The sequence below is a fragment of the Leguminivora glycinivorella genome, chromosome 18, assembly GCF_023078275.1.
Source record: "Leguminivora glycinivorella isolate SPB_JAAS2020 chromosome 18, LegGlyc_1.1, whole genome shotgun sequence".
NCBI classification, from domain to species: Eukaryota; Metazoa; Arthropoda; class Insecta; order Lepidoptera; family Tortricidae; genus Leguminivora; species Leguminivora glycinivorella.
Window position 1 is genome coordinate 14,115,382 of NC_062988.1, and position 72,089 is coordinate 14,187,470.

Consider the following 72,089-nt stretch of genomic DNA (forward strand, 5'->3'; position numbering starts at 1 on the left):
ATACATCTACTTAGTTATTTATGATTTGCAACTATTGTATAACGTACCTATACGTTTTTTTTTTCAGGAAAATGCCTTTCAAAATTGTAAGAACATTGGAACGAGATGGATACAGATTAAGTATCATACCGGCCTGGCGGAACAAGAACTGGAAGTGATGACAAGACAGAGCGAAACTGACAATAATGAGGCGTATCAAGATCCCTCGCCAAAACAAATACCAGCCACAATAATGCAATCATTTGATTTCGATGCTTACGCAGACAGTTTGGTAAGTAAAAACATTGTTTTTTTTCTTAAGGTTGAATTTATTTACACTTGTAAGTTTTACGTGGTTTTTAATACTTACCTATATAAGTTAACGTGACGACGTGTTTAACTCATGGTAAACGTACTTATGGCGGTCGGCGCTTTGCAGCGCATTAGTATTGAAGTGTCTTTAATATTTAATAGCGTAAGCGCCAGCCGCTATTAGGTCCCTTTTGTTTTAGACGACCACATTTAATACTTACACTTAAGAAAGAAAGATGAAAATGATCTTATTTTACCTAATATCTGTGTTCCTCTCTCCACTTATGTGACTAAAATTTACTGGTGTAAAGTGACCTATCCTAACATTTAGTCTTATTACACTTAGGGCCAGTTTTTCAGTTGCAGGTAAATATATCACTATCCTTTTCATCACACGTATATGTAAATGACAATGACAGCTAACATTTATCTGACAGATATTATTTATCTGGCGATTGAAAAACCAGTCCTTAACGATATGCGGGTGAGTTCGCCGCGTAGATACTCGCACCAAGATACCTACGTCCGTAATCCGTAATACCATCGCGATCGCCTTCCGTTTCAACTCGCCCGCAAATCGTTAGTGTTATAAGATTCTAAGGTTGATCTTACACTATCATACAATATAATGATCGTCGTTTAGGCAAGGGTTTGACCTATTTGACTCTTTAGATTATTTATTTTTTTAATCCTGCACCAAACTAAGGTTTTTGTCTAGCCCAATGGTTGACTGGTAGAGAATGCCTCAAGGCGTTAAGTCCGCCATTTGTACTCTTTTTTTTTTTTGTTAATTTGTTCAATAACGTATATAGGTTGCACGCCATAATATTGCCCGTCCCGCCGCACGCGCCGCCGCACACTCGCCAGTCAGAGCTTACCTACACTGTCAGACGTCAAAACTGGGCGCAGCCCTTGCGCTTCCCGCCACCGCGCTGCTTTGAATAAGGTTTGCTCTCGGTCCCGGGACTGGTTTTGCACGGCCAGTACCGGGGATTTTCGGTACCTTGGGGAATTTTAGTAAGAAGTGCCAGTACTGGGAGCAAACTTTAACTCCGTACGTGCCCGATCCGCACGCGCGATGCCCAGCGCCATTATGATCGGCCCATTAAGTCACCGTGCATAATATATCTTTATACATATATATAATTTTGTTTTCAGACAAACACCTCACGAGACATACAATCCCATCCCAGTAATATCTCAAATCCGTCCATGAATAATGCTGCAGCTACGGTTAACAACGGTAGTACTGAAGAAGTAATATTGCAAGTTTGTGAAGATCAAAATATTCTTTCCGAAAAAATAGACACCCTTATAAATACGATACATAACCAAAATAAAACAATAGAAAACATGGCGAACAAAATATGCATTATGTCCAGGGATCGGAAACTCGGGAGCTATATACCTACAACTAGCAAAATATTTTTTGTGACAAGAATTGTGGTATAGTTTCGGCCAAAAGTCTAGTTTTTTCTTATCAGAACACGATGCCCGTTATCATCTTAAATGGATTACCAGTACTTTTGTCACATTTTGTATGTGCTTAATGCATAAAGTAACCTATACCGGTTATTACGTAAATTTATACCTCGAACTTTGTTGCTAAGTTCCATACATCGGTTATGTGGTGGTGGTGGTAGAAAAATAAAAACATTTTTTTAATAACATGTATTTACTTAAAATCTTCAATTAAAAACAACTTTCATTTAATAACATTAACAAGTACTGAAATATAACTGGGTCAGTATCGCGAACATCGTAAATTTCGAATATCTGTTCATTCGAATACAAGTGTGACAGATGCTAATAATTTACAATTTACGATGGTCGTGGTACCAGCCCTTTTTTTAACACTCTTAAGCACTAACATTTGGCAAAATTTTACATTAAGTTCAGGTCACGAAATAATAGCTACGACTTTAATTTGCTTGATCCCGATAGTATCAGAGGAGTTGTAAAGAAACGAAAAACACTTTAAGTGCGACCTAATTACTAGGGCCAGGGGTGGGTTCAAGATTTAACGAATCTGTAACATTCAATACATTTGACACATGTGAAGTTTGTTTTGAATTATAGTAAACTATAATTATTTTTTCAAGATTAGCCATTGTAAGTCTATTTCTAGATTCCGTAAGTATCCATTTAAACATGGAAAAGGATCTTTCTACATCTACCGACGTGAGTGGTGCGTATTTATAAATACAAATGTCACTTTCCTGATTCATCTGTTCGCATATTTCTCTGAGTACATCAAAATCTGGATTTCTATTGATAAGCTGGTTTAGTTTATGAATGAATTTGTTGTTCATCGTCCATTCTATGGCTAATCTTACTTCGTCAAAAATTTCAAACGCTTCTATTATCGATAAATCCCGTTTTTCCAATCTCGTAATAGCAATTTGTATTATTTCAAAATTGTCATAAATGTATTGCAAGTCTACTTTTAAATTCTGTTTTTTAAGCACGTTCTTAGCTTGTCTGATAGACTCGGCTTCGCGACTGTTTAATGTATTTACAACACTTGTGATTTTTTCTAAATGCTCAGTATAGTAAAATGCTGCTTTCAACCAGGTTCCCCACCTTGTTATTACCGGTTGTGGAGGCAAAGGTAAATCAGGAAACATCTCCTTTAAAACGCTTACTCTATTGGGGGCTTTTAAAAAGACTTTTTTTACATTATTTATTAAGATATCCACATCAGTACAATTTGATCTTATTGTTTCGGTCAGTCTATGCAACGCATGTGCCATACAAGTAAAGTGCTTCATGTTGGCAAAGTTTTTTTCAACATTTTTCCAGCAAGTAACATATATGCTACACTATCTGAGCTAAGCATTAAAACATTATGCAACTTATTATGAAATTGATCAGCCCACAAATCTCTTAAGCAATCTATCACAAACTCGTATACAGAACGACCATTCACTTTTTGGAGGGTTTTGCACGCTAACATATAAATAGGTCCCGAAAACTGTCCATTCAGTGGCTTCACTAAAAAATGTATTACATATCGCCCCAAAAAGTCCGTGGTTTCATCTAATGATATCCATAATTTTTGATCTTTGACTTCATTTTTAATGGGCCCTAGTTGGGATTCAAACACTTTATCCAAATTCTTTCTTAATGTGCTCTCGCTTGGAAGTATTCGGTTTTTATCGTGACACCTGCAAATATATTTTTCGAAAAAAGTTCTAAACACTGGATTCTCGACCTGTATCCGTGGTATGTTGCACATGATTAAAAAATATGTCAGGTCATAGTAAAAATCTGCCGGTGACTCAACTTTAACACCTCGATGCGTCTTCGAGTTTAAATGCCGAGTAAAATTGCTCTTCTTAGCCTTTAAAGTGCCTTCACATTTTGTACATGTTATTATTCCACTTGCCGCGTCGTATAACATTTCTGGGTAATCTTGTATCCATGATTGAGCGATGTCTTCACTCTGCGTAGAATCCGCCATTTCAATCGCCAATAAGTGCAAGCTGAAAAAAGAGTAATCTATTTTTATATATTTACGAGAATTAAATCGTACAGCAAAGTACTAACCGATACAATAATTGTTATATTCGCCCGCACGGTTAAGGACTTTTCACGTAGTCAAAATTACAATAATATTGAACTTGAAATTACCGACATTTTGTCTTAATAATTTGTAGTATTTACTGTATTTTTTATTATTGACTAAATAACTACGAGACCTGTGACGGCTGTGGCCGATACCCATATCTTGATAAACGTATTGAAAACACCCCTTTTATGTTGGGATAATTTCTTTACGTATTTTACCTACAGTGCCTCAGTGACACGGCTTTCCGTTGAGGATCACAGCCGGCTCAGGATCAATCAAGGTTTTTTAGCGTTTTACATGAAATACAGACAAAATAACACATTTCACTACTAAAACTATTCATGATATTTAGATCACACAACAAACTAGCTTTCAAAGCTTTTAAAGTGTGTACTTATCACAAATATTTGTTCCGAAGCTATGGGTGTTTTCTATGTATGCATATAAGTATTTATATATAAAATATTTTATCTATTATATATATCGTCGTTTAGTACCCACAACACATCCCTTAATGTGCTCACCATCGGACTAAGCCGATTTCTGTAAGATGGTCATAAAATATTCATTTACTTATTTATTTAATTATATTATCTACGATGTGAACTGGGATTAACAAAGGTTGGTGGTACACACTTTTTGTAATAACAAATATTGGAAAATCTGGACTGCTGTTGGGTAGGTACTGGGTACTCATCCTATTAGGATCTTGTTGACAAACATATGACTCTAGATGCAAGTTACACTAAGGGAGATCAGAAGTTACACTAAGGGGGTTAGTCAGAAACTAATAGTAATATGGTATTAACATAAAATAACACGACTAAAACTTACCTCACATAAAAAGGTATTCCAGTATAAATCTCGTGCAATAACAAAGTCCAGTAATTCACAGCACAAGTCGTTGTTCGATGTAATATCACAAGTAACAGAATCCAATCCATAAAGCAAATCATAAACCGTTGTTGAATAGCCGTTCCGTAACCGTTGTAGATACGTGAAAATAGAGCACATTTGACACCCGAATACATGTAAAATACAGCAACGAATGAATCATAAACTTCCCTAGATAACTTAGGCACATTCTTATCTGAATCCCTACCCTTAAAAACTACCTGAGTTCTTATCTACAAACGTAACCTAAAGCGAAAGATGCCGATGTCAAGCAATTGCGGTCTTGCCGTCCTTTTTTACCTGCTAAACATGAAATGAAACAATGACAAAATACAAATATATGTACCACGTGTGCCGCGGTAGGTTGATTACTTGTTTACAGTGTTTAGGGGGCGTCCATTAATCGCGTCATACTGCATAGGGGGGGGGAGGGGGTCATGAAAAAATCACCAAATATCACCATGGGGGGTTGGGGGGTTAGGAACATATCACGTGTATTTTTTTTGTTACACTAACGTAAAGAAAAAAATATATTTCTGAGCTATTTTTATATCAACTTTTACAGTCAGAACTTGCGTTGTGCAGTGCAAAGAGAACAGAATATAATAGAATATAATTCGTGAACACAGTCAAGATTAATTACACATTACAACACAAACAGAAAGGACTTCATGCCACGAAATGGCCTCATCTCAGCGTGTTCAGCTGTTGCTGGTGACTTCCAGCGCTGATCTTACGATGAGACCATCAAGTGAGAAAAAAGAGCTGTGTGCAGTCGGTTATTTTTAATTCTCAAAGATTTTTTTAGTTTGCCCTCATCACGTGTACACGGACAGTCGGTTATAGACGGTCAACCTAATCATGGCACTGAAAAAAGGCGGCAAATTTGACAAATGTGAGCTCACCGGCCAAATGTCTTCAAAAAACGCATGCCTTCCTAAACCGGCGGAATCATAGACGAGCCATAACACTTAAAAACCGGCCAAGTGTGAGTTGGACTCGTGTTGCAAGGGTTCCTTACATCACAAGAGCCTTCTGGAGGCGCTAAGTCATTTTTGAAAATAAAATAATCGATATTTTGAACAATTCATAAAAAACCGGCCAACAGCGTGTCGGGCCACGCTCAGTGTAGGGTTCCGTAGTTTTCCGTATTTTTCTCAAAAACTACTTAACCTATCAAGTTCAAAACAATTTTCTTAGAAAGTCTTTATAAAGTTCTACTTTTGTGATTTTTTCATATTTTTTAAACATACAAGATTTCCATATTTTATTTAGACCTTCCATTCCGTTACCGCCATACAAAATGTATGCAAAAATGAATAGAGAAAAACCATGGGACGCTTTTTTACTCCTATTAGGATTGAAAGAGCTCGCGATTCTGAGTGGAAAGCACATAAAAAAATCCAAATAAAAAAAGTGGGGCCCAATTAATGCTCTTTCATTTGATATGTAACACGCTAAAAAACTATTTCAAAAAACTTTGATTTCTAATTTTCACTTTTACCCCCCAAAAGTGGCCCCTATAGTTGTTTTTTTTATTTTATTTAAATTACATGCCCGTCTTTGGGTCACAACACAAGTTTACATATGTGTGCCAAACATGTTAATCGGTTCAGTTGTTTCGGTTCAGTGGTTTTCAGTTACATTTTTGTTCATACAACACATATTCCCATCAAATTTCATCACTGTAGGTACGGGACGGAACGGACAGACGGACAAAATGACGAAACTATAAGGGTTCCGTTTTTGCCATTTTGGGGCTAAAAAAGGTTTAATTCTCATAGAAAATTTGAATTTCGCGCCAAGATTTGGTTGATTCGTGGGTTGGAAAAAAGTCTACTTAAGTTGCCAAAAAAATACACGTCATATTGGCCAGGGGGGGGGAGGGGGTCCTGAAAATATCACCAAAGATCACCATGGGGGGGGGGGGGGGGGGTCTAAAATAAGCCAAAAACGTATGACGCGATTAATGGACGCCCCCTTACTTTTGCAAAGGTATGAAAAATTTTGTTTTGATTTACTGATTTAACGAAGATACATACCTTTGTACCATTATTTTTACTAAAAGTAACAATACTAACAATACAACTTTAGTTTGATGTCAACTAATACTGTACTGTCAGTTAAATGAAAAACACATGAATTACATAAAATTTTGATCATAGGAACAACTAAAACAGTCTATTTAAATACTTTAATACATTTGTATGGCTGTTATTCTAATTTTCGGTATTCCGGGAAATCCCGGGAAATGTATTAGTAAAATTAAATTGAGTCCGCCTCCATACTAGTCAACATCGACGCGGCGTAGGCACTGAGCCCGAAGTTTAGGTATAATAGCTCCCGAGTTTCCGATCCCTGATTATGTCCGTACAATTGGAAGACATTAATGACAAATTAAACCGGCAGAAAGACGAACCAATGATGGTTACCCTACTTAAAAACGTGAACAGAGAAGAAACTGAGAGCTTCAGCTACACCATCATAGACAACAAACAACAACTGGATGAATTAGAACTGAAACTAAGTGATAAAACGCCTACAAAGCACTGAAAAGACATTTTTCTTTTCTTTGCTCTTCTTCCCCAGGAGAAGACACGCACAGAGGGGTATTTCACCCAAAAGGCTGGCCAAAATTATTTAGTTACATTTTTGATTTTATTTTGGTTTGTAAATTCATTTTAGTATTTTGTTTTAATTAAAATAATTCTAATGAACACAAGTTATATTATAATCTATTGAAAATATTTCAACTTGTGCTGTCTTAAAGTAGTCACACTAATTATATACATAGTAAATTAATTGGTCACTTTTTCTTTCATATGTGTAATTTATTTCGGTTTTAATTAAAATAATGTTTTTATCAAAAATATCTATACACTTTTTTTTTTATAAAATACCTATACACCGTGTTTCACTTAACACTCAAAACCTGAAAACCGTTTGTTCAGAATCGAGAGTAGAATCGATTGAGCTATATCTTGATGGGGGTAATATATATTTTTTTAATTTGTATTATTAGTTATTTTTTACGTGCCCATTCCACAAATTCGTAATACAACAGTGTGCATATCGCATTGCTAGAGGTTGTATACCTTTTTCAGTATTTAGGGGTATTCATACTGGCTGGTTACTTGGACGACTATTTTTTTCCGCTACGAGTTTGACGTTGTTTGTCAGTTTAATTTTAATGTTTACCTCTAATAAGTCATAAGTCATAACAAATTGAACTCGTACCTAATTACAACCTTGTTATTTTAAATGTTGGGTTTAAATTTGCTTACTGAGATTATCTGTTCAATTTGAAGTTTGCTGTGACAAAGCTTTAAAGTGTTTTACAGTGACATTATGGTAAACCTTATGTCGTTGCAGTAACGTACACAAATAAGTAGTTTTAAGGTTTATGATGATAGCTAGCAACTATTTTTTTGAGTGTAGAGTTAAAAGTCGAGTAGAGCTGCACAGAAATTTAAACATTCAATTTAAAAAATAAATAAACATCAGATTAAAAAACCGGCCAAGTGCGAGTCGGACTCGCCCACCGAGGGTTCCGTACCTACAAAACTTTTACGTTACTCACATAATTCTAAAGACTGGGCTAGGCTAAAAGTATAGGTTCTCTAATGAGCATAATTGTGTTTAGCGCCACCTCTCGACGAATTCGCGAACTAATTAGCACAGCTTCACAGCTTGCGTGAGGTCTTTTATAATGTATAATGTTAACCAAATTCAACATTTTTTATTTTATATTAAAGTAGGTGTTTTATGTAAAATTTCGTAGCTATAAAATTTAACACCCTTATTCATACACTAAAGTATCCAGCCGATAAAGTTCGTTTGTCCCTTTCTATCACACCAATACGTCGGAAAGGGACAAACGAAATTTATCGGCTTGATAACTTTAGTGTACGTTTATGAATAACGGGGTAAGTAAGTATGGTAAACATCAGAAAGGGTGAGTAAAACAATCTGAAAGGTTCTAAGTTTTACTTAAAGGTTTTTTTAATCTAATCCAAATTTGGTTATGGTAGCTGAAAAAGTATACAGAATTGTATAACGCAAGTTTCTAGCGGGAAATTACTAAATAATTATTATTTAAATTTTAACTTCTGATTAGCAGAAACGTCTGCGCTGGAGTATCGATTCAGAGGCCGTGAGTTCAAGTCTCACCCAAGGCAGACATTTTCCACTTTTAAATTTAAAAATATTATTTAGTAAATACATTATCTATTGTTGTATTTTGCTTTGGACCTTGTAGTACCTATAGGTACTCTTGTATATGCGAACTAAAGCCAAGCGATAAAAGGTAGCTGAATAATGTCAGATTGTACGACAACGAGAGACGTGAGCCGACTGCGCGAATGAGTCGCGCTTTCTTACGTCAGAAATTGCTTGACAAATATATCGGGTGCACCTGCCCGGTAATTAATGGACAACCTTTTAACCACCAAGAGGGCACTTTACAGAAAATCGACATTAAGGTTTAGTAAAAGTCGCCTGGTTTTCGAGATTTTCACACTTTCTAAGATTTTCACACTTTTTAAAATTTTAGGTAGTAGGTATTAAAATTTTAAAAATTGTGAAAATCTCGAAAACCAGGCGACTTTTACTAAACCTTAAAGTCGATTTTCTGGACCAATATAAGGTGCCACTCAGGCAAATAAGGGGTTAAAAGAAAACGAAACTATGGCATTGCAGTGACAGGTTGCCAGCCTTTCGCCTACACCACAATTTAATCCATATCCCATAGATTTTCTGTACCAGTATAAGGTGCCCTCTTGGTGGTTAAAAGGTTGTCCATTAATTACCGGGCACCCTGTATAATATCAAATCGTACGAGAGCAGCGAACGTGTGCAGGCAGCGAAGGGAGCCGACCGCGCGAATGAAGAGTTCGCGCGGCGAATCCCGCGTGACATCGTCCATCGACACCCCTCCTCCCTCCCGCCCCGCCCGCAGCGGCGCGTGGTGTCTCCGCCCGCCTATGCTTGTATCGTCCTTCAATTTCTTTACATATCGAAACTTATTACTGAAGAAGAAGGTTCAAAATTGAATGAATACAGGTGTATAGATATTTATGTAGCTGACCGTACGATAAAAAGTATAATTCATACACTTAATTGTAAAAATGTAATGTATACGGATTAATTAATTTAATATAGATAGGTAATTATTGATATATGGTAAAACGAAGGAAATTGTTTACACCTCCTCAAATAAGTATCTAATGATAATTTTTAATTTACCATGTTACTTCACATACCTAGGTACTTATTTTCAAAACCCTAAAAATGTCTATTGAGTTTCTGCCACAGACCACCATGTGGTTTCTGCATATTCTGCGCTGTGCATAGAATTTGCAGAGACATTGCAGAGAGCGCATGCAGACACCGGCGCGGCGCCAGTGGACGCGTCTGTGTGCGTGAGCTAGGTATGCATACAACTACAACTACTGTAGGCACCACCCCCTCAGTAGATCGATGCGATAACATCAATTTAAAAACTTCCTGAGCCTCGTGGCGCCCACCATAGAAAATTTTTGCTAGGGAATTTTGATTTTATTGTACTTGAGATTGAATTCAATTTCAGTTATTCGAAAAATTTTATAAACAAAAGAAATTATATTTTATTTGTTTATGAGAGTTAAAATTCCATTGAAACCATTATGTACTTTAGAAAGTACATTCGGCGCCACGAGGCTAGATACAATGTCACCTACAAATTCGACACTCAAGTGTCCGATCGCTTAGTTGCAAATGTGTGCGTCTAGTTGACAAACGAAAACTTCGGAATGTAGTAAAAATTATTTTCATTTTTTTACAAAAACAACGTTATTTCTTAGTAATTAAAGTTCAATTTCAAATGCAAGTAATTGGCGGTTATGACATTAATAAATGTGATCATCGCGCAAGCCATAAAATTTTATTACCGCAGGTGGCAAGTGTGCATATTTTTAAACAAATCTACGTACCTTATTGCAACCAACATAAGTTTAATTCAGTTCGCGCTGCTGCGCGGTAGTTTAGAACGATGCGATAGTCCATCGATAATCAGATAATCACCTAAAAACGCGACGAACGCCGTCCACTGCCGCGATCTAGATAATGAATATGACACTGAATTGTGCAAACTATTGGACATAAACCGTGGACGTGGCCTTGAGCGTTCGGATGAATCGGATGGTGTCCTACCGCTATCTGAGGCGCTGAAAGTTTTAAGACTGTGCACACTTAGTGCGTTTTCACATTATCCGATCCGATATCGGATGTCGGACCGATATCCCATACATTACAGGCGCCATCTTGGATTTTTTCTATAGAAATCCTTCCGACATCCGATATCGGATCGGATAATGTGAAAACGGACTGACGCCGTGTCTTGCGTGGGCGACGGTCGCGCGACCGTCGCCTTCACGTCTCATCGCATCGTCTACTTCCATATCGATAAGGTTTGATTTCGTATGCGTCGCATCGCCGTCGCGCGACCATCGCGCGACCGTCGCCCACGCAAGCCATCGGCTTATCAGTCGCGGTCGTCAGCCGCGTCCGTCAGACGCGTTCCATAATTTGTTTCAAGCTTTATACACAAGTTTTCCTTTCAATAGCAATAGCTAACGTAACGCTTGGCTTGAGTAATAAAAACTGTATAGTTAAATTAATGAAATATGTATAAGTAGGATATTGAAATCTTCTTTCTTCGTTGAGCCATCACAGCTAACTTTAACTTACAAACGGTCTTAAGCACCTGCACTTCTGAAGGCGCTTAAGTCATTTTTGCTAATAAAAAAAAACCACAACGTTCTATGAACATTAGTCAAGTGCGAGTCGGTTTTCGACTTTTCCATACAAAGAACTCATGAGCGCCTGAACGACTATGATGGCAAAGTTAACGTTTCGCACTTTCAAGACTTTACGTATATATCTCGGAAACGATAAGAGATAGGGCAAAATGGACTTCAGATTTGTGCTTTCGGTGGCACAAATTCTATGTTTTCGTCAACAGACACCTTTTTTTGGACCGATTTGAATAAAATTTTGCTCAGTCAATTTATAAACAGTCTTAAGCGCCTCCTTTTTAGTAGGAACTTAAGTCATTTTGTACAAATGAAAAAAATTTGAACAAGTTCTAAAAGGAAAAAGACAGAAATGAATTTCTTTATACCTGTCCAACTCGCTTACACAATTTTAAGACGTTTAGTAACTACTTGCAGCGGCAGTGAGTGAAATTCGTAATCTGAGTTTTTTTCTCTTAAGTCCGACTTACGCTTGACTGTAGATTTCTAATAGGTTTTCCTGTAATCTACAGGGAGAGGGCTATCTCGTGTATTTTTTTGAAAATTTTACGCTAAGTAGTTTCGGAGATAAGGGGGGGGGAATGGTCATTTTTTGCTTATTTTCTTAAATTACTTCTAAATTACCAAAACAAAAAATATAAAAAAAATATATTTCAGATGCTGATAAAATGATCTTTCATTTGATATGTAACACAATATAGTTTTGATAACTTTGATTTTTAATTTTCAATTTTACCCCCCAAAAGTGACCCCTGTGATTAAATTTCATTTAATTAAATTACATGTCCGTCTTTGGGCCATAGGTTTACATACGTGTGCCAAATTTCAAGTAAATCGGTCCAGTAGTTTCGGAGAAATCGGCTGTGACAGAGGGACAGACAGACACGCGAGTGATCCTATAAGGGTTCCGTTTTTCAAGTTGGGTTTGCTTGGTTAGGTGGTCGTCTTCGGTCACTGTTCCTCCCGTGTTCTGTTACATGAGGTTGACCAGACGATCATGGATGCGTTCCAATCGTAGCCGTATGATGGCGTCGTCCATTTTGAAAATGCTGAAAGTAAATAATTAATTTCTTACAATCCTACACCTATTTTCTCAAAAGTTAGTTTAGTTTTCGTTAGACTATTGTCTCATTGAACTAGTAAACATCTAAACATGTTGCAAGTGTGTGTTTCCTTTGCGTACAGCTTGTACCTGTATTCTAATAAGAAACTTATCATTTAAAACTTACGTTTATATTCTTGATTCCTGAAATCTTACTTTCAGATCCAACCGGCGCGGCGGCGTTCCACACTGGTCTATTTTACAACGATATATCTTAACAGTAACCACTTATTCTTTATCAAAACGCTTTCTTACGACAAGAACTGTAGTTCGCAATCTTAGTAAAAGTTTTTTCTTTCTATGCACTTTTCGCAAGGTTGCATTTATTGAAATACTATCTTCACACTACATATTTAAAATACAAAAAAAAGGTCCGAATTTATTCACAAATTAAAGAGCGCCAAAGCCGACAAGTACGTTTCCGTTTACAATTCATTTGCGGATAAAATGGGAAAACGCAAACATCGTGAGGAAGATGAGGAAGATTACTTGGAAAGAAAAATCCGAAGTCTCGAGAGGAAAAGATTGAAGATTCGTCGCAGGCGCCGTCATCGTAGTTATAGCCCTAGTACGTCCTCATATACAGATAATGAATATGAGTATGCGGACCAAGATATCGGTGAGCCCGATCCCTTGCTAGAGGATTCGCAATATGAAGGTAAGATTTTCAGTTATCTTCGTCTAATCATTTGATAGAATGTGTCCTATGTACATGCCAGCTTTGTTTTATTAAATAGATACATTGTGCAATGAGTATAGTCTGTAAGGCTATTACCGACCCTAATTTATACCTTCAGTTCAATCCGAGAGGTTGATCGCTGTGTAAAAGGGAAGCACATATATTCCTAGAGCATCAGTCCGTGAGGCTATGCCGGAACACTATAGGTAAAATACCTGGTTGCGGCAAATTGTCAATGCTATCAGTCTAGACTACAGTCCGCGAGACTGTAGCACGACTGCCTATGTCTAAGAACATTAATTACGTTAATTACGTTAATTACAACGGCTTATATGTGTACTATACGTAGGTATATAGATATGTAGATACGTATGTAGATACGTACGTAGTTATAGTATAACATCCAACATCGAGGAAGTAGGCGGTAGAAACACTACCTATTACCCTACCAAATGGGCAATTCACAAAGATCACCGAGCCGCTTATGATGTCTGACCAGTATAAGCGTTGGTCTCTGATTGAAAACATTATGTCTAGAGATAAGGGTCAAAGATAATGGACACTTATTTTTTCTTGCTGAAATTAGAGCAGCATTGTGAAGGGTATTTGACCGTATTGTTACAGAATCCCCATTGACCAACAATACTGTATACGACTTAACCGATGATGAGGTCGGTGCTTCAATGTCGGGTGCGCTGCCTGCTGCTGGCGGGCTGCGATCGGTGGTCATACAGAATAGAAGCGCCGCCGGGCCCCGCGCGGTGGACGCGCCGGCCCCCGCCCCCTCCCGCACCCGCCGCCGCCGCCGCGCCGGCGTGCGCGCCCGCGGCCGCGACCACCACGCCGGCTGCGCCCGCTCCCGCGCCTACATCCGCAGCTACCACCACACAGGTGACCGGTGAACAAATTGGTTTACAAGAATCTACGCCGATTGTGACCGCGCTTGATCCCGGTTTATTATGTTTGTTGGGCGATGAGCCCGTAAAAGAAGAAACATTTGGTCCTTGCATTCACGACGATATCTCGACGAGATGGTCCGACATTCTAGTTAATGGTATGAAGGACGATATTAAGAATGATATTTTAAAACGTTACGAAATACCAGAAAATTTAAAATTAGCGCAAGCTCCTATACTCAATCCCGAGATTAAGGTGGCGTGTAATGATAATGTTTTAAAACGGGATAATATTCTAAGTGACAAACAAAAGTTGCTCTCGACTATTATAACAGGAGTTGCCAATACATTGTCGAATATCTTGACAACAGATTCAACTTTAGACAACAACAAACAGGGGATCATAAAGTCACTGAGCGATACAGGTAGACTATTATGTCACTTACATTTTTCAGAGACTCAGAGCAGGCGTAATTTCTTGGTGCCTAGTTTAAATAAGGAGATCAAGGATAATATTAAGGACTTAAAGCGCGATAGTTTGCTTTTTGGTAAAGAATTACAAGAAAGTCTGAAGTCAATAAAAGCAATGACTAAAACCGGAGCAGAATTGAGACCGACTGTCACAAAGCCTAAATGGACGCCCAAGCACCAACAGGCAGGAGCAGGACCGTCGACATCGAGGGCTTTAAACTGGAGGGGGCAGCCGTCGTCGGCGTCGCGGCCGCCGCCTCGCCAGAGTCGCCAGACGCCAGCGAGGACGAGCTACACGCGTGGCGGGCGCAGACCGCCGCCGCCGTCCCGCCGCGCGAGCGACCGCCGAGCGCCGCCGCCGCGGCCGCACGCCCGGACCTCGCGCCGCTAGCATCGGATGCTGATACACAACCTCAGGCTGGTAGACTTCAATTTTTTTATAAAGTATGGTTAGGCATTACCAAGGATCCCACCGTATTGTCTTGGGTCCGTGGTGTGCGTATTCCAATATCGGATTGTATATCTCAATCGAATATTCCTGTTAACAAACCCGAGTCGGTTGCACACGAGACGAGTATGAACGAGGAAGTCAAAAAACTTATTAGTGCTGGTGCCATACAAGAATGTGATCCGTGTCAGGATCAATTCTTGTCCAGTATTTTTCTTATTAAAAAGAGTAATGGAAAAAATAGATTCATTCTAAATTTAAAATCATTGAATAAGTTTATATGTACCCCGCACTTCAAACTCGAAGATTATAGGACAGCAATGAGACTTTTATCAAAAAACGCTTACATGTGTTCAATAGATTTGAAAGACGCCTATTTTGCGATAAATATTGATCCTGATTACAGAAAATATTTACGATTTCTTTGGAAAAACAAAACATACGAATTCTTGGTATGTCCATTCGGCCTAAATATTGCTCCGTACATATTCACGAAGTTAATGCGTCCTGTTGTGCAGTTTTTGCGCAATCAAGGTTTTTTATCAGTCGTTTACTTAGACGACTTGTTACTCTTCGGTGACACGTATTCTAACTGCTTACATAACTTTAATGTAACGAAAGACTTGTTAGAATCATTAGGATTTACAATAAATGTTGATAAATCAATAGGTACACCAAGTCGAACGGCAAATTTTCTTGGGTTTAGTTTCAATTCTGCAAATTTGACAATTAATATTCCATGCGAAAAACGAGAGAGGATTAAAGACGAACTTTTATACTTTAAATCCATTCGAAGATGTAAACTTCGTAATTTCGCACATTTGATAGGATTATTAGTTTCTGTTTGTCCGGCAGTACCATACGGCTGGTTGTATACTAAGAGATTGGAAAGAATCAAATTTTTTTATTTAAGTAAAAATTATGACTGTAGCTTAGATGATGATCTAGATTGGTGGATATATAATATAGAAACATGTAGTAATCCGATCAAGACAGGAAATTATCAATTAGAGATATTTTCTGATGCGTCGCTAACAGGCTGGGGAGCAAGTTGCTCAGATATGACAGCCAGTGGTCAGTGGTCCAGTCATGAGCTTGGGCAACACATTAATTGTCTAGAGTTAACTGCCGCGTTTTTTGGTTTAAAAATATTTGCTAAAGATTACAAAAATTGTGAGATTTTGCTAAGGATAGACAATACCACTGCGATTTCATATATCAATCACATGGGTGGTGTTCGATTCCCACATCTGAGTGAATTAAGCCGACAGATATGGCAATGGTGCGAGGAACGCGATATACATATATTTGCTTCGTACGTTCGTTCAGAAAACAACGATATAGCAGATGCAGAATCACGCCGGAAACATGCAGACATTGAGTGGGAGCTAGCCGACAGTGCCTTTCGGAAAATTTGTAATTTTTTAAACAAAAGTCCAGAGATTGACCTCTTTGCGAGTCGAATAAACAAAAAATGTACTAGATTTGTTTCGTGGCATCGTGATCCTGACGCGTACAATATCGACGCGTTTACCATATCTTGGTCGTCGTATTTCTTTTACGCCTTTCCACCATTTTGTCTAATACTTAGGATGTTGCAAAAGATAATAACAGATAAAGCGGAGGGCATTGTTGTTGTGCCACTATGGCCTACACAACCCTGGTTTCCTCTTTTTGAGAGATTATTGATTTCTGAACGAATAGAACTCCCACCTAAACCAAATTTATTGTCCTCCCCTTACAGTGTCGAACACAAGCTGCACAGGAGCCTTACCCTGGTTGCCGGAGTGTTGTCCGGGCGGCGTTCATGAGGCAAGGCACTCCTGCAGAAGCGGCAGACATCATGCTAGCGTCACTTACAGAAACCACACTTAAGCAATATAATTGTTATTTAAAGAAATGGTATATATTTTGTAAGGAAAAATGTTATGATATTTTTGATGTCGGCGTAGCAGAAGTATTAGATTATTTCACATTACTTTTTAATCAAGGTTGTCAATTTGGATCAATTAATACTGCGAAAGCAGTTTTGTCATTAATATTGAATAATAATGTTATAAATAATCCAACTGTGAAACGTTTTATGACGGGAGTATACAAACTGCGGTCTCCAAATCCACGATATGATTTTACTTGGGACCCTTCAATCGTTCTTAATCATTTAAGTTGTTGGTATCCAAATGAAAGCCTTTCTTACGAGCATCTTTCTAGGAAGTTAATAACTATTTTGGCATTAGTTACGGCACACCGTGTGCAAACCTTATCGTTAATCAAGCTAAGTAATATTCATAAATGTAATAAGAAATATATTATTAACATTACAGATAAGATTAAGACATCCGCAGTTAATCGCATTCAGCCAAAACTGATTCTGCCTTATTTCGATGAAAATCAGTCAATTTGTCCTGCAAGGACTTTAGAACGTTATTTGGTTGTCTCATCTACCAATCGCCCAAGCGATTGTGATTTTCTTTTTACAAGTTTTAAAAAACCATTTAGAAAAGTGTGTTCACAGACCTTGAGTCGATGGATCAAAACCACTTTGCTCGAGAGTGGTATTGATACATCGATCTTCAAATCGCATAGTACGAGACACGCAAGTACGTCAGCAGCCAACCGGCTCGGGGTTAATATAGAACTGATTAAGAAGACCGCCGGTTGGTCAGATAATTCCTTGACGTTTGCTAGGTTCTATAATAGAGATGTTCTGGCGGACTCGTCCGAAGTATTTGCTCGTACAATATTACATGGTAATAATAATTGAAGTGTCTGTTGATTACAGTTAAACTGACGTAAACGTTTGTTTTATTTATATTTTTCAAACATACATGTTTCATTTAATCTGCTATTTCGTGTAACTCTAAACATCTATATGTAAAGTATAGTGTAATCACGAAGGGCGAATCACAGAAGTTTAATAGATAATCAAACGAACTTACCTGTAAGTGATGTTCGATGACTATTAAACGATGTGATTCGCCCGAGTGATTACAACCCTCCCTGACCCGAACTGGTCAAGCTCCAGATTCTACCCAATTGGTCACGAAATAGCACACGTATTTGATGGCCTTTTTTATAAGAAACGTGTATGAAATACTCCCAATTTAGGCGAGATATTTTTTTGTTAAAAATGTTACTCTAAAATTGTGTACGATGGCAGCACATTCGCGTGCTACTACATGTAAAGTATAGTGTAATCACTCGGGCGAATCACATCGTTTAATAGTCATCGAACATCACTTACAGGTAAGTTCGTTTGATTATCTATTTTATCCCTTTGATACAGTAGGTACCCAGCTCTTCTCAACAAAGTAGTAATTATATCCTATGATTTTGTCTAACTCTTGCTATCCTATATTTTCAGTGCACTTTACTGACTAACGATTTACGGCCTTATTCATTCTACGTTTTAGTTAAACAACTGTTTAGGCTTACTGCACGGTTGTTGAGAGGTGTTATTCATAAACGCATTTTAACAGCACAATAACTAATATGCACTTGATGAACTGTTTAAGCTTAATCATAGGCAAAAATGTGGCTGAACATTAAAGTAAAAAAAGTTTGACAGCTGCACTAGCGGGGAATTGTAAATAAAGTTACGGAAAAAGGCGGGAACTTCGAGAAGATCGGGCGGAATGTTTTGAAATTATTTACAAAATTATCAGATTCCGCCAAACGTAAATCTGGGGAGGTTGGCGAAGGCGAGCAGTCTCCAACAAAAATGGCGGCGAACTATATTCAGAGTAAAAATGGGTTATTTAAAGATTACACCCACATCTACACCGATGACAACAAAAAGGAGTACCCTATCTTATTGTCCATGTCGCTACCTAACACAAAAATCGACGTGCTTCAGGCCACAGGTGTTCTTAAAAAGTGCTTAGGCCTCAGCTATGTAAAACAAATTGGTAACTTCATGTTGAAAGTTTTCTTCTCTAACAAAAAGGAAGCAAACAACTTCCTGCTCAATACACAGCTGATGGAAAAACATAACAGGCAAACCAAAATACCGTATGACCACCTTGAGTGTTTAGGTGTGGCTAAAGTGCCTACAGAAATAAGCGAGGAAAAACTGTTAACTGATATCATAGGAGTAAAGCGATTCACCAGGAAAAATATTACGGATGGATCTACTGTGCCTACACCCACGGTACATTCATTCACTTTCGTGTTATAACCGGTGCCATGATTTCTACCCCTATAAATTCTTTAGAAGTTGAATCCGGTGTTCCCCCGTTGTTTATAAGGAGTACTTAATTACTTATCTTACTGACAAATTCTGCCTTTCCTTATTAGTGAGCTCTGATAATGTTCTCGTGAGTCGGTATTTGGAAGATTTTACTGTTCCTAATTATAACTTAACATCTATGCCTTTTAGTAATACCGTTGCTGAATCGATTACATATTTAAATTTAGAGTTTCAAGATACTGTTTATTGGCACAGTCTGTTACCTTGTTATACTTACAGCTATCAATGTTTAATGAAAGATATTACGGTTAGCTACTATAATTCATTTAGATCTAAGTTTGAATTCTATGAGTTTTTAAATGATAACTCAAACTATATTAAGATATATACGGACGGTTCTAAAACTAGTAGTCGCGCTAGCTTTGCTTTTTACGATTCCTCTGCTGAATTAGGCAAAGTGTTTTCTTGCAATAATCTTTATTCAATTTATTCAGCTGAAATTTTAGCTATGATTTATGCTGTGAAGTAAATAAAATGTAAAAAGTTTGAATCCTACATTTTTTTGATTTTATCGCATTCCATGTTCTTCAAGCTCTTACCAGAAAACAAATGACAATTGACAATTATTTATTTATTTATTTAAACTTTATTGCACAATTGGAAAAAAAAGTACAAATGGCGGACTTATTCATGAATTACGTAAATTATTTGATGATCTCATTAAATGTAAAATGAATATAGATTTGTTCGTCCTTATTTAAATTCGCAGAGATTACTATGAAAACATTTTTATTTCGTTGGACGTCTACCTGGCGAAAATGTCAGTGTGACCTATATCCAAATGACATTGACTCCGTATCGCAAGCAGTCAAATAGCGGGCGGATGCCTGAAATAATATTAATATAGTTTGCGATTTGTGAGTTTGAGTCGAGTGAACCAGTTCAAAAAGGTCAGTGTAGATTGTGGTACTAAAAATAAAAATTATGTCGAGTTCAATTAAGTTTTATTCATTGTTTACATTTCATCTCACTGTCTTTTAAAAACAAGCAAAAAAAGATTAAGTCCGAGCTGCTTTCAATGAGCGAGGCATGAACTGCTTCCAAATTGCACTAAAATTAGATAAAATCTCGTTTTTCCTGTCATTCGGAAGAGGCGCTCCGTAGCACTGCCAAATGTATTTCTAGACATCTGGAAATTCGTTTTTCTCAGCCGCCAACAGAGCACCGCAATCGACCGAATTAAAGGCGTTTTTCACGTCTATCTTCACAAAAACTTCGAAATCCGGACGACTTACAGCCGCCTCACCCCCCTCTTTACACCGAAACTCAACTGCCGAGGCCTGATTTTTTATTTTATTACAGATTAAAGGCCACTCAGATCTGTTTCAAGATTATGAAAATGTTAAAAATACAACTCTTAAAAAAATAAAAGTTACTGAGATTAGTAGCAGTGGTGCCAGTGGTTCAGAATCAGCATGTAAAAAATTTAAGCAGTCTACTCTTACGAAAGTTACTAGTGGTTCAAGATCGGTTAATTTGCACAAGTTGATTGTACAATAACAAGTGAATGATTTATAAAAACGTTTTATTCTAATATGAATGTGCGTTACATCAACAGTTTTATGTAAGGTCGTATGTAATATGATAGTAGGTACTTATATATAAAATATATCAATATTTTAAATGAAAAACAGTCATTATTTTTAACCTTTAATTTCTAATCAAATACTTAGCAACAAATAGGTACCTAATTAAGATATTATTTCGACACTTTAACAATTTTGTGATTTTCACTGTAACTTGTTCGTCTCACTATAAGATAATTTATTAGTCGTGGGTACAAAAGAGTGGTACTTTTTAGTACCAGGAATAGTTACTGCAGATTCAAACCGTTGTTGCAGATATCCTCTTTGTTGTTGGAGTTCTTCTTTTGAGAAATAATATGCAACAGTTTCGGTCAATGCAGAGTTTGCCCATTCGTATAATTTTTCGGGAGTTGTTATTGCCCTGTTCGCTGGCAACTGAAGACTGGTTCGAGTAGAGTCTTTTAAAATTTCTACCACTGCCATCACAGGGTCCTTTTCCATGAGCGGTGGCATGAAAATTTATTTGAAAGCGTTTGATCGCGTTTGGCAGAAAGCACTTCTTTCGAAGTTACCATCCTACGGGCTTCCCGAGAGATTATGTGTTTGGGTGGGTAGCTTCCTGGAAGACAGAAGCATAAAGGTCTTAGTTGACGGTAAATGCTCTGACTCCATGCCTGTGAATGCTGGTGTTCCCCAAGGCTGTGTGCTATCACCTACGCTATTCCTCTTGCATATCAATGACATGCTACAAACCAGCGGCATTCATTGTTATGCGGATGATAGTACGGTTGATGCTACTTTCACCGGCCGCACCAACATCTCTCGGGAAAACGTCATCGAGAGCCGGAACAAACTTGTGTCTGAAATTGAGACCTTGAAAGAAGTCTCTGAATGGGGTCGACTTAGTCCGATTTAACCCCACCAAGACACAGGTTTGTGCGTTTACCGCAAAAAAGTTAGAGTTTGTCGCATCACCCTTTTTTGAGAGCACTCCCCTCACTGCCACAGCCAGTATAGGAGTTCTAGGCGTTGACATTTCGAGTGCAGTCCAGTTTCGCGGTCATTTAGAAGGTAAGGCCAAACTGGCCTCAAAAAAGCTGGGTGTGTTCAATAGATCGAGACAGTATTTCACTCCAGCCCACCGCCTTCAGCTCTATAAGGCGCAGGTTCGCCCACACATGGAGTACTGTTCTCATCTATGGGCAGGGGCACCTCAGTACCAGCTTCCCCCTCTGGACCGCATCCAACGACGAGCGACTCGAATTGTCAACTGCCAGCATATCTCCGATCAGCTTGACCCCTTGGCGCTGCGTAGAGGTGGCCTCGCTCTGCATTTTCTATCGCATGTATAACGGGGAGTGCTCCGAGGAATTGTTCGAATTCATCCCTACCGCTTCTTTCCGCCATCGTCCTACGCGACAACATTTCCATCGTCATCATTTAGATTGCTGGCAGTCCTCAACTGTGCGTTTCTCCAGAAACTTCCTGCCCCGCACAGCTAAACTGTGGAATGAATTGTCGCCTGCGGTATTTCCGGACCGATATGACCTTCAAATCTTCAAGAAAAGAGCGTACACCCTTCTTAAAGGCCGGCAACGCACCTCCAACACCTCTGGTGTTTCGGGTGTCCATGGGCGGCGGTGATCGCTTACCATCAGGCGACCTGTCTGCTCGTTTGCCTCCTATCCCATAAAAAAAAATTTTTCGTCATCAGTGTCAAAATCCTCCTTGTGATGACACAATTTTTTACAATCATTAATATTTTTCATATATGCCACCTTCGCCGGATGTCTTGAAAGTTAAAACTTATATGAAACGGTCACGGACATCATCAATAGAGAGACGGATTTCACACCCTTCGTTCCCGCTTTCATTGATGGAAGTACCTATACTAACACCCACTAAACGACTGTCAAGAAAATGTATATACGAAGGACCTAAAACCAGTAAAACCAGAAAGTCCAGAAAATGTTTGTTCCAAGAAAACGACGCTGATAGTCCGCATACTAGCCGGTTAAAACGGGAAGGTTCTAGCTTGTTCAGAAAAACAAAAGCGCAAAAATCTCAACTAATTCGACTTAGAGCAAAGTCCAAAATACAGAAAAAATTGGATACACGACATTATCCTAGTGCTGCGTCGAAAACACTGGCTCTCATGCAGCTCAGAAAGGAAAAGGATATAACAAAAAATGGACTAGGAAAAGATTAATAGAGGAAAGAGATTTTTGCCTTTCCTTATTTTACAAATCGCCGTCGATGTATTATTTTCTGCGACGACGAGGCATTGTCCTGGCGGCTCCATCTACTATAAGATCTTGGTTGGCAAAAACTTAGTGCTCCCCGGGCTTAGAGAATGAAACCTTTAGAAAAATTGAAAAACGTTTCGAAAATGCCACTATCAAAGAAAAGTCTTGCGTCATTTCGTTCGACAGAATGTCTATTTATAATGACGAACTTAGAATACTGTAAAAAATATGACGTCATTGAGGGGTTGAAGATTTAGGTGGAAACCGTCGGACCAACAGACCCGCTACATAAGCTTTAGTGTTTATGATAAGGGGCTTATTTGATAATTGGAAATTACCGATCACATTTCGTCAACAGAAGAAAAGTGTTTGCCATTTTTGACGTGTCCCATTTGTTAAAAAACATAAGGAATAATTTTATAAATAATAATTTTGTATGTGATCAGATAGGAGAAATGAGTTTTCAAGATGTAGTCAAAACGTATGAATTGGACAAAAAATCAAATAAAATTAGAAGTCTCACAAAAGTGACAGATCGGCACATAAACCCGAAAACTTTCGAAAAAATGAAAGTTAATCTCGCATCACAAATATTCATCCTTTCAGTTGCCGTCGCTATAAGAACAGCTAAACGCACAAATGAATTAGCTAGTGAAACTGCAGAGACTACTGCCCACTTAGTTGAAGCAGTTAATAACATGTTCGACGCATTAAATAGTGGGAATCTGTTTGATAAAAATGTATATCGGCATACACTGTCCAAAGACGCAAATTTTGCAAGACAAGCAATAGAAGGTGGCAAACGATTATTTAAAAATTTGCATAAAATAGTGTATAAAAAATACAAAAGTGGTCAAATAAAAAAGTACTTACTCGCCCACCATGTTTTGACGGGGTAGTTCAGTCATACGAGGCTGTATTACAGTTGTTTATGAAGAAACTTCAATACTAAATATAACGTTTTTAATTACTAAAAAATTAAATCAGGATGTTATAGAATTTTTTTTTGCCATATTAAGGCAAAAAGGTGGATCTAACCGAAATCCGACAGCAAAATTGCTGAGAACACTATTTCGCAGCAATACAGTTAATTCGTTGATTAAATTACCGGATACAATAAATTGTTAAGATACGAATGATGATGACTATGTTGACCTTAGTGCTGAACTACCCTCGACATCCGGGAATGCCGCAAAGGAGCAAGTAAATGTTTCTTTTCTTGACAATACATAATTACATATGCAAACCAATCAAGTAATACCTATAGACATAAACTCTAACCCAGTTCCAGATGACCTAGAAAGTTCAAATTTTATACACGACATTTTTTTTTAAATTGGATACACGACATTATCCTAGTGCTGCGTCGAAAACACTGGCTCTCATGTAACTCATCAGAAAGGAAAAGGATATATAACAAAAAATTTACTAGGAAAAGATTAATAGAGGAAAGATATTTTTGCCTTTCCTTATTTTACAAATCGCAGTCGATGTATTATTTTCTGCGACGACCTGGCATTGCCCTGGCGGCTTCATCTACTATAAGATCTTGGTTGGCAAAAACTGAGTGCTCCCCGGGCTTAGATAATGAAACGTTTCGAAAATGCCACTATTTATCAAGTCTTGCGTCATTTCGTTCGACAGAATATCTATCTATAGTGACGAACTTAGAATACTGTAAAAAATATAAAAAATAAATAAAAATAAAAATAATTTATTCATGTACCAAAAATAGCAGTTATAAACAGCCATATTAACACAAAATAGGCTTCACCATGTCCGTGCCTGTGCCTGAACTAGGGAGATCCTGTATCTCAGGCAGAAAAAATAACTTACAAACTAAAACAGGGAAATTATTTGATAATATCATGTGCATTGCATAGGTATTCAACTAAAAAATAAATAAATTACATTACAGATTTATAAATAGAGTAGGTTACCTACTTAAAACTATCATAATTCTAAAAGTACAGCAAAAAAAGATGGTAAGCCATATGTAATACTTATTGCTTATTAGCATTTTGATGAGTCAATAGTTGTACTTTATCGCATCAGCGTAAGGATACATAGGTAGGTGATATTGAAAATGTATCTAAATCGCTAATTATAGTTGTATTCATTGATCTGTTATAAATTAAGCTAAAGAATAAATAAAATATAAATATAACCTAGTATGTATACCTTGTGTGTAAAGTCAAGAAGCGATCTTAGGAGTGGCGCTCAGCAGACGCCTTCATAATCTATAGAATTTATGTATCTCTGCTCAGCCTGTTTCTTGGCAGGACATTCAAGGTCACCTGTTTTGTGATTGTGGGGCTTCTTGAAAAATCTGCAGGTCGCACATCGGGGGGCTCCGCTTTTTTTGAGCACTCGTTGTCCGAGTGCCCCAAGTCGCCGCAATACCCGCACGTGTTGTCTGCCTGCTTACAGGATTTCGCGGCGTGTCCAAACTGCTGGCATCTGGTGACAATGGTGAAATCTCTCACAGGGCAGGAAGACCAGTTGACGAAAACTCGACTTTGGGATACTAGGGCTTTGCGTATCAAGCTTGGAACTTCGATGACGTAGTTGACGGTCTCAGCATCTTTTTTCCCCGATTTATGGCTAAGTTTAATAGAGGCTAGGAACTTATCTCTGGTGGTATCCGGCAATTTATCGGCTAAATTTTGCTCGAAAATGCAACTGAAAACCTCTTGTTCTGGCAGTGCAGTTGGTACGCCGACGATGACTATCCGGGGCCTGCGTTTACGGGGCTCATCGATGGTCAGGTCTGCAGGTGTTTTTTGAAACTGTTCCTTGAGCTTCTCTATATCAGCCTTGGATTCCGTGCTAATTATTACGTCGCCATTTTTAACCTTGCGTAAAGCTCTGACGTGAAGCTTCATCTGCTCAGGTTTAATAAGTTTTTGGACAAGGTTTTTTGTCTCCTCACTTGATTTCAACTTGTCAGTAGGGTAAATTGCTACTGAGCTCAAATTAGCGGGTTGGACCAGGTTTTTGGAGGTACATCTGACTATATCGGCGAAGGAGGGCGAGTTCGGGGAAGGAGAGCAGGTTTTCGAGGACTTCTCTATCGATTCCTGTAGGGCCTGGATACTGCACAATACTGTCTGGTTGTCTTTAAGGGAGTCAATAGTGTTGCGCTGCAGGCGAGCCGTCTGTTTCAGAGACTGATACAGGACTGCCATTTGATATGTTCCTGAAGAAACTCCGCGGCAGATGCCGTGTACACGATTTTTTTGGTCCGAGTTTAATTTTCCTTCCTTAGCAATGGTGCATATCTCATTGAGGGACTGCTCGATGTACTTTATCCAGTACTGTATATCATGCGTCGATAGTACTTGCTCTTGGTCGCTGGGCGCTTTTGCATTCTCTTCAGCAGCGGGCGTCGGCACAGGGGTAGATGGAGGACTACGCTGTATTTTTGAACTCCTGCCAAAGGGGCTCTGGCCGTTACTATCCATTTCAATAAGTTATTTAGTTACTATTTAAACTAACATAGTCAATAAGTCTGCATAAACACGCGTGACATAGAAACGCACTTGATGCATTCGCGATCGCGATCTGGGGCAATATTTTTGCACACGATTTAATTTGCGAGAAACAATTATAGCACGTCCGTTCGCAACGACCGATGTTTAATGAAACCTATGACGTCATTGAGGGGTTTGAAGAGAAATGAGATTTTTTTTGATAAAATTATAAGTAATTTTACATGTCACTCCAATAATAAATAATTCTTATTAACTAAACAGACTAGTATATTGCTAGGCCCAATTAGTGAGTTAGGTACATCTTTTTATCTTATAGTTAAGTTAATGAGTTAGAGTGAGAAGATTTAGGTAGAAACCGTCGGACCAACAGACCCGCTAAATAAACTTTAGTGTTTATGATAAGGGGCTTATTTGATAATTGGAAATTACCGATCACATACTTTTTATCAAGCACTAATGTAAGTGCTGAAACATTAAAAACAATATTAAAATCAGTTATTAGTAAGCTATTCGATCATGGACTGTTACCTAAAGCGATCACTTGTGATCAAGCTACTATAAATCAAAACGTATATATAGTAGTAGGTGTCACCTACACGAGCCCATTTTTTTTCGTCAACGGAAGAAAAGTGTTTGCCATTTTTGACGTGTCCCATTTGTTAAAAAACATAAGGAATAATTTTATAAATACATAATAATTTTGGATGTGATCAGATTGGAGAAATGAGTTTTCAAGATGTAGTCAAAACGTATGAATTGGACAAAAAATCAAATAAAATTAGAGTAGTATATATTTGGGAAGTTTAAACCACTTTCATTTCGTTCGAGCGATTCTCGCTCAAACTCATTCCAGTGGTCTAAACTCCCAAATACATCCTAACCCTCAAATATCTGGGCAAGAATTGTATCATCATCGTTAGGAAGTTTAAACCACATCGATATCGTTTTGCTATAATAATCGCGTTTGCATGATCATGTTAGCCATACCGTTGGGAAGTTTAAAATCACTTCATACCGTTCGAGCGTTTCGCGATCGAAATCGTTCCAGTGCTTACAAACTCATATATCCGGGCTCTCAAACATCGGGCTAAGATTTTTTCTATGTTACATACTATTCAAATTACTTGTCGTCTCTTGAAACTAAGGTGTTTTGAGAGCACTTTATTTGAATCTTCAGTGAATATCAGTTATAAGAACACGTTATAAAATGTATGTTTCTTGAAAAAAGATGCAAAAGCTTAACGCAACTCACTCTCTGAGGTGGCCAGTCCCAGAGTGCGAGTCTCTTCCAAGCGAATGCTCGGTTGACTATGGCGTTTTCACACAACATGTCTGATCAACTCGTCAGCGTCACAGAACATGAATGGACCTCCAAGGTGCTCAACCCCGGCGTAAGGCCGCATTTTACGTGCATCATTTAAGTACAATCCTCTTCAGGCATGGAAATCCATATATATCGACCGCGTATATACAGAGTTTCCCTAAGTATCTGATTCAACATTGCACACAAGTCGGTTGGCCAATTCCGAAAAGTGTGAACGTTGGAGTCCCCGGTCGTCGAGACTCATCAACGTCGTCTATAAGGCGTTTATTTATACGAAGTAACATCAAAAACTTTGATAGTGCGATGTAGACCTATCGTTTATAATAAACGAAGTAAATACCACCTTTTGATTAACAATTGTGGACTTTGTAATTAAACAGTAAAAGTCTGAAACGGCAGAAAATACACTATAGTCTTATTTTGCTATGTCAAGGGGGAATGTAATCAGATCATATTTATTATCATTGATGTTTTACTGCAAGTGCGGCCTCTATTAGTGAGGGATGGTACTAACTAGCTACTTCGTTAATTAGATGCTTCTAAGGCATCGTGTTATCCAATATATTATTATGCTAGGTTGCGCTAATTTCCATAGATGTCGTTCACTATCGTTTCCATAGTAAGGAGCTTCCTTCAATGGTTCCAACTAAACAAATCTCATGGGTTCATTTAGTTAAGCACTCAACAAAAGGAGCCTATTTGAGCAAAACAATTATTTCATAATGACTTCGAACTATGTATGTTTATTGGAACAAGAGTTTTAGACTGTTTGTATTAGGAGGATAAATACTTAATAGATGCACATAAATATATTGTAACGTCATTATATATTTGCTAAATTATTACTTTTAATAGCAATAGTCTAAAGTCTTATTTAAAAAATATGGATATTTTTATCTGATATAAACATTTTCATTCATTCATTTAAAGACGAAGAGAAAAAATAATAATAAGCACTTCACAGAAATGTTGGCCATTTTTGAGATTCGAACCCAGGACCATCCATTTTATAGGTACTGTTAAGTACTGCTACTTAGCCGATCATCAAGGTTCGTGTTGCGAAAATGCAACGTCATATCCATATGTTATTCTAATTAGGTATTCTGCATTGATTGCACTAATTGTTAAAAACAACATCTAACATTTCGTAATTTCGAAACAGATGTAAATTGTTATAGGATACTTGCGTTAGCATAGTATTGGCATAAATATAGGGTTGCCGCCGGCACGTATTTGGTGATTTATGATTATTGGTGATATGATAAAGTAACATTATCATAACCGGGATAAACACCTTAATCTCTTTATTCACTGTTTTGGATGTTTCATCAGCGCAAAACATACGTTTTAAAACCAATGTTTTCTTGTTAGGTGTTTAACTTATTCTAAGTACACTAAAATAATATGTTTGAATATTGGCTTTTAAACCAAATTGAGAATAATTACAAAAATAATTTAGTAGTATAAATTACTTTAGCAACATGTTATCTTGCCGCTATGGAGTGATTTCTTGAATAAGATTACCTACACCTAAGATACCACTATCACTTAATCACTTAATAAGTGTGCCTCGATTTTGCATTTTAAACACCGTAGTATATTAAGCTAGTCATACAAATGGCTTACATGCATTTATTACGAGTACTAGTAAAATGAGGACTGTGACACCCCTGATTCGTTTAGTAAAATCATCAATAAATTGCTATTAATAAACCATCATTCTAATTGTTTATTCCTTTGCTACTTTGCTCTTTACAGTGCACATTACGTACTCATACGTCTTATAAATAATAAGTTCGAACCACCGTCATTTCTACATATAACATGTAAGTAAGTGTTGTATTTTGTCTTTTTATAAATTATAATACTAGTTGCTCATGTGCAAGGTTTAAAATGATTTTTTTAATTTACTTTTAGGTCGGACTCCGAGTTTGAAACTATTGTACCCCTAAATAACAAGACTGGAGGTGCGAAAGCGAAAAAACCGGTGCAGAAAAGAAAGTCCGATGCTGCTAATAGGTAAAAAGATATGACACCTGCACGTACCTACTTACATATTGTATGCGTTGCATACGTAAATTGTTTTTGATTATTACGTTTTATTTTACCTACTTACATTATGAATTTAAATTTACAAATTGTTAAAATATTTTCAGGTCCGATTCAGAACGAGAGTGGGAAGAAATTGACGCGGGGACCAAGAAGGTGAAGAAGCCTCGCCAGGCGAAATCTCCTAGGTATGTTACACATTTAAAATATGCATCTATTCGATTATTATAATTGTGACACCCACCTATGTTGTAATCTGAAAAATATTTTTTGTTGCCTTGTTTTGCATTACTTATATTTTATTGTATTATTTACAGGACTACTAGTGGAGCGTCTAAGAAAAAGACTGCCAGCAACCCCTTCGACGTCTTCGAGCTATTTCCTGATGACGAGGCATTTGCGAAAAATTGCCCTACACCAGACCAGCTACGCTCGTCTATAACTCAACGCGTGGCTGATGGATTGACTCGGCGTGCTGCTGATCTTGAGGGGGAGTTTTTCTTGGAGCTGCGAGTATACAACACCGCCGATATACGCAGTGAGTTAGCGGAGCATAAGTGGAAAAAGGCCCTTCTGGCAGTTAAAGCGCAAATAAATAACGATACTCCTCAGTGGGAATATCTACAAAAACTCACAAAGCATTTAAGAACTCTTTTTGACGATGCTGAAGTTACATTTTTTCACAACAAAAAAGGTTAAAAATTCAGCATTGTCAAAAATAATTTTTAAGTGTATATTTTGAACTGTATTCGGATACCACACATATACATATAGGTACTTACTTTAGTTAGATAAATACTTATTTTACTGTTTTATACGCGAATTTAGTTAGGTGGAACTAAAATGCCTTTTTGCTCTGCCTGTTCAATCCAAGTTCTGAAAAATAAATGGGTTGGTCATTTGAGAAGTACTAAACACAAAAATAATTCTTTAGTGGCAGTAACTGATGGCGTAATTGAGATTTCGTCTGCCTTTCAGGGTCGTATATCATCTTATAGAGTTTTCGGATCTGAAGAGCTAGAATTTGCTATACCTGAACAGTTTTTAGATAATTTAACGTCGAAACTAGAAAATATTATTGTGATACCCAGGTGCTCAAGTGGGTTTATTGGTAGCATATGGTAATTAATTAATACCAATCTGAATGCTTTAACTATTATTTATTGTAATAAATTGATACACAACAGCTTCACGTTAGTATATCTATCCCAAGAGAGGGAGGGGGGGACGGAGCAGGCGTTTAGTTACCACAACTCTCCCCCCAGCACATTTATAAAAAGAACAGAGTACTTAACCTTACCCTAATTATTACTTATAGCTAACATTTGATTAACATGGCGTTTTATGGTTCTCCCCTCCACCTGTACCATATATGTAACCCCTGGTGTCAGACACTCCTTGACCTCCCCCGCAATCCACTTTCGTTTTTTATCTCTATAATCTCTAACCATGACTTTCATTCCCACGTCAAACGTCACTTTTCGCTTTCCCCTACTGAACTCTACCAATTTTTCATTATTTATTTGCAATCTCGCACTTACAGGCTGTGGTCTAAGCAAGGAAAATCTAGTTCTTAACTCCCGCTGATACATTAGTTTCGAGGGGCTGACACCAGTTGCTCTATTTACACTTGTCCGATAATCGAATAAAAATAAGTTTATAGCTTCCTCTAGTGACTTTCCACTGGCTATTATTTTTTTTACATGGCTTTTAAAAGTCTGTACAAAACGTTCCGCGGCTCCATTCGTGGCTGGATAATAAGGTGGGGTGTAACTTATTTTGATATTTTTAGTTTTACAATAATCTTTAAATTCAGTACTTGTCCACGTTGTTCCATTATCCACCACCAAATGGAGCGGGTAACCATACCTGGAAAATAGTGTTTTAAAGACTTTCAATGTATTAGTGGCCGTTATATTAGACATTAAGTATGCTTCTGGCCACTTTGAAAAGCTATCTATTACCACTAGGAACATCTTACCACAGAAAGGTCCAAGAAAATCCGCATGTAAACGCTCCCAGACTGTATGGGCCTGTGGCCAGGGCGTTAAAGGTACCTTTTCGGGGGCCTTCCTGTTCTCTAAACAAATCATGCATGCATTTGTTATATCTGTGATATCCTTATCTATTGTTTTCCACCAAAAGTATGACCTAGCAATTTGTTTCATTCTATTTATTCCAAAATGGCTTGCATGTAACTCATTCATAACTAAATTCTGCAGGCTTTTTGGAATGATTACCCGTGTGCCCCACAGTAGGCAGCCCTGATCAATACTTAGTTCATTTTGTTTCTCATAAAAAGATTTTAATTCTTCATTTAACATTGTTTTATCAGGCCAACCATCAGTACAATATCTCATTACAGTTGATAGGGTAGTACATTTTTTTGTTTCTTGTTCCACCATTTTCCAATTTACAGTTTCAAAATTTGATAATGACAAGAATTTTAACACACTTATTTCACTACTATCTAATACTGGGTGACTAAAAGTACTATCGTCTGGTGTAGGATTGCGAGATAAGTAATCTGCTGGGTTACAATCAGTTTTTATGTGATGGATAGTGTAGTTAAACCCTGACAAGAATATAGCCCAGTGCTGTAGCCTTCGACATGCCATTTTTGGTATACCCTTTTTTGGGCCAAATATAGTAACTAGTGCAGCATTATCTGTTTGTAGTTCGAATGTTCGACCAAATAAATATTCATAAAATTTTGTTATTCCAAAGATTATTGAAAATGCCTCTTTCTCTATGGTTGGGTACTTTATTTGGGCATCTGTCAACTTTTTACTTGCATAGGCTACTGGTTTCACTACACCATCCTCAGATCTCACTGAAAGGACAGCGGCCACCCCACAGTCTGAGGCGTCGCAGCTTAAAATTACTGGCAAGTCATTGCTGTAATGAGATAAAGTGACTGTTTTTGTTAAAGCTTCCTTTATTTTTAAGAAAGCCTTCTCACATTCAGGGGTCCAAATAAATTTTTCATTCTTTAGACAATTATACAAAGGTTGTAGTATTGTGGCCATATTCTTCAAAAATCGATTATAATAATTTACTTTTCCTAAAAAAGAACGTAACATTTTTATGTTTTCAGGTTGGGGTGCTTTTAATAAGGGTTCAATATTTTCTTTAATCACGCGGATCCCTTCACCTGACACATGATATCCAAATACTGTTAGATGGTCTTCAAAAAACTTGCACTTTGATATTTTTAATTTCAGCTCTGCCTCTGTGAAACGTTCCAATACAGATTTTAGTCTTGAATTTATTTCTTCTATTGTTTTTCCTGCAATGAAAACATTATCTATATATACTTTCACACCTTCCAGTCCCGACAACAACTGAACAATTAGGCGCTGGAACGAGCCTGGCCCAGTACTGACACCATAGGGCAGATATAAATATTTATATATACCCTTTTCAGTCACTATTGTAGTTAGTTCTTGTGAGTCTGTATCCAGTGGTGCTTGGAGGTAGGCTTCTTTCAGATCGAGCTCACAAAAACAACTATTTCCTTCAAAATTTGACAGTATGTCATTTATTGTCGGGAGAGGAAAATGGTCTATTTCTAGGTTAGGGTTCAAAGTTATTTTGTAGTCTCCACAGAGGCGTACTGAACCATCACCCTTCATTACTGGTACCACTGGTGTACCCCATTCGCTAAACTCCACTGGAGCAATACGGCCATTTTCTAACAGTCTATTTATTTCTGTTTCAACCTTTGATTTTAATGCAAAGGGCACATTCCTAGCAGGCAAAAATTTGGGCTTGGCATTTGGTTTTAATTTTAGTGTTATATTTGCCTTTTTAAAATTACCCCAGCCTGGTTCAAATACAATAGGAAAATCTTTTTTAATTTTGTCTACATAGGTCTGTCTATTTGAAGCAGTAGTACATATGTTAATATGTTGCTTTAGTTTTAATGGCCATAAATGTAATTTTTTTAACCAATCCTTTCCTATTACCCTAGGACACCCATCTTCTACCACTACAAGGGACATGTCCTCAAATTTTGATTCATTAAATATAACATTCAAATTTTTTAATAATCCAATTGGCCTTGAAATGGACTGGTCAAAATTCATCATAGTCAGTTTAGAGTTTTCTATGTTGATCTGCGAGAAAAATTTATTTCTGTCACTTTTATTTATTGTGGTGATGTCTGAACCTGTGTCCACTTCAAACTCAAATGGAATCCCTTCAATTTTAAGCTTTAAAAACATAGATGGTATTTTTTTAAATAACTTACATCCCAAATTAAGTGTCTGATACATGTCATCTAGTTCATTATTTTCACAAACATCTTCCTCTTTTTCTTCAGAGCAAACTACAGTTTTTAGGCTTGGTTTCTTTTGAGGGCATAGCCTATAAATATGTCCCTTCCTGCCACATTCCGAACAGTACTTGAAACGCAAGGTACACTGATCCTTCCAATGGCCTGTCTTGCCGCAACACAGGCACTTTGACTGTTGTTGTTGTTGTTGTCGGTTTTTTTGAGGCTGTTGGCTTGCCTTCCTACGATCCATTGAGAGCTTGAACACATCCACTGGCTTAGCTGATAGTTTAAAAGCCATCTCTGCTGTCTCCGCAACTGCTGTTAACTTTGCCAGAGACGCATCAGCCATCTTCAAAACTTCATACCTAATTGTTTCATTGTGGACGCCGTTCAACAATCTTTCCTTCAAGTGTTCGTCTACATCCGTAAAATCACAGTCTTTAGCCAATTTGCGAACAGCTAGCAGGTATTCTTTTATTGTTTCTCCTTCTTCTTGCTTCCTGTCCATGAACCTCGCTCTATGCACTGCTAGATTTATCTTGGGGTGGTAAAATTCTTGCAGTTTTTTACATAATTCCTCGTATGTGATATTAATTGGTAGTTTTGGGGCACATAACCCTGACAAAATGTCATAAACATTACTTGTTAATTTTGTTATCAAGAGAGGAACCTTTTTGTCTTCCGAAATATCGTGTAATAACATATAACAATTCAGTTGTTCTTCGTAACTTCTCCAATTTCCACCACTAAAGTTTTCCAAACTCGTAATAGGAAGCGTTGCCTGGTGTGACATGGTGTGACCCGTGTGGCGTGTTTTCACGTATTCTCGGAGCAACTTACGCAATTCGTCGATATTTGGATTTGGGTTTGTTTGTAATCCCAATTCTTGTACAAGTTTCGACAATGTATCCTTGGTTAATTCCTGCAACCACGCTGTTTGGCCACTTGCGATCTTGCTTTTAAATTCTTCTAGTGACATTATCAATTGTAAATTTCTTCATCGATTTTCAGTTTTATCCAAAATCATGATCAATCATAAATCAATGGCGTATACCGTGTCTGTTTTACCGACAGAGTCGTGACACTGACACGGCGTTTTGATATTGCTTGAATGTTTGCTCTGCTTTACCGACTGGGTTCCTTTACTGTACTGTGTACTGTCAACCCGCTGTGTTGACTTTGACGTTTATGGATTGAGATGTTGATAACCTCTATTTGTGCAATGTTAACAATACATACAGTTTTACGTAGATTCGTAACCGCCTCGTCGCCAGTGTGATACCCAGGTGCTCAAGTGGGTTTATTGGTAGCATATGGTAATTAATTAATACCAATCTGAATGCTTTAACTATTATTTATTGTAATAAATTGATACACAACAGCTTCACGTTAGTATATCTATCCCAAGAGAGGGAGGGGGGGACGGAGCAGGCGTTTAGTTACCACAATTATAAAACAGTGTTTGATAAAGCACGTGTGTTTAAAAATCAATTTCGAGTATTTTGGAAACTTTCTTTTATTTAAGAACAACCGGCAGGAAACAAAGTCGTTTACGACAAAAAACTTCACAGTACATCAAAACTATACATTTTCTGAGTTATACCAAAAAGTTATAAACGACATAAAAAATAACATTGAAAATTTTGAGCAGCGCGATAGTGGATGGACTTTCTTATCTAATTTATATTTAGAGGTTAATGTTAACAAATACCAGCCTCTGAAAGGATCTTCTTACATAGATTTACCTAAGTCTATTAAAAACAAGAAAGCTTGTATTAACATACAGAATAAAGATGAATATTGTTTTCTGTGGAGTATTGTTGCTGCGCTTTATCCCTCAAAAAATCACAAAGAGCGTACGGCCTCATACCCCTACTTTAAGAGGCCGGTTCGATGGGTAAAAATTCAGTATCTGTCAAATTACCCCATTTACACACACTAACGCACGTCACACTCACCAACATACTTTTCGCACACTACCGCAATTTATTGGAAGAGGTCAGTGACCCTCATAGAGGAACTTAAGACAGGTCTATAGTTTTACTGAAGATCAGTTGTAATGTAACGTTACAATCCCATCAAAAACATTAATGTGAAATGTGAGCCAAGTTCAATATTATATAAGTATGCCTTGGTTGTTGACAATGTTGACGTAAACGACAAAATCATTGAGATCTAAAGGGTGCCAAGTTCAATGGCCAGTCCTCAATTTTTTTTATAACAATTGATAACATAAAATATAATTTCTTATGCATTCATTCGTTAACACACACACACAAAATAAACGTTACAAATAAGAAGACGTAAACAAGAAGACGATGCTACGAAATGGTCTAATCTTCCGATCAGACCATCCGGTGAAACAATCACGATAGGTCACAAAAATTATAGAAAACATACATTATAGAAAATTACAGAAGCATATAGATTATAGAAGCAAGTTACATTATATAAAAAAAAAACACAAATTATACTAGTACTACAGGCTTTTTAACCTAAAACTGGTATTAAAAATATTACCACTTGTATCGTACCATCATATCGGGTCAGACACCGCTTGGCTGAACTTTAAACCGGCTATTGCAACCAGCACGGGAAGCATGGTCGCGCGATAGACGATAAAATATCAGGCCGTCACTATTAGTAAGTGCGATAGGGACGGCCAGATGTTTTTATCATTTATCGCGCGACCATGCTTCCCGTGCTGCGCCACAGTGTAATGCTACGCTACGTGCATTAACGTGACAAACAAAACAAGTCGAAAGAACTGCAAATCACGCCTGTATCCCATAAAGGGGTAGGCAGAGCACATGAACTACTCAAATTTCAGTGCCACTCTGCTCAAATTTCAGTGCTACTCAAATTTCAGTGCCAAGGCAAAAAGGGGTTGAAAGACAACGAAAATTGTGACATTTCAGTGACAGGTTGCCAGCCTCTCGCCTACGCCACAATTTAACCCGTATCCCACAGTCGACTTCTACAACACACACGGGAAGAAAGGAGGTGGTGAAATTCTTGCAAAACTAAAATGGATTTTTATCAAATTACACACAAAATTATACATTTAACTACATAGGAGCAGCATAGCTACATAGGGCAGTTGGTAGTGACCCTGCCTGCTGCGCCGCGGTCCCGGTTTCGAATCCCGGTAAGGGCATTTATTTGTGTGATGAACACAGATATTTGTTCCTGAGTCATGGATGTTTTCTATGTATATAAGTATTTATATATTATATATATCGTTGTCTGAGTACCCACAACACAAGCCTTGTTGAGCTTACCGTTGGCTTCAGTCAATCTGTGTATTAAGAATGTCCTATAATATTTATGTATATTTATATTTATTTTATTTATATTGTATTTATAGGAAGAATCATTAAGGGCGAGAATTACAAGAAGAGCTAAGATAATGCGAATGAAACTAAGTGACAAGTAGAAATATAAGTAGGTAATCTACAGGCAACTTGTGTCATGTATACAGGTTTCCTGGTTAAGTTGGTGGCTGTGCAAGTATTCTATAAGCTTTGTTTTGAAAGTGTGAATACTTTGCAGATTCCTCAAGGGCGGCGGAATGTTATTCCAACACTTCGAACTTTGGTATTTATAACTTCCTCAGAAAGCTGCCGAAGCGTGGCGTGGCGTCAGCAAATGGATTCAACATTGACGGCGGTCGCGAAGCTTAATACAAGATAACTTATTAAAAAGATATGCAGGCGATTTATACTTCAAGACTCCGAAGAGTAGACAAGCCAAATGAAGCTTACGACGATGCAGCATTTTGAGTAAATTATGCTGATTAAGGAAGGGAGTCACGTGGGCTCTCGATGGAATATTGAAACAGTAGCGCGCACATGCATTTTCCAAATGACATCTATTGAGTATGAAACCAATTACTAGGGCTAAAAAATATGATTTTCCATATGTATTCGCAGTGCGCACTGATGACTATGCCGCAAGTTGGTATGCGATTGGAAGATATAACTAAAACATAGGTATGCGACCCGATATGGACCCGTTACAGGCACAAAGTATAAGTAAAATGTCCTAATAGAACCAGTTAAGTGAAAAAGTTTTTTTAGTAGAACTAAAGTTATAAAAAAATATCAGATTGTTTCCTTTATATTCACCTAATGTTATATATACACATAATAATTATGTATGTCGCAAATATCAATATAAGAGCCAAATTTAAGACGTTTATGTGAAATAGTTTTTGAGTTGTGAGGGCGCCCAAAGAGGCTCCAAATGGTTCGTGTAATATTACACACGAATCACACGATGCTGTCTGCCAGTTCGGTTACTTGAACTTGGCTTGACACGCTGCCGCGTGTTTAGACTGCGAACAGTGTCAATCTAGTGTTACCATATCACACGAATTCACTCCGATTATTTTTCAAAATTTATTTGTGCAAACACCATATAAAATCAAAATGTATTCTGTCCAACAAGTCTGTCAGTAAATAAGAACAAAGAAAACTATATGCGTCCTTTTCTTTAGGGTGCTAGAGAAAAGGATACCTATAGTTTTCTTTGTTCTTATTTACTGACAGACTTGTTGGCCAGAATACATTTTAACAGACTTGTTTGACAGAGTATAACTCTGGTCTAAAAAAAAAGTGCTTCGTTTATTCTAATTATAAAGCCTATTCCGCATGAATTAAAATAATAATTTTCGAAATTTAGTTAAAGTTGTCTGAATCTAAGGTTACGTGCATCGTGTGCAAACACCATTTAAAAAATATATTGAACATAAGAAAAATGTAATACACTTATTTAATGCATTACTTTTTTAATGCATGTCTGTCAAAGCAGAGATATATGATATAAAATAATTACTCGAACAGAAAATCTAAACAATTAAACATCAATTAAAAAAAAAAATCAAACGAAAGCATTTATTACTACTTGACAGAACAATTTTGTGATAAGAGAATGGCAGAACAATTAATAAAATCGCCATTTACGTAAATAATCGTTTATAGAATATAATTATAATGATTAATTCTGTTAGTTTTTTCATACGCCACACTGAATGTCTCTTCGCGGAAGAAAATGTGTCACGCATACACTGACACACTAAATAGTGTGACCAGTATAATGAAAAAAAAAGTCCAACGAGTTAAAATTAATTTTAAAACTTTTTCATTTTAATAAAGTTTAGAAGACAAAAAAATACCTAAATTGCTTATAATTCTATCAAAATAACATATATTTTTTAATTTCTCAACAATAATAAGTCGTAAACAACAAAAAAAGACAATTTTAAATCGAGACTCTTTCACACGTCACAATATTTATTTACCTTATTACTTTTGAACACATTCATAGCACTGGCAATCTTTTTGTATCCGTATATGACTTCTAGTGTCAAAAACAAATGTCATTGGAGCAAATTTGGCGACACGTCTGCTCTGAACGAGCTCGATCGAGCGTCTGAGTCCATAGAATCTGTTCGCAGTTTTGACGTTTGTATGGAAAACTTACGAAAGTTTATATTCAACATTGATTTTATTCGTTCTCTTTGTGAGGAAAAATATGAAAAGGTAATAATTCTGTAGTCCAGTTATGTAGCTTATAGAATAACATTATTTTAAAACTAAAAGACGGTCGTACATATTCAAATTTATCAAGATGCCGACAGCAGCCAACCGCATTTTAGTTACAATTTTAAGTAAGTATATATCTAAAATTGGAAGTGTTTCCTGATTTATATTACACACTATTTTGCATACACATACTTAAAGTTTATAATTATTAAGAAAGCCTTTTGTTTGCCTAAAAAGTTTTCGAAGTAATTGCCATTTGATTCGAAGTATTTTCAGACAGAAATTGATTTCGTTTAACTTCCATTTACTGTATTTTAGTAGCATAATAATACACATGTAAACTACTGAATTTTTAGTTTAGGATATAAATAATGCGACGACATCAATTCTAGCAGTCTAAAGCATACAGAATTGAGCTGAGCTCACTCAGACGTGACCACTATTTGCGGGTTTTCTTAAACGAGCGTCAGGAAAACACTCATAATTAATTCAGGGAGTAACTTTTCCTTGATGTCAACTACTGATTTTGTAGATAAGAAGACGCGCTATTTAAAACAAGTACTGTTCTTATCAATAAGTATATACTGAGACTAAAACCAGACGTAGAAAACTACCAATTTTGCGATTTTCTACTTTTTGACATTGACGGACTCTTAAAGACGTGTTGAATATTGATGGTCTCAGTTTTCCCATAACTTTCTCTGATATTGGTATGTTTGAGCATAAAAATGTGGGTTTAAGTATTAATGTGTATTCTTTAATGGATAATCGTACAGTGGCAGGACCTATTTATAGATCTCAATATAAAAGGAGTAAGAAAATTAATTTACTTTTAATAGAGAAAGGAAATAAATCGCACTACGTTTTAATAAATAATTTGTCTCGATTGGTTCGTTCCCAAATAACTAAACATCATGGTAAACTTTACTTTTGTGAAGATTGCCTCTTATTTTTTCCTTCCCTAGACAAGTTTGAAAGTCACTCCTGTAGTGGAATCGCCACTGTACTCCCGGAAAGAGGTACATATCTACAATTTAAACATTATGAACGTCACTATAATGTTCCTTTTGTAGTTTATTGTGACTTTGAAACAATTCTTAGGCCATTTCAATCATGTGAGCCTGAAAAGGAACCTCAGGGAAGTTTCACTGTAAATAAACAAATGCATATACCCGCAGCTTTTGCCTATAACATAGTCTGCTCTTATGATCAACGCTTAAATAGATTTATTCAATACAGAGGACCCGACTGTGTTTCTAAATTTTTAAAATATTTATACAGACATGTTGAAGATATTTATAAAATATTGCGTGAAGAAGTGCCTATGATTTTCACAGAAACAAATGCTTTAGCCCACAAAAATGCTCAGACATGCCACATTTGCCTGACTGCTTTATTTGGCGACAAAGTAAGAGATCACTGCCACTTAACTGGTGTTTATCGTGGGGCCGCTCATCAATACTGTAACTTACGTTATAGTGTTCCCAAATTTATTCCTGTTTTCTTTCATAACTTAGCAGGATATGATGCGCACTTGTTTATAAAGGAGTTATGCGAGGATGTAGGTTCAAAGGTGCAAATAATTGCGAAGAACAAGGAAAACTATATATCCTTCAGTAAGTTTTTAAAGATGCCTGACGATCAGTATGTGCGGATACGATTTGTAGATTCGTTTAAATTCCTAGATACAAGTTTAGAAAAATTAGCGAAGGGACTTGCTAAGGCAGACTTTTCTCACTTACGATTGTTTTTTCCTGATGAAATCAAATTTGACTTATTGACTAGAAAAGGTGTTTATCCTTATGACTATATAACATGTTGGGGCACGTTTGCCGAGACTGAATTACCTTCGCAGGATTTATTTTATAACTCGTTAACTTCGGAGAACATAAGTGATGAGGATTATGTGCATGCGCAAACTGTATGGAATACATTTAATATAAAAAATCTTGGTCAATATACGGATCTTTACCTTCAGACCGACGTTTTACTTTTATCAGACATCTTTGAAAATTTTCGGCGAAATTGTATGGTTAGTTATCGACTAGATCCTGCGTTCTATTTAACCTCCCTAGTCTTTCATTCGATGCAATGTTACTAATGACTGGTATTAAATTAGAGCTAATATCAGACCTAGAAATCATTCGCTTTATTCAAAAAGGGATTCGAGGAGGGATTTGTATGTGTTCAACTAGACATTCCATTGCAAATAATCAGTATATGAAAACCTACGATAACAAATCACCTGATTCGTTTCTCATATACATAGATTGTAATAATTTGTACGGGTATGCAATGTCACAACCGCTGCCTGTGTCAGATTTTCGTTTTTTGGATGACTTTGAAATTTCACACCTAGATATTACATCGGTTTCAGACGACGCGGAATTTGGGTATATACTTGAGGTTGACTTGCTATATCCGCAATATTTACATCATGATCACAACGACTATCCTTTTTGCGCAGAAAAGTTTGTTCCTCCGGGAGGAAAAATACAAAATTAATTCCAAATTTGTTCGATAAATATGAGTACGTAATTCATTACGAGCATCTAAAAACATGCCTCAAAAACGGTTTGGTTATTAAGAAAATACATCGTGTACTCACTTTTAAACAAAATTCTTTTTTAAAGAAATACATAGACTTAAATACAGAGTTGCGGAAAAATGCGAAAACCCAATTTCAACAGGACCTATTTAAACTAATGAACAATTCGATATTCGGAAAAACTCTTGAGGATTGTGAACGACGCGTTGACGTAAAACTGGTCAACCAGTGGTATGACGAACGAAACAGCACTAAAAAGGTTACTTGTGGCGGTACTTTAATAGCAAGACCCAATTTTCATAGCGCCACAGTGCTCACTGACAACTTGGTAGCCATTCAAATGAAGCCAGAAAGAGTTGTATTGGATAAACCCATTTACATAGGATTCTCGGTATTAGAACTATCCAAAAACCATATGTACAAATTTCACTACTCGGTAATAAAACCCCACTATAGTGATCGCGTTCGCCTCTGTTATTCTGATACTGACAGTTTCATTTATGAAATTAAAACTAGAGACTTTTACCAAGACTTAAGAACACATTTCTTAGATTTCTTTGATACGAGTAATTACAGTCCTTTAAATGATTTCCAGATTCCTTTGCGTAATAAAAAGATTCCGGGACTATTCAAAGATGAGCTAGAAGGATCACTTATAACAGAGTTTGTAGGATTGCGGTCTAAGCTGTATTGTATAACTAGTACACACCCGAAAAAGGGCTTTGTAAAAAAAGCAAAAGGTACTAAGGCTGGTGCCATCAAAGATTTGACACTGGAAAATTACAAAGACGTACTTTTAAACGATAAAATCATTCGAAAAAAGAATATTTTGTTTAAAACTATCAAACATGACATCTTCACTCAAACGGTCAACAAAGTTGCTTTATGTAATAAAGATGATAAACGAATTATTTTATCAGACAAAGTTTCAACTATGGCATGGGGTAATAGTTCTTTTTTGTAGATCCGAAACAAATAATGGAAAAGTTGTAACTAAAAGTAAGTGCTGAATATTATATGTTGTAGCGAATTTCAATGTACTATTTCAATTGTATTTACCGTGAAAGTGTTTCAAACTGTTATTAAACTTAGTTAACACAGTTAATCATGAAAAAAATTACACTTTATTTTAGCAGGATGAGGGATATCCACTTATACTCTGCTAACTCACTGCATTGGAAAATAAATATATATATATAATAACGCACGTCTGTATTTTATGCTTTTATTTTGTATACTTATCTAATAAACGTATAAAAAATATGTGTTCAGTTTATTTCTTCTTATACACTCCCATACTTTCCATTTTTACAGGGTGTAACCAAAATACTGATCAACCGTTTAAGAATGTATTCAATATAGTACCTATTGTACAAATAATTATGTTATTTTTAAGTAGCTTTAACAATGTTTCCCAATGAAAATAATGTAAAAAGATGAATACATTCTTAAAAGGATGACAATTATTTTTGTTATAAGTTTCCTACTCAAAAGCCTGAGTGCTGTAGATTCATTTTTCTTTAAGGAAGTACAGAGCTATACCTATCTTATAGTAAATAATAGTTGCAAGTGCGCTCTGTGAGTAACTTTCACTCAGTGTTATAAATTATAATTAAATACATCAATTTCTTACTAATGATAATGAGTAAGTATACAAAGGTGTTAATTTTGCTCATCACATGTGACTCTCTTCTTTTGAGCTGTTTGATAAATCAATTAACGCCGACAAGTAACAAGAAGCTTATCTACCTAACCTGTATATATTGCATAGCTGAATAGAGTCTAATTTCTTGGCGCGTGCATGCCTACGCTGGCAAAAGCAGGTCAACAACATTATTGGAAAACTGCAATACTGACATTCTCTATATTGTTATAATGTTCGCATGTTCGCATTTATGAATTTGATACAATAAGAAGTGGTCGTTCAAGTAATAAGTTCAAGTAAGTAATTATTTTATTTTTATTATATACTTTTAGTAAATATTATGTGATAATTTGAATACATTATTATTATTTATTTATTTAAACTTTATTTTACAAAAGAAAAACTTAAAATTACAAGAGGTAGATTTAATGCTTAATAGTAAGGCTTTATTAAAGGTAATACTTATTGTGTTACAGTTTCAACATGTGCGAACATTGTGACCCCGAGGATCCTTTTACCCATGCTCAAGAGTGGAACACCCAGACATTTGAAGACGCATATCCAGAACTTGCCAACAAGCATGACGTGACCATTACAGCACCATCAATAGAAACACCCAACAAAAAGAAAATAAAAACTAAACAGCGTGCTCCAAAACGTAAATTAAAATCATCCACTACTTTTGTGAAATGTAGAAAATCCGTTGCTGAGGGACCCCGTCTGATACAAATAAAAATCATCGGCTTACGTAACGGGCAGGAAAGCCAGGCAGAGAGTGATGATGAAGAAAATATGATCTTTAGTGCTCAATATATAGCCAGCGAACCAGTGGACAATGTTGTGGATTCGGCATACAGTTTAATAAATCAAATCTCTAAATCAATGTTACAAGAAAATTTCTGAGTTTATTGTTAAGGTTAAAAATGTATGTGTGCGTAAAATAAAAAAATAAAAAATGGGTCTTTCATTACAGACTTTTATTTATTATCATTAAAACATAATACAGTGCTTATTTCTAAAATAGTAAACATCGTTATAAATCTTGTGCAGACACAATAGTATCAAAATACCACTTTTTAATACATATAACATTTTTTAAAGCACATTTTTCATCATGATGCAGGCAGTTATATACACTAGACTTATTACAATATTTTTCATGCAAATGTAGAAAATTAGGACAATCTTGTTCACCTAAATCTATTACAGCACAATTAGCACACAAATCTTTAACCCACTTAATTTTTTCCGCTCCTTTTACATAAATGTTCTTGTTATTTAAATGGTTCACAATCATTCTTTTAAATTCTCTGTGATCGACAAATCCTTCCCTCCATAAAATCCCGTGGTTTTTTTCTAACCATATTACTCTTTTTCTTTCTTGCTGAGATAAATGAGAAAACGTGTAGGGTGGCTTTATTAAAAAGACTTGCGTGTATTCTTTAGTACTAAGTGCGAATTCCTTTATTATAAAATCGTTATTTAATGATTTAAATCCTTGAACATCCACGAATAAGCTTTTAGTGCTCATGATATTTTCCTTGTTATATTGCTAAGAGGTCTATACTCTATAATGCTATCATTCAAAATAAGACAATACGCAGATGTTTGATCGGGTATATCCTCACTGCACTCTATTTCAACTCTGATGTCAACAACACCCGATTTTAAAGTGTCACTTTGTCTTGAACAATCCACGAAAAACAATGGTGCTATTTCTTTGAAATCGTAAGGATTTAACAAGGGTGCCTGACTACGATTATAGTAGGACTGTTGGAATTTAGAATATTGCTCGTATAATATAGCATACTTCTCATCGGAAAAACTAACATTCAAATTTTCATAAGGATAATATATAGAATTCAAGAAAACTTTAACCTCTCTCAAGTTACAATGATCGAAATGTGTTATATCTTTGTCGGACGCATTTTTCCTACCAGTTTTCAAACCAACTATAACATACCGAGGTTTTTCGATTTGAGATGAAGTTTTAATAGCCCAAGAGTGCTTGGAAGTTTTTGGCAGCAGTGGATATTCGAAGAGGTCCCAGTTTCTGAACGCAATTTGTATTGCACGATCTTTTTCCACATATTTAAGAAGATTCAGTCTTTCCCGATCGGAAACCTTAATATGAGGCATACGCCATACCACTTTTGATAAAGTAACATTGTCTATATATTCATTTGGGTTCAATTTAACGCTATTCAAGTTAGTGTTAGAGCGTAAAAGTATAAGTTCATGTTTGCAATTAATAATAATTTTGTTGTAGTCTTCAGCAAAGCCCAAAATTTTGTTTAATGGTATAGAAGCAGAAAATAAACCTTGGGTAACTTTAGTACCTTTTATGTCCCACCCCACGACTTTGCCATTCTCGCTTCATGTTCACTCATGGATAAAAGAGATTTCATTGTTGTTGTGATTCCTGCATTTTTTATTTTGTCTATTTCAATTCCATTCAGTTCGTATCGAATGTCTTGAAAGAAATGGAGGACAGGGTTATTGGTAAACAGGACGCTCGACACGGGTTGTTTTGTTTCTCTGTTCATCACTGTAATAGTACCTTCTATGTATAATGTGCTAGCTGAAGGCAACACGTACATATCTTGCTGATTGATGGGTATGCGAATTTCATCGTTCAAATTAAAACTTGTAACGTAAGGTTTGTACGAGTGGTATTCATAACTTTCGATTGAGTTATCATAGCTAAAGGAGTTTGCTAAGTCCAGAATGCTCATTTTAGTAAACCGATTGATCTGAGAAACAAAATATTTTCACTAGTGAGCCTGCTTTTCGGTCTTCTTTTCTTGATAGCACCAAGGGTACTGCCTGATTTATCACGGTTCACTGCTGTTTTATTGAAATCAATCATTTTTTCTCAGGTGTAAATATATTTGAATCTCTTCTCCGCGTAAATTTATCAATTGGTTGTTGGTATCTAGTAGTCTTATTTTAAGAGAACTTAAAGTATTTTGAGTGACGGGAAAATAAATAACGTTTTTAGGCGTCTCTATTATTCTATACCCTGGAGGCACATTAGGTACAAATTCATGAACTATATGGCTCGGTTTTCCGTTGATAAATGATCCACTAATGATATCACATTCGATTCGAACTATAGTCGTCGATAGAATGGACACTGGAAATGGAGATTCCATTAATATATTCGCAGGAACAGTTTCATTACCGAAACCTAGTAGTTTACCTATGGAGTTATCGCCACCAAAATGTATGCTCTTAGAGCAAAAAATAGATGTTTTTAGAGTATTATTATTACACAAAAGTTTAAAAGAACAGCCTTGAACATGTGTTTTTAAATAATCGTTTAAATCCTGGAGTTCATAAGAGCCTTCTGGTATCTCCAATACTTCACCCTCACCGTAGTAAAATTTGCAATTTCGACTATCTATGTTAGGTATTGAATTAAACGTAGATAAATACAGTAGACCACATTCGTATTCACCGTCCAATTGAAGTTCAGGCGAATAATTTGTTGTAAGACTAGAGGAGGTTCCCGTTATGGATAAAGTGAAAGACATCGTGTAAATGACATTTTTTTTATTAGTGTTAACAATTTAAACGCCTCTGCCAAAATTGTTTTAAATATTTTAAGCATAAATGACCACAATTTACAGTATTAAATTGTTGGAACTGCCTATAATTATATGAAATATCAAATCTTTTCAAATATATTATCAACTCTAATGGCGGTTTAATATCGCCGAAGCTATTATAATATTCACAATATTTTTTATCCTTTGCATAGGCTACCCAGTGAGTTCCTTGGTTTTTTGATTCGTCTAAGTTAATTATCGCGCATTCTCTACGCTTAGGAAGTTTGGGTAAGCGGTCTCTCATAAACACTCCTCTAAAATAAGGTATACCCGTTGAATTGTTGATAATATCGACATTTGTGAGAGCTCGACTGGGTAACCTACCATTTAGTTTTTTGAGGTTTTTAAGCATAGTCCTTTGCCATTTCTGTACGGTTTTATATGTAATCCTTTGCCCAACGCTATGGATTCCATCATTTTGTTGTGACGTTCAGATTCCGCTAGTTTATTTCTTGCCGCTTTATAGTCTCCTACAGCTTTAGCTATTCCTGCCGCGCCGCCTGCCAGAGAACCCAGAGCCGATAATCCCGCGAATATAGGAATCAACGGTAATATGCCTCCAGTTTTTGGAATAGGTATTATACGAGGTATCCGCATACGACTTGTGTTAGGAAATATTTTCTTCGCAGCTGTATAAGCACTGCTTATGATATTTCCATTCTTTTTTTCTTTAATTCGCTACGTATTTTTGTAACTAAGTGCTTAAATGACTTAACACCTGCCCCTGTCTTAATTTTTGATTTCATAACTTTACTAACCAGCCATGACGCCAGTTTTTCTCCTTTCCCAGCGTTTTTTGCATTCATACGTCGCTTAGCCATTTTATAAAGTTCTAAATCAGCCTTATGTCGATCCTCTATACGTGAATATTTGTCGTAAGCAATATCGTGCTGCATACAAGCTGAATCTAACCCGTTGATACCTTTATCACCCCGTCTTAAGCGTTCTTGTAATTTAGTTCCAGGGCCGCAATAATTGTACCCAGGTATGTGTAGTTCAAATGGAAGATTATTAATGGCACTATTTAAAAGTCCTCTTCCTTTCATAGTCAGTTAACTAGTGATAAAGTAACATTCGCATCAGTATTATAAATAGATTTACCTCTATACAACAGCACTGCGCTCAATCCAACTATTTTCGCTTGTACTAAGACCCAACCACTTAACGTATAGCTTGTTGCCTTTTCTTTTCATTATTTTCTCTATAAGATAAACATTAGGATACTTTGTTTTTTGCAGCTCTTGTTCATAAAAGGTGCCTAATATTGAATTTTTCGTTGATCCTCTAAGTAATATGTAACGGGTATAGTATTCTTAACTTGTTTTATTGTAAATAATTCTGTAGACCAATTAGGCGTATAACCTTTATGAAAAGCGCCTTTGTACTTGCTTATACGTACGCAATCCCCTACACTGAATTTGTTGGCCCTTGTTTGTAGGTATGAGCGAGGTTTGTTTAGTATAGATTTTATTTCAGACTCTTTATGGAAATCAACATCTATCGGTCTACACCTTATTGTGCGATGAAATGTATGATTATATGAATTCACAATATCATGTAAAGGTTTTCCAAACCATTTGTAATTGCCAACAAAACTAAAATATTTATACAGTTTGCCTTTTAAAGTTTTTATAACCCTTTCTACAATTGATGCTTTTTTAACTGAATAGGTTGAATAATGGTTTATCTGCAAGGATTCCAAATAATTTTGAAATTCAGTATTGTAAAATTCTTTCCCCAAATCTGTCTGTAGATGTTTAGGTTTGCGTTTTGCAGTGTCAATTAGTTGCCTAAAAGCGTCTTTGGTCTCAAATTTGGTCTTAGATTTTATCGGAATTCCCCATATGTATTTTGAAAATGTATCAATGACAACCAAAACGTACTTATAACCCTTATTAATATTATGAAATTTTTGTAAATCCAGTAAATCTGCTTGCCACAAATCATCTATGCCTTTTAGTACAACTGAACGCCGCGCAAAATTTTTGCGAGCAGACCTATGAATTTCATTTACTATTTGGTTCTTTTCCATTACTGAGTCTGCTCAAAATACCCTCAGTTTCCTTTTTTGTATAAAAGTTCAAGTTCAACTGGCGCTGCAAGCTATGAATTTGTGAATTTATAGTTTCAAGCAAAGAATCCAATTCACTTTTTTTGTAAGTGCCACTAAAGAGTTGATCAACATATTGTTTGTTTACACCATCAGTAGACAGCACAGGTGTATTAACACCTTTCAGTCGAGACGATTGTAAATCAAAATCGCCATTATCAGCGCGAATTAGTGCCCTTTCGCCAAATTCCGAAAATTCTAATACTCGTAAGCGTTTATGTACATGGTGTCCAAATTTATCAATGTTCATTTTGCTATGTATCATGCTTTATTAAAAGATTAAGATTGACTGCGGATCTAAAGTATCGTTAGGTCATTATATATCTTTCAATATATCTGATTCTTTCAATTCTTCAATTATAGATATTATTTCGTTATCTAACCCTGTATTACCAGCATCCCGGGATGCAATAAGTAGCTTTAATCTTTCAACTAACTCATTTGGATCATCCCAATAAACGTATGAAATATTATTGGTTACCTTTTTCATAGTTGGGAGCCCTTGTCCCTGGACATTACTCCCATTACTTTTTAAACGTTCTTTAGTATATTTAAACATAGGCCTTATGATTTGTAAATATTTTCTACCTTTGTTGCTTTTTATAGGTTTATTTGGATTAAAGTCACGCCTGTGTGCATTCGTTTCTAATAGCAGTAACTTATAATTAAGTTTATCTTCTTCAGTTATAACTTCAAGTTCAGGCACTTTTGTAAATAATAATTCCTTCAAACCCGGGGTTAAATTGTAAGTTTTTCCGCTAATTACTATACTGTTATTATCAAGCGCTACCACATGCGATCCGAGCATAATTTTACCACGTTCTTTGTGTACGCCAAAAGGGATATTCTCCAAATTATACGAAATGTTACCATCACTATTATCATCTCCGGGAGAATCTATCGAATCAGAAGTCTTAAAAGAGAACTCATCAGCTGATTCCTCGCTATTAATACTGTCATCTAAAGAGGCGTTGCTTCCATCATAAACGTCTCTACTTTTAGAGATCGTAGAATTCACACCAACGGTGTGAGTAGTACTTTCCTTATCACTGGCCTCAGGGCTGAATTTCAATCGCTTAATTGAGTTTTTCCAGTCTGTATCATCAGTCTTAAATTCGTCGCTAAGGTAATTATTTTCATTATTAAAGTTACTTTTTTTATTACTTTTAACCATCTCATTGAGAGGTTCTGTTATTGGTTTTAAAACTGACTCTAATGTCATTTCATTGGCCGTTTTGATGTTACGAATTAACTTAACTTTTCTCTTTACAGCCTCAGCTGACTGAAGCAGCTTCTCTTTTAAATTCTTCTCTTCGTTCATTACGATGCAACCTCGTTGGAATTATATGAAGAAATGGCGGTGTAATGTAATTGCGGCATTCTAAATACATTCATCTAAAATAATAAATGTATCAAAACCCGATCTATAGCATCCTGAATTCTTCGCACAATCCTTATTTATTACTAAGTAGTTGTGCGGTTGGTTCCATACAGTGGCACACATATCTCTAAACTGGTTCCATCGCATATCAGTTCCAACGTGTTCATCATAAATATGTCGTAAATTAATTTCGTCTTGTTTAAACAAAATAATCAGATTTGCATTATCTCTTATTAACTGTTTAGGTATTTTGCTGTAGGTTTGATTCAAGTAAAAACTATTAATGTTTTTGTGTCGTCCCATCGCAAAGTAATCCCTTATATTATTTTGATTTTCACATGCAACGTCATCAAATATGAATACAGAGTCATTAGCTGCATCCTGAGGACTCACGACTTCATCATTTTCGCGATATTTGAAATAATTTACTGAGGGAACCAATGACAACACTTTTTCTAGATAGTTGTATAAAGGTTGATAAAGAGTTTTTGAATACACATACACATTTTGAAAACGAATTCCTTGTTCATGTAAAAGAAGACCTATCATTAGATTGGTCTTTCCACAATTAGATGGTCCACAAATGACGCAACGGATTGAATTCGGTAAAAGTTTTCCATGATAAGAATTCTGTTTTGAACAGTTTGAAGCTAGTATGTCAAACCGAAGGGTTTGAGGTTGCTTAACAAACTTCATAGTAAATACTCGTTAGTTAGCAACGTCTTGTTATAATGAAATGTTAATCCATAATGATGACTTACATTGTCAACTCGATTAATATGCCTGCTTTGGCCGCGAAACGCTCGAACGGTATGAAGTGATTTTAAACACAACTATTATCGCGAAAGGATATCGATGTGGTTTAAACTTCCTAACGATGATGATACAATTCTTGCCCAGATATTTGAGGGTTAGGATGTATTTGGGAGTTTAGACCACTGGAATGAGTTTGAGCGAGAATCGCTCGAACGAAATGAAAGTGGTTTAAACTTCCCAAATATATACTACTAATTAGAAGTCTCACAAAAGTGACAGATCGGCACATAAATCCGAAAACTTTCGAAAAAATGAAAGTTAATCTCGCATCACAAATATTCATCCTTTCAGTCGCCGTCGCTATAAGAACAGCTAAACGCAAAAATGAATTAGCTAGTGAAACTGCAGAGACTACTGCCCACTTAGTTGAAGCAGTTAATAACATGTTCGACGCATTCAATAGTGGGAATCTGTTTGATAAAAATGTATATCGGCATGCACTGTCCAAACGCAAATTTTGCAAGACAAGCAATAGAAGATGGGAAACGATTATTTAAAAATTTGCATAAAATAGTGTATAAAAAATACAAAGTGGTCAAATAAAAAAAGTACTTACTCGCCCACCATGTTGTGACGGGGTAGTTCAGTCATACGAGGCTGTATTACAGTTGTTTATGAAGAAACTTCAATACCAAATATAACGTTTTTAATGACTAAAAAATTAAATCAGGATGTTATAGATTTTTTTTGCCATATTAAGGCAAAAAGGTGGATCTAACCGAAATTCGACAGCAAAATTGCTGGGAACACGGAAAAAATTTGGCTGTTCATATATTTCGACTGTCATGATATCGATCATTTCTATGGAACAGCTAAATATTTTTTGCGATTTCGGTATTGGTACCATAATAAAATTATTTTGTGTTGTGATAAATAAATTTCAGGACTGACCATTGAACTTGGCACCCATTTAGATATCACTTCTTTTTTCGTTAGAAGTGAACAACCGAGGCACATGTCATATTATTGAACTTGGCTCTCATTTCACATTTATGTTTTTGATGGGATATAATTGAACAGCGAAATAATTGCAAGAGTGGGAACTAACAGAAGGCTAGTAGTCCTATCTGTAGCCTACATATTAGTAATCTGTGGTTTCAATGTGCATAATTTTGTATTATTATGTTCCGAGAATATGATCTGAAGGTATTGGTTAAGCACTATTTCATATAAGAAGGTCCGATTTTTTTTGTTATTTTAGGGAGTTTATGGTACTTTCATTAAGGTCTAGCAAATAAATTTCGGTCAACCCCTATCTCAATTTATATAATTTAAAAAAAAAACGCATTTTTGAGCAACATTTCGGACTGCCGTAAATTTTTGATGCAAGCAGGATGAGAGAAACAGATAAAAAAATGCCATAGGCCAAAGTCTAATAGACATTCATAGGTGTTTGAACAATCCCTAAACCAGATCGATATACTGTACATGATAGATAAATTCGACATCAAAATCGGAGTTAGCGTAAGCGCCACATTATCTAAATGGCCGCCATACACACATCCTAAACTTTATTTTTTTAACCGCCGCCGTGGCTAAAATTCAAGAAAATCCTGAATTCATGAAAACAATACTGTGGATGGATGAAAATCGGAGTTATTACACTTGACTGTTTTTAGAACTTTTAAGGGTTCATTTGCCAGACCTGGTGGAAGACGTGCCACTCGCATTACGCCGAAGGATGTTTCTGCAGATGGACGGTTGCCCTGCCCATTACGCGCTAAATGTGAGGACATTCTTGAACCATACCTATCCAAATCAATGGATTGGGCAAGGGCCTGTAGGTTGGCCGCCACGGTCGCCCGATATGACGCCCCTTGATTATTTTTTGTGAGGCACAATGAAACAGCGCCTCTACAGCATCCCTATTCACAATGAGGCGGATTTACAAAAACGCATAATGAACTGTGCGACCATCAAAAATGATAATGATCCCGCAATGATACGGAGGGCCATACATCAAATTTCTCAACGGGCAGCTTTATGTCTTCAACATAGAGGTGAGCGCCGCGCCGCCAAATGCTCACGCCGCCGCCGCCGGGTCATAACCACCCGGCGCGCCGGTGCATGCCTGCATGGGCAATTGGGTAGAGATATGTCGTTCGCGAATGAGTGATTTAAAAGAACTATATCTTTTGACTGAACTCGTTCACTCTTCAACTCAGTAGCGATTCAACTCGCTCATTTCGCTCAGTAACTCACCTATCTCAGAGTTACTTGCTCTTTCCCACTCATGATTCGAATGAGCGGGAAGCGGGCTGAACCAAAAGAGCGAAACGATGCTAATGTTTCGAATGACAGCTTCGGAGCGATTCGGAAGGATTCGCGGTTTGGCAATATGGCGGTATCGTATCTCACGATTCGCCATCTTGCTCAAAATAGTCTGACAGATTCACTGAGCGAAATGAGCGAAAGGAGTGATATATATCACCGCGAGCGAAAGATATGAATCAATCTTTTCATCTCAGTGAAGCGTTTTGCGCATCTCTACAATTGGGCAACTGAAGCATGACATGCCAAAACGCTTGATCGCCGCGGGGCGCGCGAGGGAAGAGGGGCGCGAGCGAGTGGGGGTAGGGGGAAGTGCACGGCGCGACCAGCGCGGCGCTGCGTGTGCGTCAGTGCCGTCATTCAATGCGTTGAGTTGGTTCTTGTTCTGTTTCTGTAGCCGCGTTTGCCTACTGAGTGTTATATGACCCCAAAACAAAGTCAAGTTTTTGTTGGCGTCATTTCGGCGATTTAATAGTAGAAACAGACACGAAAAAGAAGAAAGTTCTAAATGAACAAGTGTTTTGTAATGTTTGCTTAACTGCCGTGAAAGAAGAAAATGAAGAAATATCTTTTGCCGTGTAAGTAGTCTAAATTAGGTATTGTAATTATTGGTTCTCGCATATTGCATTGTAAAATTGTATGATATACGTGTTGTAATGAAGGTTTCAACACTTGTATCATAAATTACTAATATTACTATTGATGTGATCTTCAACTGTATTTTATTTCTATTTTTAGATTGCATAAAATCGTAGCAAATTCATAGAAATGATTTGTAGTGTATTTAATGAAGAACGTTTCGCCGTCCCCATGGAGTGTTAAAAGAGAGCCACCGAGGACTATGAGAAGGAAATTCGTTTGCCAAAACGATAGTTTGTTTTTAAACTTGTTCTTTTTTTACTTATTAAAATAATAGCCTTAGCTTTATAAGAATGCTTTCTTAACAATGAGGTTTATTGGCGTGTGTGTTGGGTTGCATTGTCTGTAATTTAACATGTGCTGTGTGGGTTATATTTTATGAAAATCTTAACTGTCATTAACCTTTTGCACCGAGCTTTGCATATTTACACTTCTATTACGAGTATTATTTATTGTAATTTGTTTGGTGTTGTCGTGTGGTTTCTTTACTGTTACAGCATGTTTTGTTTTGCATCGCATGACATTTTTATTTGTTACATGGCTAAAATAAAGGCATATAAAAAACCGTTAGCACGGGCAATTTAAGCCGTGATTTAAGGGACGTGCATAATTTACGAGATGATGAAAGTTCCAGCAAAGCCACGCAAAATATTAAAAAATTCTTTGACTTGCAACCACGGTCAAAAATGTTAAGAACATCAAGCGCGGATCCAGCTTCGTGCCCAGGGGGGGGTCACGTAGTGGTAAAGGCCCGGGGCCCCAGGGGGAGTCACGTGGTCTATTTGTATGGCCAACTTAGGCTCCAGGGGGGGTCATGACCCTCATGACCCCCCCCCCTTGATCCGCGCATGAAGAACATACAGTGCAAATACTGCAACTGCAGGTCCATCTGCAAAAGATTCCTGGTTACTGGCTGCTGGCCCGTGACATGGCTCTATGGTTTTGCAAGTCATTGATGCCGTTCGATTCGGTTTCGGATGAAGCAATGATTGATTTTTTCAGGTAAGTGTTAGTACTTATAGACTATAGTACGGTAGCAATAAATATTGTTTGCTGTGTTCCTGAAAGTTGCTAATTTATAAATTACTATTTCAGAAATATTACATCATAGCCTCGAAGAACGACATGCCATCAAGGGATACAGTCTTTCGAACTGCCCTTGATGACGTATACCGTATACGAAGGGATGCTGCATAATTTGAAAGGCCAAATCAAAACAGATGCTGCTGCACATGTGGCCATGACTTTTGACATATGGTCTGATAAGTAGGTACAGACGGTTAAGTTATATCACCTTCACGCTACATTATTTGACCGCTGATGAGAAACCTAATGTGACATTAAAACTTTTTCTTTTATAATATTAGCGGGTATAGCTTTGCCCGGGAAGTGAAGCGTAAAAATGGGTATAGTAAGTTATCCTTAGAAGGTAGACATATTATGCCATCTCAGACTTTTGAAATATACAATTTCACCATACTTTGTTTTGTTAGATATTAAACAGCTGTAACGTGGTTACGTTACGTAACCTAGGTTACCTTTTCTTAAAAATAAATAAATAAATTAAATAGCTTATTTTTATTATATTCATACATATTTAAATAATGTACACACTAAATAATTTTATTTATTTATTTATTTAAACTTTATTGCACAAAATATACAAAAATGTACAAATGGCGGACTTAATGCCAAAAGGCATTCTCTACCAGTCAACCATAGGGCCAAACAGAGATTCAATACAAATGGTGCAGTGAGAAAACAAGGTGATTTACTAAGAAGAAAAGCAAACTATATATATACATATACAGCATATACTACACATAATTTTACATAAATAGATATTTACAATAAATATTTTAAATATTACATATAATACATACAATGAAATACATATAATATTGATGGATTTTATTCGAATTCTTGTTTTAGCAAGTGCTTGCGTAACAAACGCTTAAATGAAAACTTACTTGGAGCTTGTCTGATATACAAAGGGAGTGAATTCCAAAGGCGACTAGCCTGAACGGCGAAAGAATTTGTCATAAAGCCAGTGCGATGCGGAGGTATGGTTAGTTTGAGAGTGCGGGATGTACGCAACTCGCATCCCAGGCGAGGAGCATCAAATGAGAATTTACTGTTTAGGTATCTAGGAGCAGAAGGCTCGAACAGGATGGAATATAGAATACAGAGGATTCGGAAAGATCTTCGGCGACGTATAGAAAGCCAATGGAGCTTCTTACGGTAAAAAGAGACATGATCGTATTTACGAAGTCCGAATATAAATCTGATGCAATTATTTAGGAGACGGTCTAATTTGTTGAGTGATTCTTGAGTGATATTGGTAGTGCACACATCCCCATAATCAATTATTGGTAACACTAAGGATTGCACTAGCATCTTTTTCGTATTAACAGGCAAAAAGTTTTTAAATCTATAGAGGGTTCTAAGTGTTCCTATAACTTTGCGATTTACGTCAGACAGCTGACCAAGCCAGGAAAGGTTGGCATCAAAAGCTAGACCAAGATTCTTGACTCTACTGCTCAGTGGTATTACCGCGTCTTCGAAAGTAACCGGAGCGACAGATACGGAGCTTAACCTAGACAGTTGCTGTTGGCTACCCAAAATTATGGCTTGGCATTTAGCAGGATTGACGGAAATACCAAAGCAAGCAGACCACTCAGCAATGTAATCTAAGTCGGCGTTTATTAATGAGATGGCTGTATTCACATCATCCACATTAGCCTGAGCGTACAACTGGAGGTCGTCTGCATATAAATGGTAAGAGCTTTGAATCTCGGCGGTAATAAGATTTATAAAGATAGAAAATAGGAAGGGCGAGAGAATACCGCCTTGAGGTACACCAGCACTCAGTTCAGACCAGTCAGAAAACGAGTGGCCGGCACGGACAGCCTGGATTCGATTGGACAGATATGAGAAAAACCACCTGGTCGCATCTGAAGAAACCCGAAAATGTTTGAGAGTAGCCAAAAGTAGGTCATGGTCTACCGCATTAAAAGCATTGGAGAAGTCTATCAGCACCAGCACCGTAACTTTGGAAGATTCCATGCCGAACCTAATGTCCTCGGATATCTTAAGTAGCGCAGTGGTAGTGCTGTGTCCACTTCGAAAACCAGACTGCAGCGGTGAAAGTAGGCTGTTACCGTAAATAAATTTTGAGATCTGTTTATGGGCTGCCGCCTCTAAAATTTTGGACAGAAATGGAAGAATAGATATTGGACGAAAGTGGTTGAGTAATAGTATATAAATAATCGTACATTATTACTGTTTATTTGTAACGGCTGTTGCTATCTGCATCGCGCTGTACTTTGACAACTCTCTCTTGTCAAACGTATACCGGTTGGCCGCGTCCCTTTCCCGCGGACCCTCTCTCCGCGCGGAGACGCGCTTCAGCCGAGCGGTCAGTCAGATTTAGCTATCAGTCGCCGGCGCACGCTCGTTTGCCTTGCGCAGCGACTATCGTGTGGCCGGCGACATGTTTAATATTTTAATAGATATTTCTGTCGTTTAATATCTTCAATATGTAATGAGTAGTGTTTTATATCCCCAATTGGGTAAGTGTTGAACAATTATTACGCTTCCTTTAGCAGGTAAATTCAAATGTCATTCCTAACGGTTCTTCCCGTTATGATTTTTTCTTTGTTCAATTTTGTGTGCCACTTAATGCATTTAATTTAACTTTTAGAATGTGCATTGCATTCTTGTTGCATTTTGTTTTAACGTAAATTGCTTTCTTTAGCAGGTAAATTCAAATGTCATTCCTAACGGTTCTTCCCGTTATGATTTTTCTTTGTTCGATTTTGTGTGCCACTTAATTTAATTGGCTTGTATTTAATTTAACTTTTAGAATGTGCATTGCACTCTTGTTGCATTTTGTTTTAACGTAAATTGTAAATCTTTTAAATTTATAATGGCAGTTAATTTCCGTTAACTTCTTAAATTAAAAATTTGACCGTTAGATTCAACTTTCACTTTTGCATTGTAGCTTGTTTTTTTAAAACAATGGTTCTTACAAATATAAACTCCGTCTGATTGTACCAACCCGCACTTCACCAGACTTTTACCTTCTTTATCACGCAGTACTTTCTTCCTGCTTTGCTTTTGTCTTGCCGGGTACAGTCAGCGGAGAGATTGTGAGGAACATTATTCTCATTTTCTGGAAATAAATTCCAGGGAGCCAGATTACGGCTGGTATCTCAGCCTGAAGCCATATTACGGCTGAAACTACAGCCCAGGCCGGGTTACGATGGTTCCGGAACCTCTACACAAGTTCCGGCAGATCCGGAGCGGAGCGGCTGACGTCCCTCGGCGCGTTCCGTCTTCAGCCCGCAACGACACCTAGCATCTTCAGGGGAGTACTTGCGTGGTGGACCTGACCTCGGAGCAAAATCAGTATCGGCCTTACGAACCCACACCTAACGACCTTTGTTCGTGTGCTCACGCGGAGTGTACGGCGAGAATAAACCAGTTCTTTATTTTAACTCGTTTGTTTTATTCTATCTCGCCGTCAACCGTAGCACAGAATAAGAAGCATTTTACATTATATTAAAGTTCTAAGCGAACATACAGCCAAAACAGCAGACACGGCAGGGGTCTTGTTTTATAAAGTATAGTCGTTGTAGTGTACGTAATAGTAATATCAGTTAATCTTAAAATGTGAACTAGTGAATATTTTCGACACCAGCCCCAACTTTGACCCTCTCATGTGGACACACTTTTACTAGTCTGATAAGAACGCCTCTCTGCACCGGTGATAAAGTTCAATTTAGTATGACAAAAAAAGTGTGAGCTCAGACCCTATTGAAAGTTCATGATATTTTCTTACATATTTTGAGTTGAAATCATTTACGTTGAGAACGAAGGTTGTTGAGGGTAAAAAGACGGGTATTAAAATTCAGGAAATGTTAACGGACACCATACAATTCTTTGAACTTGAAGAGAAAATTGTACACTCCGTGACGGATGCCGGCACGAATATGAGACGAGTCACGAGCTATATAGGGTGATTTGAATGCTCATTTCAATAAGTTTTGTCAATGATCTATTTTTAACACACGAAAGCCGTAATCATTGTAGTTTATGGCTATTTTAGTGATTAATGTACTTAAAAAAAATACAAAAATTTAAAAAAAAATGTGATAACTTTTTTATAATATTATCCTATTTTGTTCTTTCTATACAATATATATCTAAAAGCAATAAATATGAATGAAAAGCCACATTTATGTAGTTTATAAAAATTTATAGTTTGTTATATAAATATATTACGAAACGCGAGATAAAAAATAATGAAAGTGACGTGGCAGGGCGCTCTTGATGTACGGTACGGGTCAGCTTGTATGATTCGATGAGGTGAGGTAAAGGTACTCAAAGCTCTCAAAAAGTGTAGTTATTTAGAGTACTTCAAATTAAACAACATACTCCTATATAGTCTGAATTTAACTATTTATATCTCATGAAATGATCGATTGATATGATAGGTCAGATATATACATCTGATCCTAATACATCTTGTGAAATAGTAGTTATCTATATGATTTGCATAATTTATGGATAATTCTTACTTGACATATTTATTATTCCAGATCTGCGTCCTGTTCTTTGGTTAACGAGTGCCGAAAATAGACCTTTTGGCCGCCACGCCCGCATTGCAAAATGCGGTCTCCCTGACGCCAGAGATACATTCAAAGTTACGACCTCTAAAAAGATAGTGATTGCAAAGTACGATATCGATAATGGCTATAACCCCTTGTAAAAGGGTACCTAGATGCTACTAAAAGGTTACTGGCTTCGGCAAATATATATTAGGTATCTTTATAATGCTTTACATAATATTTTAGTACACATACAATGTATGAAAACACCAATAGTTTCTCATTCAACAGTAACCGTCAGGCAACTGCCTCACAACACTACTTATTTTTAAGACAAATAATGACGTCACGCATGGACGGCCCCAGCCGACACGGGCGCCGAGAACTGTTAAAATTATTGTTATTCTAGGGTTGGGAACCTTCACTCGGCGTATAATTTTGATATCGGCATTTTTTAATACGAACTTGATTTGAAGCTCATAGGTAATTGAAAAACAGTTAAATTTCATAAAATTGTATATTTAATGTAAAACTAGCCTAGCATTCAAAATCAACAATTTGCAAAAACGAAAACATTTCAAACTTACAATTAACTTAAAAAAGGTACATGCGTCATCACAGATAAAATCAGTTCACAATTTTAATTTATAAAAAATTAAGTATCACAGATTGATTACAGGTATATAAAAGGTTATAGGTAAAAAACTTAAGAGAAGGACGGTGAATGTAGTAGTACCATGTAGAGATGGGTAGGGGTGAGTAAATACTGAGTATTTACCCGTAATTTACTCAAAGCACCGAGTAAATACTCGTATTTACTCATTTGGGTGAGTAGAAACTGTTACCTAAAAATAATTTAAAAAATGAGATTTAAGTACTTAGTCGTGTTTATTTTAACTGTGTGGACATGTTTAAAAGAGATTTATATTATTAGAAGCTTATGGGAGTCTTAGTTTGTCGAAAAAGAGGTAATCATTGTGAGAAAAAAATTGTGATAATGTTTAGTTAGCAGTTTTGTTTTAAAAAAGCAGGTATTTACAGTAAAAGTATGAGACTTAAATTAAATTGATATTTTAGATAACGGCATGACCTTCGGAAGTGATTGTTAATGTGGCACTTACGACCTTTTATTAAGGGTTTTCTAAAGAAAACTCAAAAATGGCTCAGCTGATGACGTTTAAAGTACTAGTTTTGTATTTTGTATTACATGGGCAATAATTTGACGGTTTCTGGATATTTTTCCAACAACGAATTCGAAAGTTATAAAGGTATAAACATTATTTCGGCCTTAATTATCGTTTTATTCCAAAACTGTTCATATTATTAAAAAACTTTTTTAGAAACATTCAATTAATTTTTATAGACCTGTCAGATGATGTATAACACACTGGTAATTTCTGAATTTTATTTTTGTGAAAAATAGTTACATGTATAGAGAGCACGTCTTTAAAATAAAATTCATATAAATTTGATTACGTAACTTAGTAGCCGATAACAAAATACACCAATATTTCTAATTTGTATTTCCATTTCAGCACGCTAAATAGTTTATACCCACCAATTTGAGTAAAAACGAGTAAATACGGGTATTTTGAGTAAATACTGAGTATTTACTCGATATTTACTCTTGAGTATTTACTCACTAGCCATCTCTAGTACCATGTATGTAATACTCAAAATGACGTTCGTAATTTGAGAAATGGCATAAGCTCCATGTAAATTCCTTGTACATACACATACAATAGGTCCTTCTCTTAAGTTTTTCACCTATACGACAATGAGAATAATTAGCCTTTCGTATATAATAATCTTACCTAAGTACATACAATATATGGTAACACTTAAAAAGGATTAGATAAGTATATCAAAATCAACAAGCTATATAATATTACACACAGAGTAACCATTAAAAATCCTATAAATCGAAATCATTCACTTAAAAAAACATGCATTAAAATTATTAATCACACAGATAGATTACATAATACATAATGTACAGTGGGCCAAGAAAGTGGTCTACCAGTTTCGACAAAAGTTTCTGTGAAATCTAATGATCGCTAAGGTTGACTTTTTTAACGGAAGTTATGACAAACATAATTTTGACATATTGTCTATTATCAAAAGTGCCTGACATTTGAAGACGCAGGAGTGTAAGGAGGTGGGTTATACGAGTAGCTTGGCCAGGGAACAAAATCGCTTACTACATTTTTCCTACTGGTGATAATTATAAAAACACGGCGCAGCATGTAGCGAGTTTCTCGCCTAATTTTATTTTTGGCACAATTTGTACACCTTTGGTGTTTTGCCCACATAAAAGGCATATGTTTAAATGCGTCCCCCGGTAAAATCCTAAGTGGATTATTGGCTGTTGAAACACGGGGCGGCATTTGAATCAGCATGTGCTGAGCAGCATTATACTTTAAAGTTATCTGCCTAATAACTTCTAATTGAAATTCAGCAAACCTAGCATTTGGTTTTTCCTTCGCTAATTTAAAAGCATAAAACGCGTTTAGTAAATGCATGTCAATTACATGGAAAATGAGTTTCTTGTACCACTTTATTGATTTCCGGATAAATTGGAGTGAGCTTAGCATCATATCACATGTGTCGACGCTACCCATATTTTTGGAATAATCTAAAACACACAAAGGTTTCATCACAGGTAGTCCCGTAGATTTATCTTCCTTTAAAGATGGTACTAACTTATTATCATGAATGGTAGTTAAAATGTGAATGTCCTTTTTGTCGTGCCATTTAATAACATTCAACGGCGAAGAGCTACGATGCACTACATCGCCTTGTTTTAATTTTTGTGTCAGTCTTGGCATTCCTTTTCTGTTCGGTTTTACTGTTCCACAGGCGTAAATTTTGTGAGTATGTAAATACTAGAACAGTTTTGGACTACTATACCAATTATCTACATACAAATGGCGATGTGATCCTAAAAAACCCCTTAACAAAGTGGAGACAACAGCACCGCCGACACCTAAATTTGCTGCATCGACGACCTCGGTATTAGCCCCACAGTACACAATAAAATCAACTATCATGCCAGTTTTTACATCGCATAATACAAACAATTTAATTCCGAATCTGTTACGTTTGTTAGGCGACCTCGTCACGATAAGCAGCGAAGTAACTAGCCTTTCCATGCTTGCGAGCTCACTCTGCACAATCGCTGCATCTAACGACTATGCGTAGGGGGGTGGCGCCACTACGTAGGGGCAAATGTTGCTGGGTGGGAGTAAGGGAGCACTGCAACCACTCTAATTTTTATTTTCTTCCCACAGTTAGAAGTCTAAATTATGAATACTAAAATCAGATTAATATGTCAACCGCGCAAGCGGAGAAGATACCCGAAAGGGTTGTAGTGTGGAAGGGGGAGATGCCGACAGGCGGAAACCCCACCGCAACACAGAAGAGGAGTGTAGAAGGCGGGGTGGAAGGTCAGAGGGGCAGCTCGTCCAAGGGTACCCCGGATGTCCTGACACCAGGCCTGTCCAGGAAGGAGGAAGAAGACCTGCTTAAATCGCCGTCGAAGAAAGAAACCGAAGGGGAGACTTCTTTGGCGGGGGGGGGGGGGGGGGTTACTTCACTAAATACACCTCAAAAGCGGAAAAGAAGAGGGCGAAGAGGCTTAGGAGGATGGCTGCGATTGCTGGGGAAGGGGATGGCATTCCCGAAATAAAAATGGGGGAGGCCAAACCTGGCCCGAGCAATCGCGGTCAGAAGGTAAAGAGGGAAAGTACGGAGGAGGGTCGCTCGGAGCGTCCTCCAGCGAAGCGCCATAATCAAGGCAGGGTGGCTGCAGACGGACCGCGGAGCGTCGCTAAGGCGAATCGGGGTCTGGCGGTGGTTGTGTGTCGGGAGGATGGCGTTTTGGTGGATGAGGCTCTGGCGAAGCTCATCCGTCGGAAGCTGACGCAACTGATTGAGGTGGTCGTCCTGGGGGTGATTAGGGGGGAGCCTGGCTTAACAGCACCGAGGTTCGCGACGTCGGGTTTGGTGTCAGAAGGATTCTTCCTTGTGACACCGAAGTCGGCGGAGTCGAGGGACTGGCTGTTAAGCCAAGATTTTGGGGAACTGGACGGCCACCGCATCATCTCGCGGAAGCTAGAGCAGTCCCGAGTGCAGGTGTGGATTCCGGGCGATACGGAGACTGAGTATGTGAAGGAATTCCTCCATACTCAGAATCCAGATCGGCCGGAACTCAAAATCCTGCACTGGAAGGGGGTAGGCAGGGAGTCTCTGGAGCTAGGCACTAGGCTTACATTTGTGGTTCCAGAGGCGGTAGAGGAGAACTGGGGCGAGGAGAGGACCAAGGTGCTGGACTTCTCGGCCACCAGCGTTAGAGTAAGGATTCTGAGGGCAAACACAAATCCACATCCCTCAGAATCCAAAGATGGTACAGGAGTCTCCGAGCCAAAGCTGGAGGGGGCGGGACCCACTGATGCTCACACAGAAGGGAGGGAGGGTGTGGTCATCAGTGGTGACGGTCTCCTCAAGTAGAGGCTCGAGAGAAGAACAAAATCCACTCACACGCGAATGAACACGAAGGGAGACACACACAGAACATTATACACTCACAAACACAAAAACACACACATAGACATATGCCAAGTAAACCTCCAACACTGCAAAGATGCAATGTCCGAGCTAGGACAATATGTTGGAAGGGCCAAAGTAGACATAGCACTGCTGCAAGAACCTTATGCATGGAGGAATCAGGTGACAGGCCTGGGACATCTGGGGGGAGCTCTTTTCTATGAGGGAAATGGTGAGCTACCTCCTAGAGCATGCATATATGTGAGTAATGATGTAAGAAATATGGGATGTGTAATGACCATATGTTGCAGAGACCCTGTTGTGGTGGAAACATACTTCATGGATGGAGAAGGTGGTAGACACAAGGTGGCGCTGGCGTCCTGCTACCTGCCGGGAGACAGGGTGGCACCCACGGAGGAGCTTGAAGACACGGTACTGAGGTACAGAGGTAAGAGTATACCCCTGATAGTTGGTTGCGATGCTAACGCACATCATGAAGTGTGGGGTAGCACCGACACTAACGGCAGGGGTGATATGGTTTTAGAATTTGTAACGAGTAATGACCTAGATATTGTAAATATAGGCGATACGCCAACGTTTGTAACTAGGGTCAGAAGAGAGGTGCTGGACATAACCATGGCATCAAGAGAAATAAGCGACAAAATAAAGAACTGGAGGGTGGACGAGGAAGACAGCATGTCCGACCATCGCAGGATACTCTACAGTATTGAATGTCGCATAGAAAAGATGAAGGTAAGAAATCCACGCAAAACGGACTGGACAAAGTATGAAGAGAAGCTGAGAGAATCGGCTGTCTCGGGGGTAAGATATAAGACCGCTGCGGAGCTCGAAAATGGGGCGCAGAGGATGAAAGCAAGGATAACTGAAGCCTACCATAAGGCTTGCCCGGAGAAAGTGGTGCAAACCGGAAGAGGGCAACCATGGTGGAATAACGAGCTGCAAAAGGAAAGAAAGAAAGTGCGGAAAGCGATGAGGGGGGCGGTAAAGAAGAATGACCCTCAAAGCTGGGATGCATATAGAGTAATTAGGAACAACTACACGAGACTAAGAGAGAAAGCTAGACAAGAAGGATGGAGGAGGTATACGGGAGATATAAACAGCTACTCAGAGGGGGCACGGGTGGTAAAAGTACTATCGGGGGAAAGAGCGTGCCAACTAGGTAGTTTGAGAGAGAACGGAGTTCTTATAACGGATCCGGAGGAGATATTAGGTGTAATGCTGTAATCACACTTTCCGGGGTGCGAGGAAGTGTGCGAGAGAATAGAACAGGCAGGACTGGAGGAGCCCGAGTGGGCGGCGGCCCTGGAGGTGGTAGAGGCTGATAGGGTAGAGTGGGCGATTAGCTCCTTTGCACCCTTTAGGGCTGCAGGGCCGGACGGAGTCCTACCAGTCCTGCTACAAAAGGGATATGATTACATAAAAGAAGACCTGAGGGAATTATATAGGGCGAGCATAGCGCTAAGATACGTCCCAAAGGTGTGGAGGGAGGTAAGGCGCAGTGTTTCTGCCAAAACCAGGGAAGAAAACATATCAGGAGGCTAAGTCTTTTAGGAGTATAAGTCTATCATCATTTATACTAAAGACGCTTGAGAAAATAATAGACAGGCATATAAGAGAGAGGATAGAAGGCAGCGGGAACCCGATACACGGGAATCAGCACGCGTATATAGCAGGTAAATCCACAGAAACAGCTCTACACAATCTCACAGTAAGGGCGGAAAGAGCAATAGAAGCAAAACAATACGCATTAGGCTGCTTCTTCGATGTGGAGGGGGCCTTTGATAGGGCTTCCTTTGAGGCGGTAGAAGAAAGTCTAAAAAGAGAAGGCATCAAAACCACGATTGCTCAATGGATAGGAAGGATGCTAAAAGAGAGAACCATAACGGCAGAATTAGGAGGAGTAACTAAGACAATAAGTCCCAGAAGAGGCTTTCCACAGGGGGGATGTTTGTCGCCTCTAATGTGGTGCCTATTGCTGGACTCTTTGATCAAAGAGCTCAACAGGGGGGGCGTGTACATGCAGGCCTACTCTGACGATGGAGTAATATTAGTGAGAGGGACGGTTCTTGGCGTCATGAGAAACACTATGGCCAGAAGTCTAAGACAGACAGTCAAATGGTGCAGAGAGAGGGGACTAGATCTAAATCCGACGAAAACTAAGCTAGTACTTTTCACGAACAAGAGGATGAAAGAGCTAGAACCCATAAAAATTCAAGGTACAGAAATAGAAATAGTTGAGGAACTAAAATACTTGGGGGTGACCCTAGACAGTACACTCAGATATAAGACTCACATCAAACATCAAGCGTCAAAGGCTATGAGAACACTGTTTCAATGTAAAAAGGCAGTAGGAAGGAACTGGGGGCTAAAGCCTGGAGTTATCCACTGGATATACAAGACGATCATACTACCGAGGGTGCTCTATGGCGCAGTGGTATGGTGGCACAGAGCCCAAGTCAAAGAATATAGGAAAGAGCTAAACAAGGTACAGAGAATCGCATGCCTCATGATGACGGGAGCATTGAGAACTACCCCGACAAGTGCCATGGAGGTGCTGATGGGTCTAAAACCTCTGTGGATTGAGGTTGAGAAAAGAGCCACGGAACAATGGTACAGAATGAAGGCATGCAAGGAGTGGAGAGGAAGCTGCGTGGACAAGAGACATGCACTGATACAAAGAGAAGCCTTATCTAAACTTGAGTTGGTGATGGGCTTCAATGACCTAATAAAAAGGAAAGAGATTTTTGATAAAAAGTACAGAATACATATAGGTGAAAGGGAGAGCTGGAAAGTGGAAATCAGACACCCAACAACGGTCTGTTTCACGGACGGCTCGAGGAGAAGCTCGACAAAACTAGCAGGAGCGGGGATAGTTGTACCCAAACAGGAGATAAGGTCTCAATACCGTTGGGAAGATACGCAAGCGTGTTCCAAGCAGAGGTGTATGCAATAACGCAATGTGCAAGGCTGATTAAAGAAAAACGACAAGAAGGTGATGTGGTGATATACACGGATAGCCAGGCCGCATTAAAAGCTCTAAACAGAACATCTGTTACGTCCTCGCTGGTGAGAGAATGCAGAGAAGAGCTTAATGCGGTAGGGGAGCAGAGAGAGGTCACGGTAGCATGGGTGCCGGGACATCAGGGAGTTGTAGGCAACGAGAAGGCTGACGAACTGGCAAGGGCGGGGGCGGGAATGGAATACATAGGGCCTGAACCGGCATTGCCCATGTCAGCGGAAGTCACGAAAGGAGTAATAGACAAGGTCAACGAAGCAAAGGCACAAAGGGAATGGGAGGACGAGACTGGATGCCGACAGTCGAAGATGATGATCAAAGGCATGGATCATAGAAGAACCAGGTATCTGCTGAATCTAGGTAAGAGAAGTCTGAGAATGTTGACAGGCATAATCACTGGGCACAACACTCTCAACAGACACCTCAAGGTAATTAGGAATAAGAGATGACGAATCCTGTCCACACTGTGGTATGGAGGAAACTAGCCTACACTTGTTAGCGGAATGTAGTATGTATGCGGCACCGCGATACAATACATTTGGCAGAGATAGATTAGAAGCAGAAGATCTCAAGGATGTCGAACTAAAAGATGTCCTTTCCTTCTGCAGGAAAACAAGAAGATTTGAAGAAGGAAGTGTGGGAATGCTGCCGGAACAGTAACCTGTAGCTCCAACTCCAGGGAAATGGGCTGAATGAACACAACAAGTGATCGACAGCCCACCTGCTTCCGGCCGGGCGTCCCTACACTACGAGGTGCGGTCCAAATGTCTCCGGCCCGACAAATATGGCGGAAGAGTTTAAAAAAAGTATGGATATCATTGTGTTCGTCATTTATTCCACTTTTTGGTGTATAGTTTCTTTAGGTGTCTGTTGGCTGTAGGTTTTTTTACGGTGTTTAGTGCTAGTAGTAGAGGAGTGGAATGAGAATTTGTATGGGGGGGGTCATAATAATTCCCACAGAACCGAAGTTTGGTTTTTTTAGTTCTTTGTGTGTGTCTTTTTGACATACTAAAAATATAGTAAAATATATTTATGCAAAATGCGTTTTTTCGACTGCCAAAAGTTGTATGAAAAATTACTATGGAAAAAATCCTAAAATTTAAAAATCGTCTCTGGTATCAACTTATGGGGAATTAGGCGGCAATTTTTTTATAGCGTTGATGTTTAGCAAAAATATAAATATTTTTCACTATTTTGGTAAAATAAAAAATGATAAAAATCATAAAAATGATGAAAGGAAGTAATTAAAACATACATTTCAGCAATGTAATTTTTTTCATATGTCCCACACCATGGTAAATACGGGTACGATCCGCCTGGTGATTAGCAGTTACGGTAGCCTATGACGCCTGCCAATCTAGAGCCTCCACATGCGCGTTGCTGGCCCTTTAGGGTACCTTTCTACTAGAGATGCGCAACGTGACAGTGTTTGATATCCACCAATCATGTTCACTGTTCACAAAGCGTAGCGCTAGTAGGAACGGGTTCGACTAAGCTGATTGCGGATATCAGAAGCATCCATAACACATCTCTGGTGGAAAGGCACCCTTAACAGTCCTCAGCTAGCTCGCAGAATAACGCGCGTCCGCGGGAGAAAAATCCTCCTAAGCCTACATCGAAAACAGATGCCTTAATCTCGCTGTCCAAGGCTCTAAGTCACGCGGCCCCGGTAGCCCAAAGAAGCGCTGGCTGGACGTCGTGGGAGCGGACATACAAGAAAACAATCTCACGTCTAAGTATGCTGAAGACCGGGCAAAGTGGAGAAGACTGAGTAGGAAAGCGGACCCTGGCGCTAGGCCGGGAAAACGCTAGGTTAAAGAAGAAGAAGCCGCAGTGTGCGACCATATACGGGTCCAGGGTGTGTGGATGCGCAGATTTATGACTAGAAAAACCGATGATTATTAGGTTTTGGTTTTCTCTTGTGTTCGATATAATGCTTTATCGACAGTTTTTTTATGGGATGCGACAATTTATATACTTATATTGAACCCCACCAAAATACAAGTTCATGGTAAATACGGTTACCCAATAGGAGGATTTTTCTCCCGCGGACGCGCGTTATCCTGCGATTCCTGCGAGCTAGCTGAGGACTGTTAAGGGTGCCTTTCCACCAGAGATGTGTTATGGATGCTTCTGATATCCACAATCAGCTTAGTCGAACCCGTTCCTACTAGCGCTACGCTTTGTGAACAGTGAACATGATTGGTGGATATCAAACACTATCACGTTGCGCATCTCTAGTGGAAAGGTACCCTAAAGGGCCAGCAACGCGCATGTGGAGGCTCTAGATTGGCAGGCGTCATAGGCTACCGTAACTGCTAATCACCAGGCGGATCATACCCGTATTTACCATGGTGTGGGACATATGAAAAAAATTACATTGCTGAAATTTATGTTTTAATTACTTCCTTTCATCAAATTTATGATTTTTATCATTTTTTATTTTACCAAAATAGTGAAAAATATTTATATTTTTGCTAAACATCAACGCTATAAAAAAATTTGCCGCCTAATTCCCCATAAGTTGATACCAGAGACGATTTTTAAATTTTAGGATTTTTTTTCCATAGTAATTTTTCATACAACTTTTGGCGGTCGAAAAAACGCATTTTGCATAAATATATTTTACTATATTTTTAGTATGTCAAAAAGACACACACAAAGAACTAAAAAAACCAAACTTCGGTTCTGTGGTAATTATTATGACCCCCAAGGCTATATCTCCTCTACTATAGGTTAGTGCCCAAACTTTTATCGTGCTTACAGCGAGATGAGTGAAAAACCGTGAGTTCATGAAACTTGAGACCAGCATAGACACCGCGTAGCGAGTTTTTTGAATGCAATTGCTACTGTAGATGAAACCATGGTTATGTAAGACGATACTCTGTACAAAAGAAAATTAATGGAGTGACAACGTCATGGTGAAAAGGCGCCTAGAACAACCTCTGTCACAAAATGCACGAAAAAAGATAAAGGCTACGGTATTCTAGGGTTGTCACGAAATTCTAACGATTTACATAAAAGAAGGGTAGACTACGGTAAATAGCAGATGCTACGCAATATTTTTTGGCCAATTACGATAGCAGATTATGCAGAATAGTCTTTAAAAAGGGATACCCCCATTTGCCAGAATTTCATTTGCCATAATTTTATTTGCCATCCTATTCAACAATCATAATATTGTTTCTCATAACATCTTATGCCATAATCATTGTTTACTATATTAATCTAGTGCCAGAAACTTTGTTTCCCATAAAGTCAGTTTCCATAATGTCATTTGTCAGAATCATCGAAATCCGTAATTACCATATTCCATACCATCATTTGTCATACAAATTAGCGTCCAGAAAAGTCAATTTCCATAATGTGCTTTGGCAGAATCGAAAATTACTATAATAGTTACTAAAGGACTAGAGAATGAAACTGCTATCAGAAAGTAGGTTAGGTTAGGTTAGAACTGTGACCCCCCGGAAAATGAAAATACTATCAGACAGTAGTTTAGGTTAGGTTAGAACTGCGACCCCCTGGAAAATGAAACTGCTATCAGAAAGTAGGTTAGGTTAGGTTAGAACTGTGACCCCCTGGAGAATGAAACTGCTGGAAAAGTAGGTTAGGTTAGGTTAGAACTGTGACCCCTGGAAAATGAAACTGCTATCAGAAAGTAGGTTAGGTTAGGTAATAATATGGGCAACAATTAATTTATGGCAATAATTTCTTATGGCGTTTGAATATTCTATGAAACCATATTATTGCACTTAATAATATGGCTAACAAATAGTATGGCATTGTATGATTATGGAAGGTAATATTCGGATAAACAACGAGTATGTCATATGATTTTTATGGTAAACAAATCATTCGGGCAAATGAAATTCAGGCAAGTTAGATTCGGGCAAATGAATATTATGTTAAATGACTGTCGGGCAAACAATAGACAACCCTTTAAAAACTTAGCAGAGGCACAAGGGCATCTCCGCGACAATTTCCCCGTTCACGCTGCTTCATTTTACAAGGTTGC

At 37.7% G+C, this 72,089-nt stretch overlaps 2 protein-coding genes across 3 annotated transcripts; both read left to right on the plus strand.

The window, feature by feature from the left end:
- The first annotated feature begins 13,090 nt into the window (after nucleotides 1-13,090).
- Nucleotides 13,091-14,230, plus strand: LOC125235780. The gene is made up of 2 exons (XM_048142366.1): nucleotides 13,091-13,307; nucleotides 13,953-14,230. The coding sequence occupies exons 1-2, from the start codon at nucleotides 13,097-13,099 to the stop codon at nucleotides 14,228-14,230; spliced, it is 489 nt and encodes a 162-aa protein (XP_047998323.1). The 5' UTR covers nucleotides 13,091-13,096.
- Nucleotides 14,231-29,587: 15,357 nt separating this feature from the next.
- Nucleotides 29,588-45,146, plus strand: LOC125235747. 2 transcript variants are annotated; one of them, XM_048142331.1, is made up of 5 exons: nucleotides 29,588-29,808; nucleotides 29,900-30,001; nucleotides 30,139-30,219; nucleotides 30,349-30,569; nucleotides 44,526-45,146. In XM_048142331.1, coding segments are annotated over exons 1-5 (519 nt in total). In that variant the 5' UTR covers nucleotides 29,588-29,806; the 3' UTR covers nucleotides 44,639-45,146. The 2 variants fall into 2 exon arrangements, with proteins under 2 accessions (XP_047998288.1, XP_047998287.1); XM_048142330.1 differs by lacking the exon at nucleotides 44,526-45,146 and having other exon boundaries at nucleotides 29,591-29,808; nucleotides 30,349-31,110.
- The last annotated feature ends 26,943 nt before the right edge of the window (nucleotides 45,147-72,089 follow it).

Bases quoted from the DNA above. Each gene is read 5' to 3' on its own strand.
- LOC125235780 (XM_048142366.1), top strand. From the start codon at position 13,097: ATGGGAAAACGCAAACATCGTGAGGAAGATGAGGAAGATTACTTGGAA. The intron at 13,308-13,952 runs GTAAGATTTTCA...GTATTGTTACAG, and splicing joins AGAGGATTCGCAATATGAAG to AATCCCCATTGACCAACAAT.
- LOC125235747 (XM_048142330.1), top strand. The intron at 30,002-30,138 runs GTAAAAAGATAT...AAATATTTTCAG, and splicing joins AAGTCCGATGCTGCTAATAG to GTCCGATTCAGAACGAGAGT. The intron at 30,220-30,348 runs GTATGTTACACA...TATTATTTACAG, and splicing joins CGCCAGGCGAAATCTCCTAG to GACTACTAGTGGAGCGTCTA.